At 38.0% G+C, this 72,089-nt stretch overlaps 1 protein-coding gene across 1 annotated transcript; it reads right to left on the reverse strand.

Moving 5' to 3' along the window:
• Positions 1–374: 374 nt before the first annotated feature.
• On the reverse strand, positions 375–41,237 carry gpr139 (G protein-coupled receptor 139). Its single transcript, NM_001321998.1, has 2 exons — positions 41,126–41,237; positions 375–1,309 (listed from the first exon to the last, which is right to left on the reverse strand). The coding sequence occupies exons 1-2, from the start codon at positions 41,235–41,237 to the stop codon at positions 375–377; spliced, it is 1,047 nt and encodes a 348-aa protein (NP_001308927.1).
• Positions 41,238–72,089: the final 30,852 nt, after the last annotated feature.

The following is a 72,089-nucleotide window of genomic DNA, read 5'->3' on the forward strand; positions in this document are numbered from 1 at the left end:
CCTAGGGTTGAGTATTGAAAGAGCTAATATAGCTGCTAAGGATGGTATTAACTAAGCACCACAGAGTGTCTTTAATGAAATGTTTCAAGAACTTTATATTGCACTACTGCTTGTAAATGTCATTTATTTTCAGTAAAAACTCAAGCCAAAAACCTCAAAGGACATGTCTCCTGAGAGAGGCTTTGACATATTTACCATACTGCCTGCACCTCCGTAATGGATCCTATGATCACTTTAACTGGCCAAATGTGCTTTCATTCAACAGCATCATTAAATAAGATGACCCATAGAAAGCACCATTGCACATTACTGCAAAATTAACTGCACAATAGCATCAAGTAGCTCTATTCCCAAACAATTCCCATATTTATCCTTCACGGGGATATTTTTAATGGCTTCCCATTCTTATCATATTGATAAACAAACATTTTAATACAGTGTGAATTAGCAGGTGAAATCCAGGGGCTGCTGGTTATAGAAAAGTTGTAGTTTGTATAAAACTGAACAGGTTGTTTCTGGCACTTGAAAAACGCCTTCAGTGTCCCAGCTGCCATTGTGCGAAATCGTTTACTAATAAAACAGTAGAGGAAGAAATTAATTGCAGTGTTTAACAGTGCCAACATGTTAGCAATGTCCGTTACAATGTGCACCAACCAGCTGTTATGTATTGGGGACACATAAAGATGGTAGAGTATCATAATTATTCTAGGCGCCCAAAGAATGGCAAAGATTGATGTAATTGAAAACAAAATGGCGGTAGTTTTCCCTGTTGAGTATCCTCTCAATCGAAAATTGCTTTTCCGCTGCAGCTTGTAGACTATAATTGAATTTAGAACAAAGAAAATGGAACAGGGGACTAAGTAAACTGTAAAGCAATGGATCCAGATGAGGATATGGTGTACTGATGTGCTTGTGTAATCCTCAATCCAAATGTTTGGCCACCAGTAGTATGGGATGCTAGTCAAAAAGCAAGTGATGTACACACTTACAATGACTTTCCTTGTACGGGCCGGGAAAGACACTGTATGATATGTAAGAGGGTGGCACACTGCTATGTATCTATCGATTGTTAATGGAACGGTGATCCAGATAGAAGTATGGATGGAAGAAAACTCCAAGACTTCAATTATTTTATCCAACATTTGAGGCATCTGCTTGTTAAGAATGAAGTCTTCCAGCAGGAAGTCAACAAATACAATGAAGAACAGGACCATGATGTCTGCAGCAGCCAAAGCTAGGAGATAGTTGTACGAGGATTTTTGTCTGCGGGCCACCAACTGTGACAGGATGATCACTGTCAAGATATTTGCTGCGGAAACAAAAATATAAAAGAGAAATACTTTATAGGCAACATCTTAAAATGAAACATTGCATAACAAATTATATATATTTTAGTGTGTATTTGGAATGTATAATCTCATTTAATTAAGTGTTTTGCCATTAACAAAGCAGCTTTTTTAAGGGCAATGACACATGAGGAAATGTTAGTCGTTTCGCCCACCCTTCATTAAGCACCATGAAACCTGAAATTACGAGCACAAGTTGATTTTTGCCGAAATGACAAATGAATACTGCTTATTAGAATGCCAAGGGGCTCATTCACAGCACTGTCAGGCCAGTATGAAATACAAATAGCTGAATTCCACAACTTGCAGCCGCTATGAAAGGGGTAGCAAGTACAGGGGGTTTTATTGCATATATATACATTGTATACAATGCATGATACATTGTTTCAGGATCTTAAACGAGTGAACAGCAAAGGACAGACAGGTAGTGCCAGGGCTGGATGTAAACTTTTTGTGCCCCATGGCCTCTCTGTTTCTCGAACCCCCCCAACCGCTTGCCCCCCCCCCACTACTTGCACCCATCCCCCTAACTGCTCCTACCCCCTCTTATCCACCTCCTGGCCCCTCCTGCTTCCACTGTTCTGGCATGATCACTTCCACTGGTTTTCAGAATCTCCAACACAGTTCCTAGTGGAGATGCATGCCACACCCAATTATTTGCCACCCTAGGCCTGGGCCTACAAATCCAGTTCTAGCTGCAATTATGTTTGTAAATTACTTTAAACCACTAAAAATGTTTCATTAATGTAAGCTGCTTTTCTTTCATTCTGTAGTAGAGACTAACTTGTACGTTACTACTGATTTAACTATGAGAGCAAAAGAGATAAGGAGCCTTAACTGCACTGAACTTGTAAACAATATAAATATCTAAAATCTGCACCTATAACGTGACATAAAAACCAAACACATAAAATAGAGGTAGTTAATTAGATTAGCAGTGCACAAATAATCAATCCAATATAATGGAGTTCTGCCTACAAAACAATGGGAATGGAAGGGGGTTGTATATTGGTAATCAAATGATCCACCATTTTGCCCTGCTTAGCTCAAGAAATAACAAACACCATAGATCTTTCATTAATAAAACAATGGGCAAAAAGTATGTTCAGTGCAAGCCCTATTCATTTAACTCATGATAAACAAGGGGTTATAGTGCCCCGTGAAGTGTATTTTATAAGAAAGGCTCAGATTGGATAAGGGAGATATGGCCAGAGTCTCTGTGGAGAGTGAACTGCAAATATACTGTATATCTGCTATGAATAAACCATTAAATGCTGATAGGGGGAAAGTTACAATTGTGTGTTTATGGCTATCACTGTTATCCAGAACAGGAGTCAGGAAGATGTTTATTATTATTTAATAGTGTCATGTTTTAGAAGCTAATTCTATCTGAATGTTGTTCACTATGGATTTTTAACATGGATTTCCATAATTTAAAAGGTCTAGTGGACCTTTGAGCCAAGATAGAGCCATGACCATGAAGTAAGTAGATCAGGGTGCTAGAGGCCAAGGATGCTAAATGTATATCATGTATTCCTATCCATTGTTTCTTCAGATAGTATGAAGGACGAAATAGAAATTGTAAATGAGAAAGTCATTGAATAAACACTGTTAGTGTGCAGCATACCATTGATAGTGTCAGTAAGATACTGACCTCTTATATTAAACACTACAAATGAAAATGCCAGGATGGCACTGCTAGCAGGTTAAGTGCATCACTGCCCACACTTTACCCTTTCCACTGCTGCTTTCTTAATTTAATGCTGCTTTGAACAAATTCCTTATCTCCCAAGACTGTATTTGCATTAATATCCACAGTGTATATGGTTCATCTCAGGCTCCAAGTTGTGCCTGCAACATTAATTCCACTTCTAATTTCCAAAAGAATGTATGTGTGGGAAACATTGCTCTACAGGCATCCATGCACAAACGCCCAAACGGAGAATTTGTCAGCTAGTAAATGAGTTTCCAAAGTCAATAAAAGGAATTGATCATAAATATTGCTTAGAATACTGCAGTCTCTCATAACCACATTTTAATAAAGAAAATTAATTTTATTTCTCCCACTGAAGAATTTATACAGTCACTTTTTCTTGGAAACAGAATCATCTCTATAGATTACTGGTTCCTTGGCTGACAGAGTAGCACAGTGGGCTGAAGAAGCATCATGAAAGGATTTGCTCAGCACACACTGGTCCTGTTTTCTTCCCAAATCCATCAATGTCCCTTTCCACTTATTTGTGCTGTGTCAGTGCATACTGTGCCCATTGAGCCCCTTGTCACAGCTAGAATTAGAACTTTGCATTTTACTATTAAAGGACTATTCATTCTAATTTTTGCTGTCGTTTTTTTAATATTATTATTATTTTTTTTTTTAAAAGAAGGTCTATTTTATTTACAGACTGGTTTCTTTTGCTAAATGTTCCTACATGTTATATAGGATATAAATGCTAATATGCCACACTGCCAACATTAAAATAAGACAATGCAATCTGATGCAGAGAGAGAGATTGAATTAGGAAGGCAGGGACATGTATGAGCACTGATCACCCCCCTTTGTTTGTATTTTTGTATTGAAGCAGGCAGAGGGGGGCAGCATAGCACATTAGCACGGTCTGCACTGTCCACTCATTTGGCAGTCATGTGACTTTAAAATAATACAATTAGTATGCCAAAGGTGGGCAATAAGCACTGCTGTTTCCCAGCCATGCAGTCTCATGCATGAACCATGAACCAAAAAAGTAAGGTGACAAAAAACTTTTTAATTTCAGCTAGTAAATCAGCCTTTAGACCATATACAGTATGGTCAATATACCCGTGGTATGGATGATACAGTATAGTACCTGTGGGAGTGGGATTATACAGTATAGTACCCGTGGGAGTGGGATGATACAGTATAGTACCTGTGGGAGTGGGATGATACAGTATAGTACCCGTGGGAGTGGGATGATACAGTATAGTACCTGTGGGAGTGGGATGATACAGTATAGTACCCGTGGGAGTGGGATGATACAGTATAGTACCTGTGGGAGTGGGATGATACAGTATAGTACCCGTGGGAGTGGGATGATACAGTATAGTACCTGTGGGAGTGCGATGATACAGTATAGTACCTGTGGGAGTGGGATGATACAGTATAGTACCTGTGGGAGTGGGATGATACAGTATAGTACCTGTGGGAGTGGGATGATACAGTATAGTACCTGTGGGAGTGGGATGATACAGTATAGTACCTGTGGGAGTGGGATGATGATACAGTATAGTACCTGTGGGAGTGGGATGATACAGTATAGTACCTGTGGGAGTGGGATGATGATACAGTATAGTACCTGTGGAAGTGGGATGATACAGTATAGTACCTGTGGGAGTGGGATGATACAGTATAGTACCTGTGGGAGTGGGATGATGATACAGTATAGTACCTGTGGGGAGTGGGATGATGATACAGTATAGTACCTGTGGGAGTGGGATGATGATACAGTATAGTACCTGTGGGGAGTGGGATGATGATACAGTATAGTACCTGTGGGGAGTGGATGATGATACAGTATAGTACCTGTGGGAGTGGGATGATACAGTATAGTACCTGTGGAGTGGGATGATACAGTATAGTACCTGTGGGAGTGGGATTGATACAGTATAGTACCTGTGGGAGTGGGATGATGATACAGTATAGTACCTGTGGGAGTGGGATGATGATACAGTATAGTACCTGTGGGAGTGGGATGATGATACAGTATAGTACCTGTGGGAGTGGATGATGATACAGTATAGTACCTGTGGGAGTGGGATGATGATACAGTATAGTACCTGTGGGAGTGGGATGAGGATACAGTATAGTACCTGTGGGAGTGGGATGATGATACAGTATAGTACCTGTGGGAGAGGGATGAGGATACAGTATAGTACCTGTGGGAGTGGGATGATACAGTATAGTACCTGTGGAAGTGGGATGATACAGTATAGTACCTGTGGGAGTGGGATGATACAGTATAGTACCTGTGGGAGTGGGATGATACAGTATAGTACCTGTGGAAGTGGGATGAGGATACAGTATAGTACCTGTGGGAGTGGGATGAGGATACAGTATAGTACCTGTGGGAGTGGGATGATACAGTATAGTACCTGTGGGAGTGGGATGATACAGTATAGTACCTGTGGGAGTGGGATGATACAGTATAGTACCTGTGGGAGTGGGATGATACAGTATAGTACCTGTAGGAGTGGGATGATACAGTATAGTACCTGTGGGAGTGGGATGATACAGTATAGTACCTGTGGGAGTGGGATGATACAGTATAGTACCTGTGGGAGTGGGATGATACAGTATAGTACCTGTGGGAGTGGGATGATACAGTATAGTACCTGTGGGAGTGGGATGATACAGTATAGTACCTGTGGGAGTGGGATGATACAGTATAGTACCTGTGGGAGTGGGATGAGGATACAGTATAGTACCTGTGGGATTGGGATGAGGATACAGTATAGCACCTGTGGGAGTGGGATGAGGATACAGTATAGTACCTGTGGGAGTGGGATGATACAGTATAGTACCTGTGGGAGTGGGATGATACAGTATAGTACCTGTGGGAGTGGGATGATACAGTATAGTACCTGTAGGAGTGGGATGATACAGTATAGTACCTGTGGGAGTGGGATGATACAGTATAGTACCTGTGGGAGTGGGATGATACAGTATAGTACCTGTAGGAGTGGGATGATACAGTATAGTACCTGTGGGAGTGGGATGAGGATACAGTATAGTACCTGTGGGAGTGGGATGAGGATACAGTATAGTACCTGTGGGATGATGATACAGTATAGTACCTGTGGGAGTGGGATGATACAGTATAGTACCTGTGGGAGTGGGATGATACAGTATAGTACCTGTGGGAGTGGGATGATGCAGTATAGTACCTGTGGGAGTGGGATGATGATACAGTATAGTACCTGTGGGAGTGGGATGATGATACAGTATAGTACCTGTGGGAGTGGGATGATACAGTATAGTACCTGTGGGAGTGGGATGATACAGTATAGTACCCATGGGAGTGGGATGAGGATACAGTATAGTACCTGTGGGAGTGGGATGATACAGTATAGTACCTGAGGGAGTGGGATGATACAGTATAGTACCTGTGGGAGTGGGATGATACAGTATAGTACCTGTGGGAGTGGGATGATACAGTATAGTACCTGTGGGAGTGGGATGATACAGTATAGTACCTGTGGGAGTGGGATGATACAGTATAGTACCTGTGGGAGTGGGATGATGATACAGTATAGTACCTGTGGGAGTGGGATGAGGATACAGTATAGTACCTGTGGGAGTGGGATGATACAGTATAGTACCTGTGGGAGTGGGATGATACAGTATAGTACCTGTGGGAGTGGGATGAGGATACAGTATAATCTGCAGCAAAAGTTTAGAGTTTGCGAGGTTCTAAGGTAGTTTACAGTCTTTATTAGTGATGAGCAACTTTTTTTGACGTACCTGTTTTGACGCACCCACACAGTAGGTTCTATTATTCAATATGGAATATTGTTTGCTTTATCTTTTATTACCAGGTATAATGTTTCAATTCTTTTTATCTGAGTAAGTCTGTGGTTATTTTTGCTACTTAGGGCTCTCTGGTGTTTTTCAATATATAATTTTCTCTTGACACTACTGCAAGGGGTATCACTGCAGTATGGTAATTTGTTACCCTGGGCTATTCATTGTGTTTTAGCAGGTGTGTTTTGTTTCAGCTTATCATTATAGTGATGCTATGTTACTGCTACTTAGCACGCTGATACAGGGTTAGCAACAGCTGGACTTCAGTTTTGAAGATTATCTTGCTGCAGTGTCTGTGGTACTATTTTGTGATAATGAAGCCTACTTATAGGGTATTTTTATACATATAAACATATCTTTATATGCAACTATGTTGCTAATTCTTTTTATATTGCATATGTTTGTGCTGGCCTTGTTGATTTATTCAATATATAAGAATTTTCTCTGCAGTATCTAAACAAATTGCAGCAGATTAAGTTGTTTGGACCAGTTTCTGTCTCTAAACTGTAAGTATTTACAGTAAGTTTATTCTTTTGTGGGCACTTAATGTGGAATCACAAATATTATGGTTGGTGAGTAGGTTATAATAACTATTGCTCTTAGGTCAATAGTGTTTTTTGTCCATTTTTGTGTCCTTTCCTCATTAAGAGAGATTATTTTAATATCTATCTTCTGCAAGTGCATTACGGTATTTATTCCAGGAACGTTTTCTTAGTTTAGCTTAGTTACAGTAGTAAGGTTAATGTTCTTTAGAACTGATGTCTCTAATTATTAGATGGACTACCTTGTACTGTGGTATAGCTTTTCTGTTTTCCCTCCCTAGATCTACAGCATATGTATTGCTTGGGTAGATCCCATTGGTGCCCACTGCCATGTAAAGGAACAGAAAAAGTGAAAATCATATCATAGCGAGATTTGCATTTCCTGGACTGGGCACAGGTTTCCCGCCCTAAGTGATCTCTCACTCTCTGCTTACAGTAAAATAAGGATGAAGTGGAGCTTTGATTGCTTTGTCATTTCCTGTCAAGTCATGTGATTGGGATTAACCCATTGGTGCCTATGGCCATGTTTCAGTCCAGGAATAAAAAAATCTCTGTAAGTATGATATGATTTTCACTTGTCTCGGTTTGTCTTTGTCAAGACAAAATATGGTATTGTTAAACTTTACCTGTGTAAACCAAATGCTGTCATTTACATGGCTGTATAAATGACTAAATTGCTATAGATTTCTTGTATTGATGTAATAATCTTGTCCCTGCGTAATGATCTTAGCAAAGAACACGATCAGACACAATTATCACATGGCACGGACACCCATGTTGTAATTGTCAAGGACTAATTATATTATTTCTAGTGTAGCCTTCTCGCATTAGCCAAATAGTTCCTAGGATCTTTACCAGGAAACCTTAAGTCTGTCAGATGCACTCATTATTTCCTTCTTATGTGCATAGTCTGTTAGTGATAATATTGACTTCTCTGCAGGATGACAGCAATATGGCACTGCTTATTTCATTAAGCATTCGTTACAATATTGCAGCAAAATAAGCAGCAAAGGAAAAAGCAGCATCTTGTTGCCTTTCTTTGAAATTGAATTATAAATACGTGTGTGTTTGTGTGCATGATAATCATTTGTAGGAATGGCTGAAAAAGCTTGCTGGCACGACTGGTAACAAGACAAGGAATATGATGGAATAACACACAGCTCTGTATCTTTCTGATTATGCACAGATCTCCTGCCAGGTATAAGCACTGAAGAATGGGAATGGGGAAGGGGTTCAAATGCTCCCCTAATAATAGGAAAGGAGTGAATGCATTGCCATGGAGGCTGTGAGCACCACCTGTAAAGTAATATATAATTATTATTATTATTAACATTTATTTATAAAGCGCCAACATATTCCGCAGCGCTGTACAATAAGTGGGTTTCATACATTGGACATACAGAGTAACATATAAAGCAATCAATAACCAATACAAGAGGTGAAGAGGGCCCTGCCCAAAAGAGCTTACAATCTACAAGGAGAAAGGGTTGAGACACAAGGTATATAATAATATTTATATTTCTGGAGAACTTTGGGTAAAATGAAATTCCTTTGGTGTCGGCTGCTACTTTGATGTCACTACAGCGGCTAGATGAATAAATGCATGGTCAATAGTCCATGCTTGGTCACTTCTGCAAATCTATTCTGGATGCAGGAGTTGAAAATGAGACAAAACAATTGCTTCAACTATATTAACAGGACACACACAATACAGGTATGGGGTCCATTATCTGGAAACCCGTTATGCAGAAAGCTCTGCATTATGGGAAGGCCATCTCCCATAGAGTTAACATTAACATGGTTAATCAAATAATTAAATTAAATTATTTAATTTTAATTACTTATTATAAAGATGATTTTCTTTTTCCTCTGTAATAATAACAGTACACCTGTACCTTGTACTTTTTCCTTACTAAGATGTGATTAATCCTTATTGAAATCAGAACAATCCTGTTGGCTTAATTTAATGTTTCAATTATTTTATAGTAAACATAAGGCATGGAAAACCAAATAAAGGGAAGCTCCCTTATCCGGAAAACCCCAGGTCTGCAGCATTCTAGATTCTAGATCTATATTGTTCCTTTTATTATTAAATACCAGATGCATTGTTCCTATTGCTTATGTAATCCAAAAATACAGAATGTATTTGGTTGGCAGGCTGGTACTTCCATAATAATGTGCTGTAAACTCTTGCTCAACACACATTACTCAGTTGTTGTTGTAATACAAATCCCAACATAGTTTAACATATTAAATTTTAATGGTTAATGCATGCTGGGAACTGTAGTACATCAGCTTCAGGGTTGTATTCATAAAGCAATATTGCCTGATAAAACTGTTCCCAGACTCCATTAAAAAGTAAAAAAATCCTTCAATGAAAATCTCACCTCACCTGATCTGTATACATTAATTTTAATTGAGGCTATGCCATCCCAAGACCAAATATAACTGGAACGGCACTTTTCCTCTATGTCCCTGTGGAGCACCAGCACTTGGGTTTCATTCCTTTCTCCATGGCAGCATACAGTAGGCCAACTTGGCTCATTATTAAAGGTGGCCATACATGGGCAGATTTAATCTGCTGATTTGGGTGCTTCAGACTGGCTTGGCTGCTTATCTGCCTGTGTGTGGGGGCCTAACTGACTGATATCAGGCTCAATATTGGGAAAATGTTGATCAGACAGGTTTGATTTTGCTGTCAGATCAAGAACCACATCAGCCTCACTGATTACAATTCCCAGCATTGTAATTCAACTGTCTGGCCTGAGGCTACTCTGATATCACCCACATTAGGTTGGCATATTGGTGGAAAGATCCATATAGTGTATGGCCTTAAGTCAGGCTAGGAATTTCAGGTTGCTGTAGAGTTGTGAACATTTATAGCATATTAATTGTTTATGAGCTTGCATGATATGAGTGCAGCCGCCTAGGTAAATAACCCCCTCAGTGTGTGGGTTTCTTTTCAGTTATCTCTCTTTCACACTTGGCATGTTGTGACACATTACCTTGGACTCATACATGACAAGCTTATGTTTGGCAAATTTATTTTCTTGCACTTGATGAACAGTCATTTGGAATGACTCACGGGGACTGCTAGAAAAAGAGATCCAAATAGCACAGACAAACAAAGCGCCTGCGTTCTGTTATTACGATACAGATGGCAAACAGTCTTGTACTAACAACAGGCAGTTGCATTGCCAACCAGTAAATGATGATTTTACAGAAGATTTGGTTGCAAAAGGATAGAATTTATATTTTAATCCCCAAACTAGAATATCACTCAGATATGCTGAGATTCTGTATCTAGAAGCATATATATTATTTAACTGTAAATGCCCATAGCAACCAGATTATTTTTTAGTAATCTTACTAATACTAATACCAACAGAAGCACAGTTTAAAGTTAAATAATTCTCAACAATTTATTATATTGCTTCACAATTAAAGGTCATGGCATTGGAACATAATTATCCCAGTGGATGGTGGGTGGTGCAGAAGAATGCCATGAAGGCAGCTCAGAAGAAACCTTAAGAAAGATACATTTTGAATTGGACAAGGAATCCCATCACACACTATATTATAATCAAATCCCCAAGGCCATACCTCCATGGGTAACATCTGAAAAATATACTGGGCCTTCAAGTAGTCTTTTATTTACATTCAAATATATTCTGGATATCTGGATACCTGTTAGACTTTGCAAATAAACCTTTTGAAATGCCTCATTGTTGTTTTTTCGAGCAAAGCCCTTGTAATGGAAAGGATAGTCCTTTGTATTTTTGTTAGAATGAACACAAAATAGGAAGATCATTTTGCATGAAGAGCCCATATTAAACCTCTTCTTTATATTATTGTATACAGCACTGCAGAATATATTGGAGCTTTATGAAAACATGTTAATAATTTATTAATAATATGATATGATATAATAAGACAATGCCCATTAGTGCCACCAATCATTCATTTTAAAGCTGACAGACACATAAGAGAAGGCATAAAGGAGAGAAGACATAGGGACCCATACCACTTTTTCCCCTTGTCTTTGTTTCTACCTTTTTTTTTCCCCCTGTAAGCAATCCAACCACTAAAAACTAAGTGAAGCAGAGTCCTTCTACTGTCTAAAGAATGTGATGCTGATATAAATTATATGCACATTTTCTTTATGACAACAATGAACCTCTAAATAGCGTTTGTATCTCCTACTTGCAAAGAATAAGGGGTTTTGAAAGGCAGTTTTTAGTCAGAAATCTGAGCCTATTCTTTATGTATGACTTGACACCAGACCTAAACAAATTTTTGAACAAAATTTTGATTCAAAGCCCACCTAAAGGATGTTTTTTTTCCCTCTGCCATCCCCTCCCTCCTGTGCAAATCTGTGGCCCTAAAAAAACATATATTTTAAGCTGAACTCCATGTTCCTTAAGCAAATGATACCTTTAATTTAACTTTTAGTATGTTACAGAATGAGCAATTTTAAGCAACTTTTCAATTGGTCTTTGTTATTTATTAGTTATTAATTAGAGCTACGATTGAATATTTGGTAGGCCCTATGTGGCCCAGCAATCTTTAATAGGCTCTTTTTGGCAGTACCTATAGTTTTATGTAGGAAAACTTGCCCCCAAGCCAGAATTGCAAACATTAGCACCTTCTTTAAGGCCACTGAGAGCAACAGCCAAGGGGTTGGTGAGGAACCTGTTGATCACGAGCCACTGGTTGGGGAACACTGCTCTACATCCTGCTAAAAGTTAACTCAAAGGTGAACAACCACTTTAACATTTACTGTTCTTTAAAATAACAATTACCCAAGCTGTGCAGGTTGTAGAATTGAATAGAATGAACACTGGAAATAACTTGAAGTTAGCATTTCAGAAGGTGCTACTTTCAAGAATCCCCAAATGCAGCAGGATATTTTTTGAGAAAGTTGCTGCAGCTTTTATTCTAGAGCTAAATGAATGGCACATAACTCGAACATCATGATGGCTCTTTCTCTGAGCAGTAATTCTATCCCATTAAGCATGCTTCAGTTCTGTCTATGTACGCTCTGCATTTTACCTACTTTATTTGTATGTTTTCCTGATTCTTATACAGCTTAGAGCTGTCAAAAGGTATTGAGCTGGCAAGCCATGTGAATGCTAATATTATACACACAAGGAGCAGAGGAGAAAATTAGTATTTAGGGAAGGTGTTTGTATGTACATAATTATCCTAGTATTTGCAACACTGATGTCAGAGGGGAATGTCATGGGCTTGTATGCTATCACCATTTATCTTATGACTTAATTTACTGTGGGTGATTTAGGGGTGTATTTATTATGCTGTGTAAAACTAATTCACCGAAAACATGGAGTAAAAAGCTGTGTAAAATAAATGAAAAAGATCGCCATCTGAACGCCGGATATTACGCCGTTATTTTCCATAAGTTCCAGTGGAAGAAAAAACGTGTAAAACAATTACGCCGATTTTACGCCGTTTTTACGCCATTTTTACACGTGAAGCCTGGCGATGTGTGGTGAATTTTCTCGCCGTTTTTTACACAGAATAATAAATGTGCCCCTTAGTGTCATGTGTTACAGGATATACAGGGTTAAATTATTATGTCATTTGAATAGCAATCTTGTTATAGCCCCTAGAGGCACTGGTGCCACTCTCAAATGATGGGAGGCCTAGAGACCAACATCCCTCCCACTAAAGCCCCTTGAACGCTTATGGAACCATCAGCCCCACTGGATCTGTGCAACCTTGAGAAACAATAATATAAAGTGCTCATCCAAGCCCCTCTTGAAGGCATTAACAGAATCTGCCATTACAACATCGCTAGGAAGGGCATTCCCCAACCTCACTGCCCTCACCATAAAAAAAAACCCTACGCTGCTTCAAATAAAAGTTCCATTCCTCCAAACTAAAGGGGTGGCCTCTGGTGCGCTGGTCAATTTTTATGGGAAAAAAGATCATCCCCTATCTGCCTATAATCCCCTCTAATGTACTTGTACAGAGTAATCATGTCCCCTCTGCCAAATCTTGCTGAAAAAGGCTGGATCTTGGCCAAATCCGGAACTGAATCCTGGATTCGGTGCATCCCTAATTGATGCAAGGAGCTGAGAAGCTACCACCTGGTCAGCAATTGGCAGTCTCCAAGGTTCCCTGCATTAACAGGCACAGCAGTGCCTGATATAGAACTGAAGGCAGGAAGGACCAAGCGGTGCTAAGTACAACTATATAGAACTACAAAGAGTGCATTTTGATGCAAGAACCTTAATGAAGTTGGCCACTGCACTTGTGGACATAACTGAGCCCTATAGTGTTTTTGCGTAATTTTTTCACTCATGTAAGGTATTGTCTGAGTAATAGATGGTCAGTGGTACATTGATCTAAATAGAAAATGCAACAAATATAGATTAAATATGTTTTAGTCAATCCTCTAGAGTAATTGCATTTTGTCTGTTCCATCGCAAGCTTTTTTTGTTGTAAAATTATTAATATACTCTTAAAAGGGTGGTTCTCCTTAAAATAATAGCCATAGGTATCACGCATGCAGTTGCCTCCTAATACATTTCCAGTTCATGTTTATTTTCAGTATTTTGTGGTTTTTAATTATTTACATGTTTTTGTAACTCTTCTTTTTGGAATGTAAATGGATTTTGAGGTTTTCTTTCCCTAGGCAGTGGTTTGGGAGTGAGAATATAAAATAAATAAGAGAAAGCATCAATAGAATGATAGAAATAAGAATGGAAATTAAAAAGTAGCCTTACAGACATATTTTTGGATGCTGGATAGTATTTTAAATCCCAACTAGGTAGATAAAAGGAAATAGTTTAATGTGTTATGGCAGTGATCCCCAACCAGTGGCTCGGGGGCAACATGTTGCTCACCAACCCCTTGGATGTTGCTCTCAGTGCCCCCAAACCAGGTAGTTATTTTTGAATTCCTGACTTGATGGCAAGTTTTAGTTGAATAAAAACAACTATTTACTACCAAATAAAGCCCCTGTAAGCTGATAGTGTGCATTGAGGCCCATAATAGCCAATCTTAGCCCTTATTTGGCACCTCCATGAACTTTTATGGTGCTTGTGTTGCTCTCCAAGTCTTTTTACATTTTACGTGTAAGAAAGGTTGGGGATCCCTGTGTTATGGTAAAGGGTGTTAAAACTCAGTAACAGCATTGAGCTTTAACTCTTCTCGGAAATATTAGTCATCTGTTAACTAGATGTCTCACTTAGGCGCATGCGATTCAATGGTGGACACACAATCTAAAGGTCCCTGCCATAATGTTTATAGTAACCTTCCGAGGGTTCATCCGACCTTGTGTCATTTTTCCACATACCTAATGCAGAGGTAACAACAGATGACCCATCAAGAACATTATATATAAACACTAATTGAAGCGTCAGTATTACAAGACTTTCTTAACAAAAACTGTAGAATGTTTGCCCAGAATGCCTTGTACGTGTTTTACAATAGAAAATAAGAAGAATTTTAATAAACTGCTGCAAAGGGAATTCATAATGAAGGAAGGGAATGTCCTCCCAGTATACATTATAATTAAGATGCCTTTATCTCTCCCCTGCCCCTGGGCTTTTACAAACCCAATCAATAGTTTTGCAAATAAATCAGGTTTTCTCTTGTCATTAAGCATGGCATTCCTTTCCCTCTGTCTATTATTTTCAGGAACTATTGGTAATGCATCCTGTGAGCACATAAATATGCAGGAATAGTGGAATGAGGAGGACAGGGAGAAGGTCATGCAGAGCTGTAGGACTAAATAGAATAGGCTGTCATGCACCATTTCTTGGAGAAAAACTGAAGAATCTTTATTGCACAAATTTAATCACGATTGCTGAACTATGGATAAAACACTGAAATTCAGCTCCTATCATTAAAGTAATGAGTTTTACTGCTTAAAGATGCAGTCATGTGGGATGGAAGTGCAATACCAAAATATAAAGCAAATATTCCACTAAACATTGAGACACATAAAGTGAGGCTTGCTAAACCAAAAATATCTACTTTAACCAAAGTATATAACATTGCAGTGAGTCTGGAAAGGGTTTGTTCTCAGCAAAGCAGTTTTAGAATATGCAGAATATGTAGAAACCTTTATGTCCTCCTGTTTATGCAACTTCTGGAGGTAAATATCTGTCACTTTCATGGATACATGCCTTCATTATAAACAAGTAATCTTGTTAATATGAGATCACTTTGCTCAACAGAACTAACATTTGTATGAATTCAAAGATTATATATCAGTATGCACAATTAGAGATGCATAAATGGGAAAGATGGGTTGTTGAACAGCCATTGCAGCCAGTTGGTTAATTTGGAGCCTTAGTGGAACACCACATAAGGAATCAGTGGTTTGAAGAAGTGGAAAAGCCCTTGGAAAATTGGCATGTTGCTTCATTAAATTCTGAATAAACCAATTGGTTGCAGTCCTTATAACACAATTTCAACATTGTGACCTGATCTTTTTTTGCCATTTATGCATGTCTGTGAGTTTGTCCAGGAGGAGCGCTAGAATAGGTGCAGCATTGGCAGTTATTCTGCCACTGGTCAGAATGTTAAATTAGAGCTAAATCTATTAATTTAAGCTTATGGCTAAAGAAATAAAACTTCTAACATCCTTTTCTCTCTTCTCTCACATCTGTAGTGAGGGGAAGCTACGAGCTACTGGCATGACTGTATTATGTTCTAGGGGAAAATGTGAGGGATCTGAGCATAGTTCGCCCAGTCTTTAAGGGGAATTTCATACAAGTATATATATATTTTTGTCACAAGTGGAAAGCCGGTTCTCGTGGCACGCGAGAAAATGCCTAAAAAATAGCATAATCAGGCAAAAGTGCAGAAGAAGGCATTTTGCATGACACAAGGGTTTTACCTTTTGTGATTCCATGATTGATAGTGGGAAGGCATTTTCAGACATTTTTAGCCTCAGCTAAAGTTATTACACAGAATCATTTGTTCAACTACATTAACGGTACTATTGCTCTGTCATTATATGGAGTCTTGTGTGACCGTTTCAAGTTCCAAACTGCTGGTATTTTTTTACATGAAGAAATTGCTTCTTTTTATTTGGCACAATTTAGAAATCATTACCTAGAGAGGGTCGGTCGTCTCAAAGCTCAAGCTTAACAAAATTGAGTTAAAAGTTGAAAGCTTGTGTAGACAAGAAATTGTGTTTTTCGGCTCTCAAATATCACTGCCTCAGCTATGATATGTTACTATTTTAACACTTTGAAGTTGCTCTGTGATTGGATGGAACATTTAAAGGTCATTTTATTGATGTGTGGCTCACACAGAGATCACATGCAGCCACTTACAGTAAATCCCAGTAGTGCTAGGAGCACAATGAGCAAATTATCACCCATGTCTCTAGGGGCTGTACTGATGTGCCCGTTCTATGAAGAGACGCTAAATAATGGATAGTACAATTAATGTACAATTCAGTTAATGACACTAGAAAGCAAATCGTATACACATGTCAACTAGCATATAAGGAAATGCATAAAGCAACAATTTGCATTTATCCAGTTTCCTAGAAAGAATTTGTAATTGCATATATTAAATTGTGCATTATTTTTATTTGGTTTTCCAAAGGGACAGTGACTTATTTAATTACAAGGATGTACAGTCGTAAGAGTATAAGTGTTATGGTGTGTGCAACATTTTGATCCCCTCTGCTTATGGCAGTAATCAAAAGGCCTGCCACCTCTTATCCCAAGAATACAATCTGACTTGGAACATGCACTGCCTTGTATTTTCATAGACATTTTACCTTTCCTCCACAAAGTTTATTGGTTAAAGGAAAACTATACCCCCAGAATAAATACTTAGCCAAAAGATTGTTTATATTATGTTAAGTGACCTATTAAAGAATCTAGCCAAACTGGAATATATATATCAGTAAATATTGCCCTTTTTCATCCATTCCCTTGATCCACCATTTTGTGATGGGCTGTGTGCTCCCTCAGAGATCGCATGACCAAAAATAATGCAGCTCTAACTGTAACAGGTAGTAGTGTGGGAGAAAAAGGCAGAACTCTTTCCTTTCATTGGCTGATGGGGCCTAGCATGTATGTGTGCCTTGACTTGTTTGTGTGCACTGTGAATCCTATGATCCCAGGAGGCGGTCCTTAATTCTTAAATGGCAATTTTCTATTTCGGAGTACCCAATAGCACTTACTACTAAAACAGTATATTTTTATGAAAATGGTTTATGTAGATAAATCAGGGTTTTACATATGAGCTTGTTTATGCAATATATTATTATTATTATAGAGGCCTACATTGTTTGGGGGTATAGTTTCCCTTTAATAACTGTGATTGAGTCATAATGCTTCTTTCTCTTACAAAAAAATATGTTTCAGAGCCAACAAAATCATTAGTAGGTTCAATTGTCTGTAACCACAGAAGTCAACAGACAGGTGCCTGTAGTTCTCTGAGGTGTGGACTGTATTCTCTGTCAAACTGCACAAACTTTTATGGAAGAGAGGATTTAATATCTAACTTCAATTTATCTAGGAACAAAACATTCTAAAACTTCTTTAGAAAACAGCTTGCTGTGTAGAACAGTAGTGTTTTTCTTTGAGGGGATAACCTTATTTTATAGCACAACAGCATGAATCAGGCCAAAATGATATACAAAATGTAGTGCATGGCCAAGAACTGTGTCTGGGCTGCATGACAAACCCTATAGTATGTGGTCACTCCCTTATAAAGTGCAGAATAGAAAATAAAAAATTTCCCCTGAATGGCAAGACAACAATCTCCCAAGGAATATAGTCCCAAGGGACACTGGCAACATACAGTATGTATTGGCACAAATTGCCAGAAACATGCATACAAGAAATAATAATATTAACAACAACAGATCATTTAGTTATTGGGGCTAATGACTTCAATGGCACAAACTGACATATTTTACCACTTCTTTTTCCCTTCATTCTAGGGCAAATGTCTGTGCCCGATTCTGAGTGTGCAGAGATTTGCCCCAGGAAGTACATAAAGTGAATTTTCAGTTTTCTTGTTACTTGTGTTCAGTTGTACCCCAGCAACCTCTTAGTGGTTTGAACAAGTGACTGGAAGATGAAAAGGAGAGAACTATAACAAGTGAAGACCAGTTACTAAGCATAGGGATTTCTAGTGCCAATACTCCAGTCATTTTCATATATATTGGGACTATACTGATCAAAACATAAACGATACAATTAAACATACATGATAACAAAAAAAAAGCATTGCAGTGTATATCAGAATTTAAAATGATATACTGTATATTGCCATTGGCTCCAGGCTTCCTTATCAACTTGGAACTTTTATTGCTTTAGAATTTCCCTGCAAGAAGCCAGAATAGTGTGTGGCCTAGCAGTATAGCTGATGTAGCACGGCCATCTAAATAGGACCAAAAATCAACTTTTCTATAGGAGAAACAACTGCTTTGGTTTTCTTATTGTCTATACATAGTTATACAGGTATGTGACCCATTATCCAGAATGCTTGGGTCCTGGGGTCTTCCAGATAAGGGATCTTTCCATAATTTGGATCTCTTACCTTAAGTCCACTGAAAAAATTATTTAAACAGTAATTAAACCAACTCGGATTGTTTTGGCTCCAATAAGAATTAATTATATCTTAGTTAGTAACTTTCTGGATAATGAGTAGGGGTCCAATACCTGTACTGTAAAAATACATACATTCCACTCCATTAAGTATAATTCTACAGGAATGTTGATTATATGGTTATTGTTATTTGCAATAAATAGACAAACTTATTCCAATGGGTCTATTCTGAGTTTGTTTCCATTCTCTCTTTGTGAACACAAACATAACTATTGGAGATATGAGAACCATTTAATAATAAAACAAATAATAAAACAAAATAAATATATAATATTTTTCTGTTGCTGGCATATGTATTTATCTTTTTTTCCTTGCAGATCTAGGATCCCCATGTATAAGAAATATAGCAATTCTTATTGCATTTCTGTTATCTGGTTACAGTATGTAACATAGATATCCATGGCAACCTGACACAGCTCTGATAACAGCTTTGCACCTGATAAGGAATGCTAGAATTTTATTATATCCTGGAACATTATCTCTGAATTTGGTTCTAGCAAAATCTTTAAAACTGCTTTGCATTTGAAAAATAAATGGAATCCTGAAACAAAGCCTGCTTCAAATAAATTGTTTCTGCTGCTCACATATGACAGCTATAGGGATTTCAATGATATCTTAACTAGAAAGGCACTAATAAGAATCAAACCAGTAGATGAAATACATAATGATAAATGGCATATTTTTGGAAAGCTGCTGCCCTGGCCTTGGAGCACAGGCACGATCACACTGGGCCGGGGTGACACCTTGAAAAAATCTGCTGGGCCTTGGCCTTTGTGGGCTCCGCCGACCCAGATGTGATCCTCGCTGGCTCTCTCCCACTGATCTCCCTCCCCCAATTGCACCAAAGATAAGTATAATGTACATGTGCTTGGGGGGGGGGGGCAGGGGGGTGTGAAGGCCCTGGTGAGCCTGGCCAAGAGGGTTACAGTAGCTTCATTTATAAATGTTTTCTTCCTATTTGGCCAATAAATGAGCAGTTAACACATAAGTGGGACTAACATAGGTGATAAAGTTACCCATAGCAATTAAAATGATGCTTTCATTTTCTAAACTGTAATAGACTGATGAAAACTAACTGATGATTGGTTGTCAATAGCAACTACACTGGTGATTAGGAGACCAGATTAGCTATTTTTTCATATTTTTTTCTTTTTAAATATAAAATTAACTGTTTAAAATACTGTTTGTTTTTGGATTTTTAAACATTTGCTAGAAATAACCCCTGAATTGTTTGGGCAAAGCGGAAAAATAAGCATTAAGGTTCAACAAGTAACTGAAGCATTTTTTATAATATAATAGAGAATCCTTTAGGATGTTTAAGGGCTGGATTCAAGAAAGTTTATGGAGCCCTTCAGCAGACTGGAGCCTTATCTTTTGCAGGGGCCCCATTTGGCCCATGGAACTCCAGCCGGACAGATCCTCTTTAGTACATGGACATGCAGAGAGCAGCATAACAACAGATACACATGAGAGCTGAGAAAATGGAGGTTCATTTACATTGCAAGTTCAGTGAGTAAAGTGCAGTTTTGAGCAAAAATGCATGTTCCCCAGAATTCTGGCTTCATTGCAGTTGCAAAGGGGTGATTCTGCAAAATTACAGCAACTGCATGAGCATTTCATTGCCAATAACTTTGCAATTGAGTGACAGTCCATCTGTGGTTCTTTTCCATAGTTCAGTTTGTGATGTCTGAGCCCAATTCTTTAAATGCAATTGATGCTGGGCATGAAGGGAACCCTGGAGCTACCACCTGGTAAGGAGGTCCCCTTAGCCAAGAGGAGCAGCAGCGCCAGATTAGAAATGGGAGACTGAAAGGAATGAGTGGTGCAAGTACAAGGAGCTCATTTTGGCAAAAAGACCATTAAAGAAAGTGGTTTTATGTTCAACTGACTCCAGGGTAATTGTGCGGGTCCCAACTGCACTTGAAGGCATAAATGAGCCTTATGGCGTAGATAGTCTTTTATTATAAATTTCTTTCCCTTATTTGCAGTTGTTAGTCTGCTGTACCTATAATGGAATTAAGCTCTGATTTTGACACATATATTACATCTTAGTGCCCAGCCTAATGATTAACAATGTTAGTGCCAGGGTTTTGAGAAAAAGTATTCTGGGTAATGTAGTTTGCCCTAAATATAGATGCACCATGGCTGGGGTAAGGGCTGAGAAAACAATGATATAGAGGTAAAAGAAATGTGGTTGCTTTTTTCTGCTGACACCTATTGACATTTTATTCTTGAAAGTATTTTAGAATATTCATTTCTCCCTTCAACCACTTCTATGTGTGAGCCAGGCCAAGGGAATCACATTAGAAACCCTGCTGTTTATATGAATAAAATGATGCCAGATCAATGAAAGCAGGAGACTTGTTTCTTATTGCTAATGTGGGGATTCATTTGAACTTATTTGAACTTATTTGAACTTACATAAAGCTCACCAAAACAAAAGAAAAAAATAAGAAACAAAAAAAAAAATCAGCGCAACACAAAGCAACTTGCACATATATCTTAAGTATATTTAATATTATGTGTAAAAATTCACAAATGTCACATTCACTATAATGGACTAATGGTAATTGGGATTGGATTATATATTGTGATAACTAAATGTCTTTTAAAGTAGTTCGGCAATGAATACATGGCTCTGTGAGTAGCCTCCATAGTATCCTCCATAATTTGTACTTTTTTCTCCAGTATTCTATTCCATAATCTGCATTGGTAATGTATTTACCACTTATACACAAATACTTACTAATAATTGTTAATGTTTCTGAAAAGAGAAATTTACTTGCAAAGTAGTTTTTGCACCAATTGGTAACTAATGGCAACAAAAAAAAGAAAATGAATGCCGCTGGCAGCAATAAGGGTAGTAATAGTATCGGCTTCCTCTGCTGCCAGGAAAAGGTAATATCCATGTTTTAATTACTTGTGTGTATCAATAAGTGTAGTCCCTAAGCAGACTAAAGGTTAACAAGATAAAGGAAAGCATGATACATTGCGTGATCTGTTCAGTCTGACTAAGGGTTGTCCTAGAAATCTCAAGAACTGGTGGCCAATTAGAGCAACAGTGGACTAGTCATTAGACTTGGCTACCTTTAAGTACATAGCTTTGTAGTTACTATAGCTGCCACACATAAGCTACAATATTTTCTGTAGCGAAACATACTCAACTTCTGCACAGGAGTATAAAGCACAGTCTGGTAAACATTAAATTATGCAAAACTTAAAACAGTACAGTCATGGACAGTTTATTTATCATTGGTGTTAAGCGCTCAAAATGTTTTGATCATAAGATACTTTATACATACAAAACTGTAATAGTGTGATCTTATGTTAAGCATGGCAATCCCGGAAGCCCCCAATTTAAAGGAACCACCATGCATATTCTTTTATGTTGTCCGACACCATCAACATTTTTTTATATCACCTCTGATCTGGTAAATCCCATTCAAGTAAATGGGAAACATTCAAGGAGCAAAAATAAAAAGAATATAAATAGGTTCCTAATTTTTAGCATGGAAAACAAATTGACATAATTGTAAACACAGTAGGGTGCATTTAATTACCTTGTGGCAGTGTGCATAGTGCAATTTGAGTGTAATTGCCATCTTTTATTTCCCACAATGCAGCATTTCCCCCAGAATTCCATGATTATTGCAGACGCAAATGGGTCACTCTCTTGGCGCTGTACCTACCACAGAGCATCTGATTCAACAAAATGAACAATTGCTCATGTGAGTCATCCAAATCGGGCGCAGTTGCACCAAATTTGCCTGGTGCTATTTCTGATAATTCGTTGTGCTAGTGACATATGCACCCTATTCTTTAGGTACAAGTGTGCTCCACTTATTGACACAGGGAAGGAAGGACTGAGTAGAACTGAACACAACTATATGGACATTTAATGAAAGTGGTTTTAAGTGCATCTCACTGTGGGGAAAAGCTCGTTACTCCCTGTGCTTGCGGACATAAATCAGTCCTAGTGTGTATCAGGGGCAAGCCAAGCTGACTAGGCACCCTAGGCAACCCAGTCTGCCACCTCCCCCCTCCCCCCTCTGTGTGTGTGAGTGCCTGTGCAATGACAAGTGGGGGGGGGTCCATTGCCATTGCCATGCAATGACAAGCGGCAGGGGCAATGACAAGGGGGCACAAACTAGGGAAAGGCAGGAGAGGTACCTGCCTGGCACCCCCTCATCATTGTGCCCTAGGCAGGTGCCTCTTCTGTTTACCCCTAGTTCTGGCCCTGGTGAGTATATTCAGAGCCACAAAAGTACTCTGAAACATGGAGCTGTGGATTTCTATTTTCTATCAACTTGTGGCCCTCTTATTGTGGCAGATCTATTAGTTTCTGATGGATGTTGGGAGCTGCAAGCTGGATAAGGCCAGAGTGCTACCGCAACAATTTCATACTGAATGCTGACAGGATGTACTGAGACATGTTTGCATGCAGCAGCTGAAGTTGGATATTAGATTTATGTGTTTATACTAAGGATCTGTCATTCTGACTACTCTCAGGCACACAAAGCCTTGAGAAAAAGGGTTTGGGGGGTACCCCAATATGCTCTGCTACGCCGTATTGCTATGATCTGGACCCAGGCAACGGGCCTAACGCCCAGCAACTACTGGTAGGCATGTATTATATTAGATATAGAGGAAGGGTTACCACACTGATGCTTGCACACAGCATTCACTCACTCAGTACATTTAGGTGCCAGTGGTTCTTTAAACAGCTGAACAGTTTATTTTTCCATCTTGTACAGTCTCCTTTGGATAATGGATGGAACATAACAGCAAGTGCAATACTTGTGTAATACTCACAATATATCCCATGTAGATATTGCAGACCTTTAGGTAGTAAAGCTTCCCTCTTGGTGACCATCACAAGGCAAAGCCAGCAGAGCTGTATTACTCCAGGAATCTACCTTTTCCTGAGCCTAACTACTTGGGTCCATATAATGGCAGCATTGACACCGCAGGGTACTAACCCTCACTAATCTCCTCATTAGGGCTCTGGGCTGCTCACTAACTTCTGAATTACCTTTCACTCCTAGCATGAATATTACAGAATCCACCTGACACTCAGTTTTCCTATACTGGGCCTACCTTTGCCCAAGCCCTCTGGAGCACACCTCACCTTCTTCAGTGGGGAGCCAAAAGAGCACATGGAACCTTCTCTTTTTATAGAATAAGCACAGTGATGTCTACTAGCCAGTTTCTGAACTGCCAAGAGAATACTTTTACATAGAAAAAGGAAACAGATCTGGACTGGGAACAAAAACAGGCCCTGGCATTCCAAGTACACAGAGGCCCAAACAGCTCCCTACCAGCCAAATAAATAGCGACTGTCTATGGCATCTTACAGCAGCCCCTCTGGCATTTGCCAGAATCAACATGTTGCTAATCCGCTCCTACTGAGGACCCAATCTAGCTGACTAAATTATGCTCAGGGGACCAAAGGGCCTAAAGGTTGGCAAAACCTTAACCCTCCTACATGTCCTAATAGAAAAACACTCTTATCTGAATGTACAGTCACAACAAGTGTTTAATTATATAAAATAAATGTAAAACCCTCACGAAAGATGAGCAACATATTAACATGTAACAGGGTGAGATTGTTGAGGGTCATTCAGGTTTCACAGTCCCCCCCTAATGATCCCACTCAAAACTGAGCATCATCATCTGCCACAATGGGCTGTTTGTTTTCTGAGTATATTTGCTCTGGTATGGGACCCTTTATCCAGAAACCTGTTATCCAGGAAGTTTTACTGTAAATTACAGGATGACTATCTTCCATAGAATCTATTTCAAGAAAAATATTCCATTTTAAAAAAAACAAAAACTTTTTTTTTTCTCTTTCCTCTATAATACTAGAACAATACTTGGCAGTAACTAATCTGCATACATTTACATTGGCAGCAAAAAGTTCTATTGAGTTTATTTAATTTTAAATGTTATGTAGCAAGGTGATCCCCAGGTCCCAAGCATCCCGGATAATAGATCTCGCTTGTATTTTATTATATTCATGGTTATACAGCTATGCAGAAGTAAATCCTAAAAGACTGAAAAGCTTTCATTTTTGGCCTTTGGTGTTCCTGTGTGTATTGCTTTGCAAACACAATCTGTTATAGCAACCTGTTCCCTGATCAGCTTGTATGAACGACTACTAAATTAGCAGGTTTACAGCCTGCCTTGCAATGACATTATCAGAAGCAATAGTTGTGCACTACCCACAAATGAATTCCCAAATTCCCAGGAGACATGATGGCTCATGGTCAGATTACATTTCTTTCAGTTTTATTGTTGAGCCATATTTTAATCATTTCTATTCTTATCAGAGTTGATCAATAAGTTATAATCCCAACAGGGATGCAGTAGTGTCTCATGGGTATAAATTGAGTATGTTGTGATCAGAGCCGGGCTAAGCTGGCTTGGCGCCCTAGGCAACCCAGTCGGCCACCCGCCACTGTTCCATTGTGCGCTCCCCCCACCCCTCCTGCACATATGCAATAATGCTGTGGAAGGAGCGTGCACAGGAGCAGTGTTGACAAAGACCAGTGGGAAATGAGGGCCCAGACTAGGGGAAGGAAGAGGTGCCCCCCCATGGTTGTGCCCTAGGCATGTGCATTTTCTGCCAACCCCTAGGTCCAGCTCTGATTGGGTCACTTATTCACTGGATCAAATCGGTGGATATGCTCACTTATGGCTGCCTTTTAGCCAGCTCCTTACAATCTTCTATGTGTACAGCAACCACTTATATCTGTCCATTATGTGCATGTTGTATTTACGTGTAACGCTTTTAACTTTTAAATAAATGCAAGATTTTTTATTCATTGCAAGACATTAATTACATCTAAAGTCTATTGAAAGTGCTGTGAAAATCCCCTTGGGAAATCGGAATCATCATGCATATTAGTGTTCATTAACAGTACATTATTTATACCTCTTATAATTATGTGCTATGTATTTGTGCTGGGGAGATTTTGTATTATGGGTAAGAAGGATACTATTTTGTTATTAATTTTTAACAAAATACACATATGTGCAGGCCCAGACTGACAATCTATGGATTCTGGCAAATGGCAGAGGGACTGCTGTAAGATGCCATAGACAGTCACTAGGGGTTGGTGGGGGGCTGTTTGGGCCTCTGTGTATTTGTGCCTGGGCCTATTTTAAGTCCCAGTCTTGATCTTTATATGCGCCCTTTGCTGAAATAGGGCTAAGGTGGAACAAGACATTGGATGCTACCAGTGCAGGACTATAAAATGAGCAACCCCAGTAAACATCCACCACCCCTAGCTACTCTAGGACAAGCCTTTTACATACAAATTAGGAATCAGTTCAGGATTCAGCCAAGATTCGGCCTTTTCAGCAGGATATGGATGAATTGGAATATGCTAGTTAGAATTCAGATATGGTGAATGTTGGTGAATTAGAAGGATTCGGAGTTTGTCTGAATCTCAAAATAGTAGATTTGGGAAAAAAACACCACAACAGGACTTGTAATTCAACCACTTGGTAATTAAATATGAAGGGTTAATTCCCACTTGCTTTAAGTGCTCTTGTGCCTCTTCTTTTCCTGCCATATGATTATATGATTAGGGGGTGCCATTAATCCACACTGTGCATCAGGCTAATGTTGCTGGTAGAGAGTGCTGATGATTCGCCACTATTTGTATATAGCTATTTCAAATACAAACACATTCTCACATTCAACAAACATTCTCTACAGACAGAGAGAACAGTTATTATCAGCTCAGAGTAAGCACTTGTACTATTACACAGACAGCAGCAAAATTATGTTTTTTAGGGTGTTGCATCCATCTATGTTCTATGAAATAAATCTAACATGGCATTACTTTGGAGCTGCTGTTACATCTTCAAATTATATGATCACAAAGAGCCATATTATAACAGGCTACACCAACAAACAGCAGCTCTCTATATACGGTACACACAGACATAATGTTACATTCTGAACAGCTCATTAGCCTGCCTGGCACTGCCACTGGGCTCCTGTCAGCAGTTTCTTCCATTTCTCGAAAGCACATCTTGCCTGACTAACCACTTGTCTACTCGGAGGTTTTACAAGGGCAGTCTATTCATTACACTGTTTATTTCCTGCTTGGCACCTATCACCACTGTGTCTCATTACTGAAAACAGTATTTTAATTTAAAATGAGTTTTATTGGGGGTCCTTTTTCTGAGTTCATCTAATGAGCAGGAATAGACATGTACACCTATGGGGTTTGGCTATGAAAGCTAAAATGTATGCAAACATACTCAATACAAAGTATTCTCCCCAGAAAGTGAAGAGAGAGAAGAGTGAGACTGTAATCGTTGCTGAGTCTCAGTCACATTCAGTGCAAAGATAACCAGGCATATGTATAACACTGGCACCCAACAGGGTATAATACATGGAAATGGCATTCTGTATCTCAGTTTTTAACTATTACATCCTAAAAGCACAATTTCCTGGTTCTATAATGTACTGTAATAGGACCTTTATGTAGCTCCCTCACCTTCAGTTTGTATTCACCTCCTAATGATTTACCTTCTTCTCTGTTGTTGCATTGTAATACTGTATTCCCATCCTTGTACAGTATTTTTAGTATTTTTCTATCCAGCCCTCTAACCTACCCATCACTTCCTGATCTCTCTGTGCCCTACACCTCTCCTTGTAATTCTGTAGCTGTATCGGTGCAGCCATTACGTATCCCTGGTAACCATGTATTGACATAATCTGATCATGATCTCATGTGTTTGTGAACAGTTTACCCTTTAAAATCAAGAAGTTGTACAATAAAATGAACGCAATGCAAGTTAATAGGGGGATTAAAAATGTGGAAACTTTTGGGAATAATCTATTCAGAGTGGAAAAGAGTTTGGTAAATCTAATATTATCAGTACTATTTAACCAAGCATTAAACATTTTTAAATCTCTAAAAATACAACGACTTGAGTTGTCATCTTTCCCTAAATGGCACTTATGTATCTAAGGGGGTAATTTATCAATGTTGGAATCGTTTTTTCCACAATTCAAATTTTTTTCACAATTCAAATTTTCTCTTGTGGTAAAACTACTAATATCTGAATTATGGTTCAAAAAATCGTTGCCCATACACAGGCAGATAAGTTGCTGTATTGGTCTGAAGGATCAGAGTCAGCAGATTCAATCTGCCCGTGTATGGCCACCTTTTACAGGCATGGGATCCCTTATCCGGAAACCCATTACCCAGAAAGTTCTGAATTATGGAAAGGTCATCGCCCATAGACTCTATTATAAGCAAATAATTCTAATTTTTATAAATGATTTCCTTTTTCTCTGTAATATTAAAGCAGTACCTTGTACTTTATTCCAACTAAGTTATAATTAATCCTTTCCTTGGGGGCAAAACAATCCAGATTATGGAAATTAAGGAAAGTTCCCTTATCCAGAAAACCCCAGGTCCCGAGCATTCTGGATAACAGGTCCCATACCTGTATTCCAAATTTGTGGCCTATTAAAGGGGTGATTCAACTTTAACTTAGTTTAACTAAGTTAACTTTTAGTATGTTGTAGAATGGCCAGATATAAGCAACTTTTCAATTGGTCTTCATTGTTTATTTTTTAACGGTTTTGAATTACTTCTTTTCTAACTCTTTGCAGCTTTTAAATGGGGGTCACTGACCCCCATTGCTATTCAGGCCCTCTCCTATTAATATACCAGGCTTTCATTCAAACCACTACCTGGTTGCTAAGGTAATTTGGACACTAGCAACCAGATAGCTGCTGAAACAAATTGAAGTGCTGATGAACAAAAATGTAAATCATTAAAAAACTGCAAATACTAAAAAATGAAGACCAATTGCAAATTGGCTAAGAAAATTACTCCCTACATTACACTAAACGTTAAATTAAAGGTGAACAACCCCTTTAAATTTGTGGCAAAACCATTTGCTGATTTGTACATCTATATGAGTTCACAGCAGCACTTAGCAGATGAGACCAGGGCCACCTTTGCTTATGATAACAAGTGCTAGACATATTTCTTAAACAGATTTAAAAGCAATTACATTATTCTAATTCATATGGAAAAAGACTTACTTATATAATATCTTTTACATGTGCGCTGTAATGTCATTTTTTCTGGGCTTTGAAAAAGATCAGCTAAGGCACTTAAGTATATTACATCTGCCACAAAGGAGTGGAATTCTGTACATGGCTATTCTATTGTTAATACACAACCTACCCATAGCAACAGTTAGATTTGCTAAAGCTACATAAAGAGGAAATAAATAATGGGTAGTGATGGGCGAAAGTTTTCTGTAGGCATGGATTTGCGGCGCATTTTCACGTTTCGCCATTGGTGAATTTTTTCATAAAAGTTTCGGCCCGCAACAGAAGGTTCTCGCACACGTTGAAAAAATATTGTCGCAGTTGGCAATAAAAATTTTGCACGCGTCATTTTGTTAATCCATGCCTTAAAAAATGACGTACACAACATTGTTTGGACGAGGGCAAAATTTTTTTGACGTGCGTCATTTTCGGAGTCTTGCAAATTTTCTGCCGTTTCGCAAGAATTTTTCGGCTAAACGAAACAGGACAGATTCGCTCATCACTAATAATGGAATATATTTCCTTGCCTAGGAAAAGTTATGTCTAAGTTTGTTGAATTTTTTGCGGAAATGCCAAGTTTTTGGTGGATAACGGGCCAGTTCATAGCTTGGAAAAGGAAATTACCCGAACAACAGGGCTGGAACTAGGGGTAGGCAGAAGAGGCAGCTGCCTAGGGCACAATGAGGCAGAAGCCTCTCCAGCCTACCCCTAGTTCTCCTCCTTTGTCAATGCCCCTGCCGCTTGTCATTAGTGGTGGGGACAATACCCCATCGCATCCTCCCTGGAACTGCACATGGTGGCCGACTGGGTTGCCTAGGGCGCCCAGTTGGCTTGGCCCGCCCCTGCCTAATAAACACTTTAATAACTTTTTCAGGAAACCTAAAATGTGCTGGGCTTCCAGTTATGGCACAAAAACATGCAACTGAACTAATAAAGGGCCTTAGTTTCAGGACAACCTTTTGTTGAAGACTGTCGCCTCCCTTTGTAGGATAAATAGGTTTTACTTTACTCCAGGAAGAATTTTGCCCCTTAATGAGCCACTGTTTTGAATTTTTACTCCATAATATCCTGGAATAATTGGGTAAAACCTCTTATTCAGTCTGGTTGAGCTTGATATGTATTGTAATTGCTATTTTGCAGTTTATAGCTTATACAAATGTTGGAGATGATATAAATATCTTGGTGAAAGGCTAAAAAATTGCTAAAAATCCTGTCCTTGGCCCAAAAGTCCTTTACGGAAGTCCAAAAATGGTCACTGTGGCTGCATGAAAAAATAAGATCATTTTGTAGTTTTTACATACAGTGGTGTGAAAAACTATTTGCCCCCTTCCTGATTTCTTATTCTTTTGCATGGTTGTCACACTTAAATGTTTCTGCTCATCAAAAACCGTTAACTGTTAGTCAAAGATAACATAATTGAACACAAAATGCAGTTTTTAAATGAAGGTTTACGTTATTAAGGGAGAAAAAAAACTCCAAATCTACATGGCCCTGTGTGAAAAAGTGATTGCCCCCCTTGTTAAAAAATAACTTAACTGTGGTTTATCAATTTCAATTTTCAATTTCAATATCAATTTCTGTAGTCACCCCCAGGCCTGATTACTGCCACACCTGTTTCAATCAAGAAATCACTTAAATAGGAGCTACCTGACACAGAGAAGTAGACCAAAAGCACCTCAAAAGCTAGACATCATGCCAAGATCCAAAGAAATTCAGGAACAAATGAGAACAAAAGTAATTGAGATCTATCAGTCTGGTAAAGGTCATAAAGCCATTTCTAAAGCTTTGGGACTCCAGCGAACCACAGTGAGAGCCATTATCCACAAATGGCAAAAACATGGAACAGTGGTGAACCTTCCCAGGACTGGCCGGCCGACCAAAATTACCCCAAGAGCGCAGAGACAACTCATCCGAGAGGCCACAAAAGACCCCAGGACAACATCTAAAGAACTGCAGGCCTCACTTGCCTCAATTAAGGTCAGTGTTCACGACTCCACCATAACAAAGAGACTGGGCAAAAACGGCCTGCATGGCAGATTTCCAAGGCGCAAACCACTTTTAAGCAAAAAGAACATTATGGCTCGTCTCAATTTTGCTAAAACACATCTCAATGATTGCCAAGACTTTTGGGAAAATACCTTGTGGCCCGACGAGACAAAAGTTGAATTTTTTGGAAGGTGCGTGTCCCGTTACATCTGGCGTAAAAGTAACACAGCATTTCAGAAAAAGAACATCATACCAACAGTAAAATATGATGGTGGTAGTGTGATGGTCTGGGGTTGTTTTGCTGCTTCAGGACCTGGAAGGCTTGCTGTGATAGATGGAACCATGAATTCTACTGTCTACCAAAAATCCTGAAGGAGAATGTCCGGCCATCTGTTCGTCAACTCAAGCTGAAGCGATCTTGGGTGCTGCAGCAGGACAATGACCCAAAACACACCAGCAAATCCACCTCTGAATGGCTGAAGAAAAACAAAATGAAGACTTTGGAGTGGCCTAGTCAAAGTCCTGACCTGAATCCTATTGAGATGTTGTGGCATGACCTTAAAAAGGCGGTTCATGCTAGAAAACCCTCAAATAAAGCTGAATTACATCAATTCTGCAAAGATGAGTGGGCCAAAATTCCTCCAGAGCGCTGTAAAAGACTTGTTGCAAGTTATCGCAAACGCTTGATTGCAGTTATTGCTGCTAAGGGTGGCCCAACCAGTTATTAGGTTCAGGGGGCAATTACTTTTTCACACAGGGCCATGTAGGTTTAGATTTTTTTTCTCCCTAAATAATAAAAACCCTCATTTAAAAACTGCATTTTGTGTTTACTTGTGTTATCTTTGACTAATAGTTAAATGTGTTTGATGATCAGAAACATTTTGTGTGACAAACATGCAAAAGAATAAGAAATCAGGAAGGGGGCAAATAGTTTTTCACACCACTGTATCTTCTAATAAGAAATAAGAATTAAGAAATGTTCTAATTATCTTATCACTTTCATTATCATTTGAGTCTAAAAAGTCTACAAACACCCAAAGAAATTAAAAAAACTCAATTTGAAACATTCTGGGCCTGACCCTGATACGAACAAGAGTCAAAGCTAAGGAGAAAGAACTGTTTTAGTGAGAGTTACATTTATCCCTAGTCCTGAGTAGTATTTACATTTAGTCCTGAGTAGTATTTACATTTAGTCCTGAGTAGTATTTACATTTAGTCCTAAGTAGTATTTACATTTAGTTCTGAGTAGTATTTACATTTAGTCCTGAGTAGTATTTACATTTAGTCTTGAGTAGTATTTACATTTAGTCTTGAGTAGTATTTACATTTAGTCCTGAGTAGTATTTACATTTAGTCCTAAGTAGTATTAACATTTAGTCTTGAGTAGTATTTACATTTAGTCTTGAGTAGTATTTACATTTAGTCCTGAGTAATATTAACATTTAGTCTTGAGTAGTATTTACATTTAGTCTTGAGTAGTATTTACATTTAGTCCTGAGTAGTATTTACATTTAGTCCTAAGTAGTATTAACATTTAGTCCTGAGTAGTATTTACATTTAGTCCTGAGTAGTATTTACATTTATTCCTAAGTAGTATTTACATTTAGTTCTGAGTAGTATTTACATTTAGTCCTAAGTAGTATTTACATTTAATTCTGAGTAGTATTTACATTTAGTCCTGAGTAGTATTTACATTTAGTCCTGAGTAGTATTTACATTTAGTCCTAAGTAGTACAGGTATCGGACCCCTTATCCGGAAACCCATTATCCAGAAAGCTCCGAATTACGGAAAGCCTGTCTCCCATAGACTCCATTATAATCCAATAATTCAGAATTGTAAAACTGATTTCCTTTTTCTATGTAGAAATAAAACAGTACCTTGGAATTGATCCCAACTAAGACATAAATAATCCTTATTGGATGCAAAACAATCCTATTGGGTTTAATTAATGTTTTATTGATTTTTTAGTAGACTTAAGGTGTTGAGATCCAAATTACGGAAAGACCCCTTATCCGGAATACCCTTGGTCCCGAGCATTCTGGATAATGGGTCCTATACCTGTATTTACATTTAGTTCTGAGTAGTATTTACATTTAGTCCTAAGTAGTATTTACATTTAATTCTGAGTAGTATTTACATTTAGTCCTGAGTAGTATTTACATTTAGTCCTGAGTAGTATTTACATTTAGTCCTAAGTAGTATTTACATTTAGTTCTGAGTAGTATTTACATTTAGTCCTGAGTAGTATTTACATTTAGTTCTGAGTAGTATTTACATTTAGTCCTAAGTAGTATTTACATTTAGTCCTAAGTAGTATTTACATTTAGTTCTGAGTAGTATTTACATTTAGTCCTGAGTAGTATTTACATTTAGTCCTGAGTAGTATTTACATTTAGTCTTGAGTAGTATTTACATTTAGTCCTGAGTAATATTCGTGATCAGAGACCATCACTGTAAGCACTGATGTGCTTTATATTAGTATTTATTAGTATTAGTACGTACAGTTCATAGAAAGGGAAGCCTATTTTTATAGAGAGTACTTGAATCCACAAGTGGTACAATCTGATCCAAAGATTAGACACTGAGTGGATCTCATGGGTAGTGCATTCCCAGGCAATCCCATAATAGCAGACTACAAATATATCAGATATAGCAATCATGGATGCATTTAGTCATAATGGATAAATTACTGTAACATATTGTTTTTTTATTGGGTTACTCTCACTTGGGATTAGAGAGAATTCATAAACAGCAGATATTTGAGGCAAGATAATAGGCTATGATGTCAAAATCCCTATGAAATATTGAACAATTTCATTATTGTTTGATGAAGAGAAAAATGTACTGCTAAAAGGTACACAGAAGTTGTATTCTTTGCTAGTAATATATTACACAGACAAGAGCAATTGAAGCGGTCATGTTCATCTATTATGTTTGCATGCCCTGAAAGGCAGGGTAACTGCACTGCAGATGTTGTCATAGTTCAACCCTCTTACAGGTTTTAATTTATTTAATTAACTACACAATTTGAGCACAAGATACAATGAATACAGCATGCATACAATAATCTACAATATTGTGCTTTAATATGTAGTTAATAGGTACATATAAATCGTGCCATGCAAACCTACACAATGATTTTCCATTTTTTCACCCTATGTGACATGTGACTAGATCCACATGTGAGCTGTATATTGGGAAACTAAGGGAAACCTTTATTTGTAATCAGCACAGTGTAAGCTCTGGGACTTACCCCCCTTTGGGGGCCTGGACAGGAGCAGGCAGGTGCCCAGCCTAAAGCATTAGTTCTGGGCATTTTTGGGGGGAATACATATTTATTTTCCTAAAATACACCTGAAAGCCAAGCCTTAAGAGAAAAAACATCTACTTGTTGTGCTATATATAATATATATATACCAATTTTTTCCTGTAACTGGCACCTTTTCATAAGCAAGGGGGTCCAGACAACAATTGAGCCTCCAAGAGGCAAATTTAGCATTTATCTTATTTTTGATTTTTTCTATATATTTCATTTTCATTTTATTTGATGTCAATCTGTAATACCACAGGTGTATATGCTTTATATATACGTTATGCTGAACACATGAGAATCAAATGAAATATGTCTGCCTAATACTTCACAGAAGCTCAGATTTCTGTTGTACCTTGACAATAAATTATGGTAAAAAATGCAGAGCACAGGAATAGACTTTCAAAGCTTCATTTTCATTACACAAGAACCTGGAACTCCTGCTGTAAGAGAGTTATAGATTCTGTTACTTGGCTACAGCACCCATGTCTGTTATGGATTAATGCATAAGTGAGCAGCAAAAGCATAATGTCTGCATTTTTTTTCCATTAAAACCAGTATTTGTTTGCATTTAATAAGTAACCAATACTCTGAATATCATCTTCACACTAAACAATATAGACATTTCAACGGTGAACACTGACAGTCTATATTGCCTTGGAACCCTTATAACTGTTTCACTATTCCCAAACAGTATCAATGTTCCTATTTGCTCAAGCTTACTTCATTAGCTCATTGCTAATGAGTATTTCAAATTGAAACAATTTCTAAAAAAGCTATTGAGATTCTGTTTTATCCTTGGTGTATTTTATCCTCAGTAAAGTATTATTAACATTATGGAAAGAATAAAGTGGGTATAAACCCAATATACATGTGTTATGCAAGTCAATACTGTACTGCACATGAAATATGTGGGGATGCACCATATCCAAGATTTGCCTCATATAAGCACTCTTTACAGGATTCAGATTTGGCCTAAATCCTAACCCCCATATGTAATAAAAGGCACTACGTTTGCCCAGGAGCAGTAACCCATAGCAACCAATAAGATGTTTGCTATTAAACAGGTGACTGGTAAATGCTACCTGCTGATTGGCTTTAGATTTTGTATCTGTATTAGGACCAATGTTTCGTTGAGGATTCTGTATTCAGCAGAATATAATAATGACTTCATTACATCCCTAGAAATATGGCAGTGGATCATTATATAATTTGGTAACATGAACATCATGGATTTCTTGTGTAGCTACAGTAAAAAAATCTCATGATAAAATGTAAAAATGAAATTGTTCTATTTGAATCTACTGTACAGGTATAGGACCTGCAAACCCGTTATCCAGAAAGCTCTGAATTACGGATAGGCCATCTCCCATAGACTTCATTATAAGCAAATAATTTTAAAAATGATTTCCTTTTTCTCTGTAGTAATAAAACAGTACCTTGTACTTGATCCCAGCTAAGATATAATTAATCCTTATTGGAGGTAAAACAAGACTATTGGGTTTATTTAATATTTATATGATTTTTTAGTAGACTTAATTCTGGATAACAGGTTCCATACCTCTACTATTAATTATATTTCTTTAATTGAACATATGGTAATGGCAATATTATGTTATAATGTTATAAACGTAGTATTGCCAATTCATTATATACCCCAAATCTTATATTTATGTACACCATAATTTGACCAAATTCAGCTGTTATCAAATGACACTTATACTGTATAACATGTAGCATTATCTGTCAGTTGAAAGCCGTCCGTGTCCTTGGAAGCATAGTACATAGCTAGTTCTGGCCTCAGTGACTTTATGAGCATTAAGAGGCAGGTAGGTTTATCCTCAAAATGATTAAAGTCTTTATAGAAACATATATTTTAGAAAATGACTGCCAACTGCAGGACGTAAGGGCCTTCACAGACCAGCTTTTAAATACATACCTGTCATGACCTCAAATGCAGTCGGGCAAGAATATATTTAATATTTAACACTTTACATGCTAACGTTTGTAGAATCCATGGCACTAGCACTCACGTTACAGAATACCACTGCTAAATATTCTACATTTCCAGGTTACAGGTTATTTGCTGCAGAATTGCATGTTGCCTGGCATTTCAATTCCGACTTCAGATAATCATTAAGTTAGTTTTAAAGTGTCAAACTGAAGTCTGTGAAAGTCCCTGTGATATAAAGTTGTATGTTTATTCAGTCCTGTACTTGATAATGATGATTAGAAGCTGTTTTGTGAACCATTATTTAGCTCTAAAACTCCCAAGTTCCACAATCAAAGATCTTGACTGGCCTTTAAAGAGCCCTGATCTAAAGCCAATTTTAAACTCAATTCAAACCCAACTTGAAACCCAGCCTGGTTCAAAACCTGAATTAAAACCAACTTGAAACCTGTCTAAACTCAACTGATACAAATTTCAAGCTTGATTCAAACCCAACATGAAACCCTACCTGATTCAAAACCAGAATTAAAACCAACTTCAAACCTCTCCAAACTCAACTGATACAAACCTGAAGAAGGCATAGGCACTTCCAATCTCTTATAAGGCAATGGAACCAAATGTTCCATTTTCTATTGGAAAGACTTTGAAGAAGAGTAAAGGTTAAAGGCAGAGAGCCAACCTCATATTAACACCTTTGGTTTTGGAATGAGATGTTGGATAGAAAGGGGTCCACTTACTTTTGGCAAGATAGTGTACTTACAGATGTAGCAAGCTTTATTAATGCACAAAGAAGCAAAAGCTATTTATTTCAACAGAGAAATGAATGCGACCATGCATGCCAGAGGCTTTAACATGGTACAATCCATCTCATAGGAAATGTATTATTATTATTATTCAGTGGAAAAAGCTCAGTGCATTCATAGAAAGCTATTGTGAATGAAAGCCTGATCAGTTGATCAAAACAGGATCATGAATTTCAAGGTTTCATACAGTCATTTGTTGCGGTAGTCATTTTGTTGAAAGAAGGGCGAGTTCTAATTTAACTTCACCAAACCATTTTATACAGCGAGATTACATCCTTTGCCAAAACCCACAAGTAGTTATATTACTGATGATACAGGGTCTGGTTGTACTTACAAAGGGGATATTGCTATTTTCTACTATTGAGGCATATCACTAATGATGACTAATATGAAACAGCTGCTCGGTTTGGTTCTCTCTTTACAAATCATTTGACCTCCAATAATGAGATTTAGAACTTCTGATATCCATCCATAATTGAGTCAGTATGAAAATGCCTCCTAAATTATTTTTTGAAGAAAAAAATGTTCTTAGCAGATATAGAAACATGGAATTTGGAAAATAGCAACCAGTTTGCTAATCTAGTCTTAATTCTGCCATTGCTTCAAGAATTTTACCCAATGCATCCAATTAATTTCTGCACTGCTGGTTCTTATTCTTGAATCTATGCAGCAGAGGTTAGTTGATTACCAGACTTATGAAGACGTTTGCAAGGCATTGTGGGAACTGGTGTCTGCTACATTGTTTCAAATGTCAAAACCAGCAGTGAAAAATGCAACAAATACTGCTTTTAGTTGCATTTATATTTACAAATAACTCTAAAACCAATGACTTTGTATTGGAAGGTTGCTTAGAGTTAAATTATCTTTTATTATGTAAAATATTGGGCTAAAGTTCCACTTTTAGGTTTTTCAAATATGTTTTGTTATTTAGGCCATGGTCTACTCCTCACATAAGAGAGATATCAAATAACCAATCACGCTTTACCTAAAAAATGTATAAATGTATTCTAAATATTTACATTTTGGTACCTTATGAAGCATGACCCATGGGTATTTGCATCTCAAGTTACATTGCGCAAACACACATAACCCACAATAAATATATCTTTATTAAAAAACATCATTTTGATAAATGTAATCCAATATTTAGTCCATGAACTAAAGGTCAAGCTATGAAGTAGGTTTTTGATATAAATACTAACTTGTGTTGTCAAGCAGAAACCAATAACCTTTAGATATCTCTACATGGTAGGCTATGTAGAGACTTGCCATATAGGATAAATATGCAACCTTCAGGTAGAATAAATGAAGCAATCTGTGAACCCAACAAACTATTACTATGAAGGCTCTAAAGCGCAGGAGCTAATGCCACCTTGAGGGTGTTGACAAATCCCGTGTTCCCTATTCGGCAATGTACATTGGTGCCAAGCACATGCATGGAGTGGCTGTAAATGCAAGTACATCTTAATAAAAGGCATTTTTCATGCAACAATTGTGGATAAATTTGACCTGAATTGCGGTGTGTGGCCATAAATTATACTTGTAATCTTTGAATATGTTACTGAAGCACAAGGCAGCTCTTTAAGGATAACTAAAGCTTAACAACAAAGCTTGCTACTTCTGTCCCAGCTCAAAGTGTCTACAACCCTTTAGCAGGGAAGACCTGTGCCTTTAGTAGGGAAGATCATAGATGCCCCCAGTAGCTCCCCATCTTCTTTACTGCTGATTCCCTGAACATGCTCTGTGCTGCTGTCAGTTATTGACTTTAGGAACACACTCACAATATACTGTATGTATAGAATATAAATGTCACCATACAAGGGTAATTAATACATGATTCACATTCAATTTATACAGCATCTCAAAAACAAGTACTTTCTGCATCATAATACAATAATTAACCCTGTAGCATCAAATGAATCATATTGTCTGACTGATGATTTCCAACAACCCCTAAGCTCAGCTTCCCAAAGCAAACTGAGCATGTGCAATGTCACTGACACTCAAAAGAGAACCCAACAAGATCATAAGATGGGCAGCTGCTGCGGACAACTTTGAAGGACTGGGTCATTGTTGTTATAGGGCTGCACTCTGTGTTCAGTATATACAGTAAACAGCAGCATTTCTAGCTATTTTCATTTTTAGCCTTTACTTATCCTTTTATCCTTTTAAGACATGTTCATATTCCTTGGTAGACATTTTAATATTACACTTTTGCAAATATGCAACTAGAAAGCAGATAATTAGAGTATTGCTGACATTTGCTCTGCCTAGATGGTATGGCAAGTGTGGCCCAAGCAACCAGTTTAAAGCCCAAAGTGAAAAGATATATAACAAAAAGTTAAGTGAAAAAGTCACAACAAATAAAACTAGAGACCAAATGCAAATTGTCTGAGAATAACATTGTCTACAAATCTGCATCACACTAAAGCTTACATTTACAGTTGAACCTTGCAAGGTTTAGGTGAGATACAACATAACTGTAGACCATACATTTACTAAAGTTTTACTACACAATGCTTTGCTGAGAGCAAATGAGCATGAAAACATAAAATTCTCATACATAACATAACCCAAAGTACAGCATTCCATTTGAATGAATAGCAGCACATTTTATGTGTTCATATGTACAAATATATAGAATAATGTACCCCCCATTGTAAAATATAAGGATATTAGCAGAGATTGACAAGACTTGTGATCATAAAAAGGCAACGGGTTTTTTAAAGGTCTTGGAACTCTGGGGAGACATCCTGATATTTTATAATGAGGGGTATTTTCTCTAATACACAAGATCAAATGTTTCCGGAAGTCATGGGACAAATGATACAACTAAGCTCCTATTATAACTAATGACATCACTTCGCACTGTTTATAAGGATATCATTTAAAGGATATTCTTAGCTTTTTGTAACATACTTATGTATAAATATATTCAATAGCCATTAGTTAGCAATACTGGCAGAAATCATGTAAATAGTCATATCACTGCAGGAAACTAATTAAATTGTCATCTCGTGAAGTTTTAACTTAGATCCATCAGATGAAAGATAAAGGCAATTAAGCTGTTCTGAGTGGCTGGGTAGTAAGCCTAGTGGGTTATGCCTCCAAGAAGCTTGGATGCCATTTGCAGCTATTGTGTTAGCTGTGTCTACCTGTGCCTCGGTCACCTAATATAGATTGTAAGCTCTATGCACAGAATTGCTGTGCCTGAACAATTCACTATAATGCATTGCATATAAGTATAATAATAATTCTATCTTTTGTAACACCACAATTCTCATGACAAGTGTTTCCTACAGGTGTCACCTAAAATGATCCAGGCTAAAATGTTGGTCTGATTTATTATCAGCCCCATACTCAGTAAACAGTTAATGGATCTAAACATTATTAGCATTTACGCTTACTCAGTATGGTGCTGGGATGCAGCCATGAAATGTATAATGATATACATTGTGCAGCTGCTAATGGGTTAAAAAGGAATTTCCCAGCACCCATCCCAGCACCCTTCCCAGCTCTTTCACTGCAGCATAGAATCGCATAGAAAACTTTTTCATTACAACTGTGCAGATATATTTAACTGGCATTTATCTGCAAGGATTTAAGAAGTTCAGAAAACAAAACACAGAAACTAGTAAATGTGTGCAAAGTAATGTGGAATTCTGTGTTGTTCATTGCACTGGAGACGGGCATTCATTTATTGTATGTAGATAGACCAAAAAAATCATCATCATTTATTAATATAGATCCAGAAAATTACAGTTAAAGGTATAATAAAGGGTCTTACATTGATCTATAACAAACAAGGGTTACAGAATAAGATGGGATAGAAAGAATACTATATGCTACACACTGTGTGGTGCTAGATATGAGTGTGATGCCATTCTGCCAAGGTGAAAGGCAAAGTCCTTGCCAAGACCTACACTCACCTGGCAGTCCTAGGCAAAGCAGGATACTGTAGTATATAACAGGTACATATCCCAAGCCACAGCCGTACTTGTGAGACAGAAGAGAAGTGTTGTAGATGTGATTGTGCTCCATTGAGTTGCTTGTTTCTTCTGTGCCGCTGGAATCTGTTTCTTCAAAGCCCAAGTGAAAGGAAAAGGCATATGCCAACCGCCCTCTAAAGAGAGATGTGCATCCAGCGAGCCAGCTTTGTCCTTCAGAGCATCCCTGCTGCATCCCAGAACTCCCTCCACCTGCTGCTCACTGCTATAATGATGAGAGAGAGCAGCGCTGCTGCCACCGCTTGCTGCATGCTTTACTCTGGGGAGAAAGGAGCTGAGCAGTCCTTAGCAGAACCAATTTATAACCTGAAATCTGGATGAGCGAGCAGTTTTTTTTTGTAATGCAATTGATCTGAGCACAGTGGCCAAAGGAGACGGTATATGTTCTCTTTAAAGCAGGAAGATGCTGTTCTCTTCACTACCTTGCAAAGAGAGGCTATAGTTGTGACTATGAATGATACATTTAGTCCCCTCCTCTGTATTTCAATTCATGCAACAAAAGCAAATAGTATCAGTTGTATTCATCAGCTTGTAACATATTCATATTACCTTCTAGACTGTAAATGCTATATTATATATGTCTGCCTGTACTTATATGTCACATATATTCTGTACATTTCTACAAAATGACCTTTATTTCATAACTGCAAATTGTATGTGTGTGTAGATGTCTATTTTTTACCCCCATAATTCCGCAGACTAGGCAGACATATAGGAACTATATTTCATTGCCATGTAGCGCCTATAAAGTGAGGGTGTCTGGAGATCTATTTGGAAGGAGCCTGTAACTAGGAAACAGAGTCAGTTTATAGAGATGAAATAAATATATTATACAAGGTAGTTACTGTGCAACGACTTCCAGCATTGCTGTGCATTATGGATGGACCTAAGCATGTTTTTTTTAATGAGATTTGTAAAAATGATTCTCAGTTAACATTTTCTAAACCAGCAATGTCTGCTTGCTTTCTTCAGCTTTTGATGAGCAACACTGTACTCACAACATCCCCAGCCAGCAATAATGATAAGATGTGAAGAACAGGAACACATGTACATTATAAAGGTTCTGAAGTTCCCAAGCTGCCTGCAGAATCTCATTTATTGCAAGCCATTAGGGTAGGAGGTACCGAGGATACAGTACTGCAACCATCATAGCAAGCACCCTGAAACACATACATTGTACTTTATGCCCTATAGCCAATCGGAACACATACAATGACTTATATTAGACTTCATACTTATATGTGTATTCTATCTGGCTTTAAATATTTTTCATTTGAAGGTGTCTTCAACTGTTTTTTCCATAATTAAAGAAAATATAATTCTAATCAACTTTACATTTCTATTATTTATATTTTAAAAACTGTATATTTTGGGATTTATGCTTGGAATTACATTTTTCTTTTATGGTTCAAAAATGTTTTGGGTGGTGTTACTTTTTCCATTACAAAATACAGGTATAGGATCCGTTATCCAGAAAGCTCTGAATTACAGAAAGGCCATCTACCACAGATTTTATTTTAAGTAAATAATTAAAAAAATATTTCCATTCTCTGTAATAACAAAACAGTATCTTGTACTTGATGGTAAATAAACTGCATGAATCCATATTGGTGGCAAAACAATCATATTGGGTTTATTTAATGTTTAAATGATATTCAGCAGACTTAAGGTATGATCCAAATGACTGAAAGACCCCTTATCTGGAAAAGCCCAGGTCCAAACCATTCTGGATAACAGATTTTATATCTGTATATTAAACACCCCACCAACTTTTCTGTGTGGTTTCGCCCAATTCTTTGCTTGAGGCTAGTAAAATATCGCTTCATATAATAACACACAATTTGATTAGCACTAGTTCAGCACAAGTGCAAGAAGAATGGAAATATAGGCTGATATCTCATTTTATTTTTGTAAAATGAAACCCCATTTTACTGTACTGCATTTTTCAACCAAAATTAGTAGGATTTAATGATCTTTTATTGTATGATATGAATTCAAAATGACTACGTATTGTAAAGACCATGTTCCAATAGTATGGGTCAAAGTCCTACATTTTAGGACCCTAAGGTTTTACCTTGTTTGGTGATGATTTTAATGTTTACAATGCAAGATCTCTGCAGCTGTTGACCTGATTATGGCAGTATATTAGCAGAGTTGTTGAAATGCTTAGCTTTAAAATAACCTTAAAGGAACAGTAATACCAAAAGATGAAAGTGTTTTAAAGTAATTAAAATATAATATAATTATACAAATAAGCTGCTCTATAGCCAAGGGGGCAGCCATTCAAGCTGGAAAAAAAGGACAAAAGGCACAGGTTACATAGCAGATAACAGATAAGCTCTGTAGAATATAATGGGGTTTTATCGATTATCTGCTATGTAACCTGTGCCTTTTCTCCTTTAAATGGCTGCCCCCATGGCTACACAGCAGCTTTGTTTATATAAACTGTAGTAGTTTTTCTATTGCAAACACACCAGTTGTACCAGTGCAGGCAATAGTAGACTATATTGTAATTACTTTTATACACTTTCATTTTTTGGTGTTACCGTTCCTTTAAATAGGGAATTCAGGCATGAGGAATTCAGGTAAAGGATCTGTTATCCGGAAAACCCATTATGAAGAAAGATCAGATTACAGAAAGGCCATCTCCCATAGACTCCATTTTAAACAAATGATTCTAATTTTTAGAAATGATTCCCTTTTTCTCTGTAATAATAAAACAATACTTTGTACTTGATCCCAACTAAGATATAATTAATCCTTACTGGAGGCAAAACAATCCTATTTTTTTATTTAATGTTTGAATGTTTTTTTAGTAAAGTTAAAGCATGAAGATCCAAACTACTGAAAGATCCCTTATCCGGAAGACCCCAGGTCCCGAGCATTCTGGATATCAGATCCCATACCTGTACATTACTAAGGAAACTTTCTTCCGCTTTGATTTAAGTTTTCTAAGATTCTTTTATAGACCTATTCTTCACTCTTCCATCCAGTAATTAGTAGCGTTTGCCTTGGCCTGGGTTCTTATCCCTTTTGTATGATCCTATGGCCTTTGGATACAATGTGAACTTTATGATATGCATTCATATTACTAGAAATGGCTGCACCTCTGATCCTAAAAATTTTGTTTTTAAGTGATCATCAATTATAAAAATAAATTTAGCTGCGTAACATAACGTAATGCACCCAGTTAGGGGCGAAATACCAAAAATCCATCTATGTTTATGGATTCCTGAAGTTTTAACACTGCCAAAAAGAATTAATTCATTTTTTTTTGCTGTATTTGTATATCTCTCTGGCGCCTTTATTGGAGCTCCCCATAGATCTGCTGTGTTTCATATAAGGGATGGATGTGTTCTAATGGTCCCTGCCAGAAGCACAGAAAGAGGGAGATAGCCCCCCTGCTCAGCCTGGAAGTGGAACAGATGGGGGGGGGGGACTTGTACGGTTTTTGGAGAAATTTCCAATAAATTAGCCAAAACACAACATTTTTAAGCATATTCCTATTATTCCTATTTAAAAGAGTATAATGCACTGGCACATTCTTGTTTTTTTACACAATTTGTCCCCTTTAATGTTTGAATCATTTTTTGCAGATATGATACAGGTATGGGACCCCTTATCCGGAAACCCATATCTAGAAAGCTCCGAATTACGGAAAGCCTGTCTCCCATAGACTCCATTTTAATCAAATAATTCAGAATTTTAAAACTGATTTCCTTTCCTCTGTAATAATAAAACAGTACCTTGTACTTGATCCCAACTAAGATATAAATAATCATTATTGGATGCAAAACAATCCTATTGGGTTTAATTAATGTTTTGTTGATTTTTTCATTAGACTTAAAGTATGGAGATCCAAATTACGGAAAGACCCCTTAACCGGAATACCCTTGGTCCCGAGCATTCTGGATAACGGGTCCTATACCTATATTCCAAATTATGGAAAGATCTTTTATCCTAAAAACCCCAGATCCCAAAGCACTCTGGATAATAGACCCGGGTTACACTGGGTTCCTTTTGTTAGAAAATGTATGCACGGCACCCAATTTATACTACTCAAGCTAAAATAAATGCTAACTAAACATGTATTACATACTAATACTCAAACATTTATATTCAATGAAAATGTATTCTCTGACTGAATACATTCCCCTTTTACAAGGAATATATGTTTATATATAGAGGATTCAAAGGGGGTTTTTACAGGGACTTCAGAAGGGTTTTTGCCTTCTATGGATGAGATAGCAGTTAGGCAGCTTATATATATAGGCATTTAAGGTTGAACTTGATGGACGTGTGTCATTTTTTAACCCAATTTACTATGTTACTAAATAACTTGCGAAGATGAAAAACAATAAAAGTTCACCAGGTTTAAGCAGTTCAGAATTCCCCTACGTGTTGATTTTTAGACAAAAAAATGAATAAATGAATTAAAATAGTTGTCAATTCTACCTCAGTCCAAACTGGCCATTACTATGCTCCTACTGATTTGTTTAGTGAACATCATCAGTGAATTACTCAGTGCCGTCTCTCTATAATCTGCCTGTCCTTATAGTAACTGCGCTCTTGCCATGTTGACAAAGTTAACTTGACCTTGTATTATATACTGTGACATGCCGTTCATATTTCCAATCCAATTATTCAGTCCTGTCCTTGTAATTTAAATGATCCATTCCTTTAATTTGTCAGGCTGCCTTGGTCTGATCCAACTAACAGTGCTTGGTGTGGTGGAGCAAAGCAATAGAAGAAATCAGGGCTGGTGTATTACTTATCCCCCACTCCAGCATTCTCAATACCCAATGGCAAGTGTAGAAAATATAGATCCGTGCACCAACAGATATTTATTATTCAGGGACATAGAATTCAAATTCTCTAAGCAATACTCGTTTAATTTCTCTGTGGTGTGTCATGGGGGGAACACGTTTCCAGTTCGACAGAAAGGGAAGATGCTGCCAGCAAGAAAGAATATTTTGATCACATCTGTTCTCCCTGTGAGGACTGCTGTAATCAAAACATTTCATATGTCATATACCTTAGGCAATGTCTTCCTTTACAAGATAGCATTCCCTAAGACTTATTTATTAATGTACCTTTTTATCCTTTATTGGGATGCATAATTAAAAAACCTAGTCCCAAAGCTTTGGTGGAAGATTTCATGTGCAGTCATTGCATGAAGCAACCTGTTGGATTCATATAGTCCAGAGGCCCCCCCCCTGCAGGGCTCAGTAAGGGTTTAATGCTTCTGACAAAAAACAGAAAAAAACTATAGGTTAATGAGCATGCTAAACACCACAATGTGTTTTCTCTCAGTGTATTAGTATCTGTTCTTCATAAACTGTTTTCCATTAAACACATGGCTTCTATATAATGCCTTGAAACTCCCATATACTAAACCCATATAATACTCCCATATACTACTCCTAAGCCCATTAGTGCTCCAGCACTTTTGCCTATCTGCTTGCAAATAAGCCCCATACTGTACATAGACTTGTTGATAACAGTTTGGATGACTATCATGGTACATTCCAAACTATGAACTTACCTTTCTCTGTGGGGCTGCTTTATGAACATAGGCATGAAATTGCAGCTGGTAATAGCAACCAATGAGCAGGACCTAAACTAGGGGTAGACAGAAGAAGCATGTGCCTAGGGCACAACAAAGGGGGGGGGCGCTGAGCACGTACCTCTTCGCCTATCCCTAGTTCAGCTTTCTAAATCTGCCTCACTGCCTGTCGATGCATAATGGCTGAGATGAACTCCCCCCATAACTCATTGCTTCAGACATGCATCACAACCCCCCCCCCCCACTCCTCAGCAGACCTCTTCTTGCAGTCATTACTTCACTGTGGCTGTGGGAGGGGGCAATCAAGGGCAGGGGGAATGCGTTGGGTGCCCCTGATGCTGGGCCTGGCACTGCCAATGAGCAATTCTTTTGGAGAAGTCTTCTACAAGTTAGAAAATAAAAGCAAAGATCTGACTGGTTGCTACTGGCAACTACACTCGGGTGCCTATGTTAGTTAATAAGCCCTTATATGTATTCTTTTGTCTATATTTTAATGTAGCACTGAACATTCTATCAATGCATTTGAAGCACAGACAATGAATTCATTTATAAGCCTGTGAAGGTACAAATCATTAGCATCCAATGAATATTACCCCTCTTATCAACTCTGCTCCCTCACTGGTGGGAATGGGGTTGTATCTTGGGCGCACTGACAGCTTTTTATATCAGTTTTTGTTTTGCAATTAATTTTATTAAGTAATTTTAAGAACAGAAGCATTTGATCAGCACTGGTATAAAACGGTACATGTATTCACACAATGAATACATGCATATTTGCTTATTCATTCGCCTTTTCCAATGAAAGCCTGAAATCCATATTCCTTGTCTCTGTGTACGTCTTAAAGAAAGGGGCAGAATGTACAAACATAACTGTGTGTCCATCCAGGGAGGATCTGTATGAATGTTTCTAGAAAGGGAACGTGGGAGAATGGTGTGTTATATTCTCCTTGTGGAAATTGTGGTCTGGTTTGATGCGTGGTCTGCCATACCCAACCTTAGCCAGAGAGGTGTGTAGTGAGCCATTCTACCCACACTGCCTCAAATTTAGCTGGGCATCCTCTTTTTAAGTATGTTAACTGATATAGGGGGATGTTGTTATTTATCATTGTAGTCCATTGCTCTTTTGTGGGGGCCTAGGGTAGCTTCCATTGAATGGCAATTAAGTTTTCAGCATATAAAATAAAGTGCTGAAAGAATGGCATGGGTTTTCCGGGATTGAGTTATAATCTCTACCTGGTTTAGGAGCATGGGCAAAGGTTCCATCTGCATTGGGATAGAAACATTTGAGCATTCCCTGGAATTGTAGGGAAAATTCTATTCAATCTATGAGGCGTGAAATATGTCCTATCTAGGTATAAAACTGAATCATTTTATCCCTTACATTTATTAGGGAGTCATGAACTGTTTCTAAATCATCCTCCCACATCCCTCAGGAGTCAGGGAAGGGATGTCTCTTGCCCACTTTACACATAATTTAGGGAGTACTGATTTACCTGGGGCATTAAAAAGTCCATAAAGCTGTGAGAGTGGTTTTAGTAGGCCAGGGTGTGTATTTATTCCTCTAGCCGATTGGACGTTGTTTCTATATGAACATGGGGAAGTTGAGTGTTGACAGCATGTTTTAGTTGTAGGAAGCGAAATAGAATTTTTTTTGGTGGGTTAAATTTTGATATAAGTTTGTCAAAGGGTAATAGTTGTCCTTGTTCTATCCCATACTCAATATATGTCACATTGTAGTGAGTCCAGATCCTAGTGTCTGGAATAGCTTTTAAGTGTGAAAGTGTGGGATTGTGCCATAGTGAAGGTAGAGCAGTAATTTGGGCTTGTAGCAAATGTTTTTATGCCCGTCTCACTTGTTAGGGCTTTCATGGGGGGTGTATCATTCTTATTAGGACCTAGTCCTCTATATAAGAGTTTTTCAAGTACTTCAGATGAACCAATATGTAGTGATGAGCGAGATATTTGTATAAAGTCGCCGTGGGTTAATGTCGGTGGAACGACCCGGCATGAAACCAGTTGGTCAACAGAGACTAGTTTATGAATTACTTGATTAAGGTGAGGGACAAGGATTTTTTTATTTTTTTGATATTGCTTCTTGTATTTCCTGTTCGGTAATGTATTGATCTAGGAGTTCTGCCTCCTGCATTTCAAGGGTAAGTAATGATACAGCTTGTAAATAATCACAGATTTTACTGGGGGTGTCCCGCAGCTTGGTAGTATATAGTTGTTTATAGTAGGTGGCAAAAGTGGAGTTAATAGAGTCTGGAGATGTAATTAAGTTGCCAAGTGAGTTTAGAATTGCAGGGATATTAGTATTGGCACGGTCCATTTTGGTTAAAAGTGCAAAGAGGTTAGTTTGGTGATATAAGGATTTCTTACATTTTATACCAGTTTTTTATATGATACACAAAAACTCTTGGGTTTATTTAATATTTTTGTTTGGGCTGCAGGATATAAAAGAGCTGAATAGAGTGCAGAGACGTGCAACTAAACTGGTAACGGGAATGGATGACTGAAACTATGAGGAAAGACTGTGGGCTTGTGTCTCAGGGGAAAAGGCACTTCTCAGGGGCATGATTGCTGTTTACAAGTACATTAGAGGCCCTTCAAAAAAAAGTATCCAAAGCTTTCTTAAACTATATAAACTATAATATCCAAGGCTTTAGTGATGTTAAGATCTACAGTCAGTTAATATAGGTATTGGTATATACAGTTTATATATGTGAGTGTATAGATGTTTATGTATGTGATACATGCAGCATCGGACTGGGGTGTGTGGGGCCCACCAAGGCTGCCATCTCAGGGCCCCCCGCTGACTGACCACCCAACCTCCCTCTAAGTGCACGTACATTATACTTAACTATGTTCTGTTCAGCGGGGCTGCTCCAAAGCTTTGGATCAGGTATAGAGGCCGGGGCCCTCTAGGTTTTTTCCCAGGTGTCCCGCCAGCCCAGTCCAACCCTGGACTTTTGCCTGTTTTTTCAACCCAAATGAACTATGTGACTACTGTATGTACTCCCAAGGCCAAATGCAAACAATCATGTATTTTGTTTGGTTTCAAAATATGAGGACACCTTTAGTGCACCCCTGCTCTGTTTAAAAAATTACTAGTGGGAAGCACAATTTCCCATTTAGCCATGATTTTATACAAGAGTAGTAACCAGTTCCTTTCCAACTTTTGTCATGTGAGCCCTGTGCTGGCCAATAAATATTATTAACGCCAGTGAAGCAGGCTGTAAAAAATGTTGTTATATCTATGCAAATATTTTACTACAGTAGAACGCTAAGGGACACATTTATGATTGACCGAGCACCTAAAAGCCACTGAAGATTTTTCTTTGTAACAAAAGCCTGTTTAGTAAAACAAATTATGGAATTTGGTAAGCTTTTTTGGCACGAAACCCAGCGTGAGTTAGTAAACTCACATGGGGTTTACTTTGTGATTGCTCAAGCCAGAAGGCTCAAACAGTTATACAGGTATCGGACCCCTTATCCGGAAACCCGTTATCCAGAAAGCTCTGAATTACGGAATGCCCGTCTCCCATAGACTCCATTTTAATCAAATAATTCAAAATTTTAAAACTGATTTCCTTTTTCTATGTAGAAATAAAACAGAACCTTTTAATTGATCCCAACTAAGATATAATTAATCCTTATTGGATGCAAAACAATACTATTGGGTTTAATTAATGTTTTATTGATTTTTTTGTAGACTTAAGGTACTGAGATCCAAATTACGGAAAGACCCCTTATCTGGAATACCCTTGGTCCCGAGCATTCTGGATAATGGGTCCCATACCTGTACATCAAGCCCCCTCTTTATCAGTAAAAAATGAGTGAAGAACTAGCCAGATCAATGACTTTGTGACTTTGTTGGCTTGTTTAATTTATAGTGCATTGTATCAGATCATGGCTTGTATTTTGTAACTTGTAGTATCAATCAAAACAAGTTGCGTTTTGTTTGCTATTTACAACTGCATTAGGGTTCAAGAGAACAAAGAGTGGGAAATTTAGTGTCCCTTCCAATCCTACAATGTAACTACCATGCAGATTTGCATTTCATACTTTATGCAGAAAGGCCCATGCAGACTTTGCAATAGCAAGGTTTATGGTTTGGTAGCACATGGAATACTAATGAGCAGCATTATGGGTGATATTATGGTAAGCAGAAAATTAAATGATGAAGGTGATGACTCTAGTGATTTGTCTCAGGTAACACAAAATGTCACTGGGCAGAGATCATAGTAGCACCAATATAGTTAAATACAAATGAAGGTGACAGCATACATTTACAGTATATGTGAAGTCTATTAGTCTGAGCTGTATGGAGAATAGAGTGGCCTCATGTATCTTTGATTTGCCTTAACAAAGTGACTTGGTAATGTAGGAAATCGCCCTATTAGAATGAGAAAAAAACATACGCTTAGAAATATATTTCTATACATTTCTAAATATATTTCTAACTTACATTATGAAATAATTGACGTAAATCTTTTTACCTGTTTCAATAATCTGCAGACCTTGTATCATCATACCTCAGTCTTTGCCATGACTTACTGTACGTGGCTTTAGAAATAACCAGACTGAATACTTTTTTACCATGAATAGCCCCAAAACAATGGACTGGGTCTGCCAACAGGCTGATTCACTAAATGTCATTACAGGACATACTGGGATTAAAATGATTGTCTCTATTTTAAATTTTTTGAAAAACCCCAGGGAGAAGTGCAAGAGCACTAAGGAGTGGAAAAAGATCCCCGGGTTTTGGAACAGAAGCAGGTAAGTAAGTAAGTGCAAAAAAATGGCAGATAGTCTAACCTGTTCTATCTCATTTCCTTATAAAAACAGTACCTGGTTGTCAAATATAGTGAAAAGTGATGTTGAAATCCCCCTTACATTTTGGAAATAAGACATTTTTGATAAACATGTACTGACACTGCTTACCAGTCATTGCCCCACAGGGCTTCCACTATAATGATGTGGTTTTGTTATATGTTTAACCCCATCTTCTATTAACAGTTAGGTGGCATTACATAGGGGGCTGTAGGTTTAAGGATCTGCAATAGGAATAGGGGTAAGCAAGACAAGTTTCTTTAAATGTCTCTATTACAGTCCTGGTCCTGAAAAGTAATTTGCTACATTCAAATTTCTAATGTACATTTGTTTAGCATTTCTATGGAAAGGAGTTTTTATATTTGTTTAATAAGGGTCACAAAACTTCTCTTTCTTGCATTAATTTCTCAACGAGGCAAGTAAACTGATTTCTTCATGTTAAGGCAAATTTCCTCCATTTAATGTATATTAAGTTTTAGCCCACACATAGAGCCTTGTGGGCAGGGATTTCTCCCAAGGGCCCAGAATGAGTCATTTTAACTGTTTACTACCTTGCTTAATGTTTGTTCCAAAGCGCTGTGTTCTTATTGTTAAATCAGTTCCTGTGATCTCAGTACCAGTCCCTCCAACTGCAAAATGCATTAAAGGATATTGATCTTCAAAAAGCACAGAAGCATAGAACTGGCTATTCTAATACCACCAGTGGATGCTAGCAGCCATACCTCAGCTGACCCTGGTATATTTCCAACTTTTATGGCTTTTTTGGACATATATCTTTGTGTAAAATACCTTGCAGTTACAGTAAATCAAGTACACCTAACTTAATACATTTTTATGAGGAAGAAAAATACTGCCGGCTATGCCTGAATCGCTGTCACTAACAGTTGTGTATTCTGAAATATGTCTAATACAGCAATGGCAGCCTCATTGAGGAATCTACCCTAGAACGTTTTGTTCTATAAATGCATATAGTTCCATATTAGGGTACAGCTCATTCCTAAAATATATTTTTGATGTATGTGATGAACTCTGGATTGTATTGCTGAACCTTCCTGAGGAAGAGAACTTCCCTTTCTGTCTTCTTACAGTGGTGCCTCAAACATAGCACCTTAGCCACACATCAGTCTTTTGAGGGGTATCTAAAGTCTCTTTTTCAGAAATCATGTGCTATCAGACATTAAATTAGTCAAATCTAATTGACTCACTACATACAGAGTTACCATGTTAACACCATGTTATCTCCCACAATAAGAGGATTCACATGATTTCACATGACAAACATAAGCCTAAAGGTCCCCAAACACTATAAGATCCGCTCACTTGGCGACATCGCCTACGGGTGGGAGATATCGGGTAGCAAGTAGCTAAAAAAAAAAATAATCAGATCTTTTGGCCCTGGGGCCAAACGATAGATTACATTTGCGGCCATGGGGCAGTTGTTTCGGGGACTGCATCAACGACCCAATGCGGTCCCCGATCCGACTGGATTTTCTAACCTGGCCGATCGATATCTGGCCAATTTCAGGCCAGATATCGGTCGGCCAGGCCGCTCGGTTCTGCCCATACATGGGCCGATTAGCTGCCGAATTGGTCCAAGGGACCGATATCGGCAGCTACTATCGGCCCGTGTATTGGGACCTTAAGAGGCAAAAGATCTTGAGGAATTACAGGTATGACTACTCAACTTAGCATTACTGTCAGGTTTCCTGGGTATAATCTGGGAAATCGGTTGATTGAAACTTGCTAGTTTAGTTTTTGTTTAGTTAACTGGTTGATCTGCTCAACTTTAGAAAACACAGAAGCTTAAGGTTCACTGTGTTATGAGCAGATGTACAATATAGCAATATAAAAAATTGTCAGCTTTGGACTAGCATTGAGTTGATTCTGTCCCATGTGGCTTTGCCGCAAAATTCACGATACGTGGCTATCGTGTGTCTTTTATTTTGACGCGCAATTTTTTTACATTCACAACTTTTTTGGCGTGCAAATTTTTGTGCCCATTTTGCAAAAATATCTGCCAGTGGAGAAATACAGAAATTCACAGTGAATCCATGCCTGCCGAAAAATGTTGCTCATCACTACCTAGGGACTTATTGGCCGCTCCACAGAACCTGACACTTTGTCCCTACTCAGACCCGACAGTTCCAGAAAGAATAGGGTGTTACCGAAACCTTTGTATCAATGCTAATGAGGTATAGACGCATTATTTATTTGTAATATTGTTGTCTACTGCATACTAAGGGTAGATAATAGTAAATGGAATGAGCACATATATAGGGAAAATGTGGCCAGAAGAGCAACGGAAGAAGTTGTTTATAAAGCAGCAGTTAAATTCTTGCTTGCAATAATAGCTTGGGACTTTAAACATAATTTATGCTGTATTCAGTTCTTAACTATTGCGGCAAATTAAAGAGTCAAATGACAGCTTTGGCGACATTAAAGCTGTTATGAGTGATTTTTTTTTCTATATGAAATACTTTTTACAATTCCCCGAGCATGCTGACATTTCTTTATAGGTCTAGAAAGCTGCTTTATGGATTTGTAAGCTTTAATGTTTTAACTGCAGGGAAGGATAAATCAAGAGGCCGAGGATTACTAACAATCTTGAGCATTTAATATTTTCAGAACTCGGCCTGCCGTACATGCACCTTTCCTCTGAATTCATTACAGATATAAACTGCTGGTGCATGAACAAGCTTAATGCTGAGTTTCGAAGTTTATGATTATTCTAGTCATGTTTACTGCACTTTTTTTTTCTTCGTTTCTACAACTTCTGCGGTACAGTTTCAAAAAGCTTTTAGCTAAATTCAATATCCTGTGTGTGCCGCATAACTTCAGAAAACATAAAACACAATATATCTCTCCGCAGAGTCTTTCTAGATTTCAGCGATCATAGCAGGCTTCTAGAAAATAAATGCAACTTTGCACCCCTCTGTTTTGACAATAAATATATATGTAAGGGTGAAAAATATTTCCTTTTTTTTCTTTTGTTCTGTACCTTAAAGTAAAAACTTTTATTGCCAGACCATTTTTGAAAAGCCCTTCATTCCTCTGCACCTCACTACATCTATTCTCTTGCGTCTCCATATATTCCTGGTCGACTCCGTTGCTCCTCTCAAAGCTACCTCTTGGTTGTATCCCCCCATTACTACTATTATTTTTCTCACCTTAAATCTTTCTGCATTGCTAACCATGACATTGGGATGCCATCCCTGAATTCCTCCAGGTAGAATCCTCCATCAGTCTCTTGAGAAATAAATTCACAGATTACCTTTTAGAGCACTTGTATAACTCCTGAGCCACTTCTGGAACCAGTGTAGTGTCAACCATTGTAACCTGCAGCACTTTATATCCTTTTGTGTCTCTATGTTACCCTCCCACTCAGATTGTAAGCTCTACGAGATGGGAATTTCCTTCCTGTGTCTCTTTGACACTTTTATCTTGAATGTAACTGTACTTTGTATTTATTTGTTTTAATTATTGTATTGACCCCTGTTTGTTCTGTTAACTTATTGTTCTGCTGTACAGAGCTGTGTACATAAGTAATGCTATATAAATAAAAATATACATACATACATAAACAAAAAGAAAGAGGGAGTGCTCCCAAAATGTAAAATCAATTAAATAGCTTTATTCAATAAAAGTAATGCTCTTACAAGCGTTAGAAGTAAATCATAATATCCCAACGCGTTTCTTTGTAAATACGACTTCCTCAGATGCCTCGCAGCTGTCCCTGAGGCACCCAAAGGGCTTGGCCAGCTATGTAAAGGGGGTTTGTGCCCTGCACAGACAACACTACCACGCAGACCCTTGGAGTCTAATCTCAGTTGACTTTGATGCAATTATGGACATTTCTTACTACAGCTTGAGGATGATCAATTGGGTTTGTAGTATTAATGTATCTGTACACAGACTTTGAAGTGCCCCTTTATTTTTTTGTTTGTATACATACTTACATACATAAATACATACATACTTACATACATACCATATATCCATTTTCATTCACCATCCCTTTTGCTATTATCCCTTTGCTTGTTTAGCTATAATCTTACATAGGAATTAGTATTGGTATGAAATTATGAGATCTCATAAGAAACTCACTGTGCTGTTTATTTAGACTTTGTGCTCCATGCCAAGCCGTTCAGATTTATTACAAGCAGACACTTTTATTGGAAGAACAGACACCACAAATCTTCCGAAGACTAATAGAGTTACTGAAATCTTCCAAGTTGGAATGTACAGGGAAATGTGCAGTGGGCTATACAGTAGCTAATGTATCTATTACACACACTGGTAATTAGGGAAAGGACGTCATAGCTTCATTGGTCAATAGCAATATTTAAATACAGGTATGAGACCTTTTATTAAGAATGCTTGGGACCTGGGGTTTTACAGATAAGGGGTCTTTCTATAATTTAAATCTCAAAACCTTAAGTCTGCTAAAACTAATTTCAACATGAAATGAACCCAGTAGGATTGCTTTGCCTCCAATAAAGATTCATTATATTTTAGTTTGAATCAAGTAAAGGTACTGTTTTATTATTACAAAGAAAAACAAAATCATTTTTTAAAATTTGAATTATTTAATTAAAATGGAGTCTATGGGAAGATGGCCTTCCTGTAATTCAGAGCTTTCTAGATAGAGGGTGTCTGTATAATGGATCCCATACCAGTATACTATTAATGTAGACATATATCAGTTACATGCCTACATTTATGCTAAAGGCTAGAAATGAGCTTGTTATTATTTTGACAAAATATTTGTTTTAGGAATTGAAACATTTTAAAAACTGTAATTCCTCTGTAAAACAAAAATAACTTGGTTCTTTGTTGATAAGGAGAGAACATCCCATCCATTAATAAATATTCAGATGGAATATTTGGGCACTTTGCTTTGTTTTACCTTTGATTTTCCCGCTGAAAGCGTGTGTGTTTGTTTGACAAGATACAGCATGTTGGTAGTGTTTTATTTTTCTTCATTTTGCCTGGGATTCTATTATATTTATATATATTATTTTTCTGTGCCACAAAATGCTCTGTGTACTGCACTGTTTAGTGCATAAAGTTTTCATCGTATCAGTGACTAACAGTGTGTTTTATTTGGTTGCACCAGTAATATTATTATCAGTTATCACTGGTACAAAAAGAAAAGAGCTTTAAAGGGGGGCAAGTGGCTTCCAAAGCAGGTGCTTATTTTTAAATTCCTGGCTTGGAGATGCAACCAAACCAAGTTTTGGTTGCATAAAAAAGTTATACTGCCAGAGTCTCCAGTAGGCTGCCAGTCTACACTGGGCTACCAGATAACCAATCACAGCTCTTATTGGGTACCCCTTAGTAATGTTCATGCATTTAATATATTTAAATGTTGTTCACAGGGAAAAAAAGTTTGGGGACTCCTGGGAGTTTGGATACGCCACTGTTAATCTTCCAAATGTAAGGCAGCTCCTGGTCCACTTGTGCTGCACCTCCCGGCCTGCACAGCGCCACTATGTTTGTGGTAGGAGATGGGCCAGGGAGGGTGGACTACAATACAGTGGACCCCCCTGTTGCCCAGGCACCCCCACGACCACAAGGTCTGCTGTATAGGTAGATACCACTGCTTGTACCTTTTATTTACCTGGAAGATCTACATTGATGCATTGCCATTAGGTTTTAAAACTCAAATGCACAATTGCTTTTGAACCACTTTATGATATAAGAGTAGAATAGTTTTGCAAGATCCACCTCTCCATCTGGCTATGGTTTAGGAAGGTGTACGTGCTAAGGGACTAATGGACTCGGACCCAGGTGCGTCTCATTTATCCTTTCTTTGCTTTCTAAATTCCACTCCTTTTTTCTAATTCCTTATCTAACCTTGCATTACACTATTACTCCTTTATCTAATCCAGTATACATAATCATGGAACAATGTAGACAAACTTGCATATTTTTCCATGATTTTTAAACACAATGTGATCCATCAGATTTTTACTGTTTGGCATCTGTATACACTTGTCCCATAGACTGGGTTCTGTTCCTCCCTGTACTTGAAATATGAAGAAATTTAAAAAAAAAACATTTGGAATATGATTACAGAGTATTTAGAGATTTCCCAGTATTATTCAATCCCTTTGAAGATTTTTTATTTCATATAAAAGAAACAGAGATCTTTCCTAGAAACACAGTGTACCTTTCAGAAACAAGCAAATGGAGTAGATTCTTGGAATGCTGGGGGGAGAGGCCACAATATAATTGCATAAATGGGTTATTAAGGGATTTTATAAAGTAATAGTAACAACTTCATTAAAGATCAGGTCTCAATATTTCTTTATTTTTAAAAAAAAAACAAATTTTAAACCAGGGAACATGTTTTATTTATGTGAAAATATGAACCCATTTAGCTATCTCCTTCTTATTCCAAACCTCTGGCAGCAACATAATGTAAATCTAAAGATGTATTTACATTTCAAGCAAGTATGAATGTTATGAACAACAATAGGTTCACACTGCACCTTGAGCAAAAATGTTAGATATGAAAATGTGATGCAAATGGAGGGAACACATTTAAATTCTGACCAGGAAAGAGTATTCAAGAAATGCAATTACTTTGCTCCATTATAGGTTGCTATCAAAGAGATGTGTCCTGTGGTGTAATGGCTTTGTAGCATAAAATATTGGAGATTATGTAATATTTAAAAGGGTAATATCAATCCTGTTAGATCTACTACTGTGGTTGAAGAAGGTGTCCCAGACACAAATGGGTTAAACCATGTCAGACTTGAAAGATACTGAGGGCCTAATCAAGTGGGTAAGTCATATAAAGGGTCTAAATTGTGTAGTCCATACTATAAGAGATAAACAAACCTCTTTACTTGAGTATTATTAAGGTACACCTGTCACCTCAGCCACATGTCAGACTCACCGGTTGACAGGTCCCTGGTGCAAAAGTCTCCCATATGCCCCTCATTCAGTACTCAGACCCTGGAGGTGTGAACCGGATGAGCCCCGATGCAGAGTAGAAGAGGTTCCAGTAATTGAACAGCTCAGAGGCACTGATATAACAGGTAGAATGTCCTGAGAGCAGAATCGTGAGGCGATAATCATATCAGTAAAAGATGCTGAGGTCAGGGCAGGTAGCAATCAGGAGAGTAGCCAGAGAACAAGCCAAAGTCAAACCAATGAATCAGGAAGGAAATAACGCTCAGTGTTAGTCAGGAAGGACAGTCACCTTGAAGTGAACTGAAAATCACTTCAAATTGTATTTTTCCATTCATTTTTAAACAAGTTCATAAATGAATGGGGCAAAATCAGTGGGAAGGGGGGACTCTCTCAACAGGTATTAGGTGGCATCATCTTCATTTTTATAACTAAAAAAAAAAATTTCACTACGGTTTTGCATGATTGCAGCAAATTGTGACTCTGATTATTGACAAAGGGTTATGGTCTGGGCCCCTTTGATTTTTGTTGAACTCTAATGTTCAGTTTTTCAAACAGCACACTCAATTAAAGCCATCTTAGAATTAGTCATACCTGGATGACAACATATCCATTTACCCAAGCACACATTGTTTTCCCATATCAATGCCCCTCTCAGCTGTACTAGCATCATAAGCACAGAGCTGATCTCACGCAGCTGATATTTTGCTATGCAGAATAATGAATGGGGAAGGCTACAGCTGGTGCATTTGGTTACACACAGTCTATGACAAATATTTATTTGGAGTTGGCACACTGAAAATGCACGTCACTAAATCTGCCTATCTTTACAGTGGGCAAAGCAATGCATCAATCCTTGCTATGTCACCCTGACCTGTATATAATCATTGGATCATCAGCATAATTACAAGCTAACCAGCAATTTCATTACACCATGGTCTGTGGTCAAGGAACGATCAGGTCATCAGAGGCAATTAAAGAGATAAGTTAGAGCCTTTGAGCAATGAATCAGCCTAGCTGTGATCATACATTATTGCAAGCAATGCCTTTTATACATCTCTCACATTCTACTGATTCAATCAGAATGAATGTATTGTAACATCCTCTGTTTATCTCAGGCAAATCACATTTAACAGATAACAAAGTCTCAAAAGCAATTAACAATCATAACAACAAAGCAACAAGCAACCATCCAATATTGACTTTTTTGCAAATTATTCCTGTTTAGTTTTTTCCCAGCTCGTCAATTGATCCTATGAGCATTTGGGGAATATTTAGGATTGACGAAATGTACCAATGTGGCTGTTGACTCGTGGGTTCTTAATTATTTAAGTGTACTTTATTGTAACTAAACACTGTTTTCATCTTGAGAAATTTCAGTTGGCAGAGCTCTGGGAAATCAGTTGACTGATGAATAATTATGTAGTATAATCAGAGACTTTTAGGGGTATATTTATCAAGCTGTGTAAAAGTGGAGTGAAACATTACCAGTGATGTTGCTCATAGCAGCCAATCAGATGTTTTGCTTTGGTTTTCTGTTGAAATCTAATTGCTGATTGGTTGCCCTGGGCAACATCACTGGTAATGCTTCACTCCACTTTTTACACAGCATGATAAATATACCCCTTACTATTTATGTACAACAGGGGAAAAGGAAATTTATAGGTACAAAACATTGAAAGGCTCATTTACTTCTTCAAGCACAATTGTGCTCTCACACTTTCCCCCCCAGTGAGTTGTGCAGTAAAGCAAGTCAAAATTTAAAAAGCATACTGCCCAATAGTCCTCCTATTGTTTAGTAAAAACGCCACACTTTTGGCTCACCTAATCAAATATTTACTCAGTCACACTTACTTCACATTTTCTAGAACAGGCAGCCATCTCTAAAAAGGTATTCTCCCTTCCTTTCCCTCCTTGCTTCATACTGCACATGTGTTTCATTCCCTCCCCCCCCTCCCCTCTGCCAGATCCGCTTCTGATTGGCTGGTGGGCATGTGTAGCTCAGAACAGGAGACAGGATTAAGTTACACACATGCTCAGAGAGTAGGAAGGCTGCCGCTGGCACCTACAGGAAGGGGAGAGAGATTTCAGTGATGTCACTGTAGGCTTCACACTGCTGTAGGCTGCCAGCACCATATCTCAGAGAAGCAAGCAGGGATCTGGGAATTTAGATATGCAGTAAGTACTTAAAAAGAATGCCTTTAGACTTACTTTTAATTTATATGAACCTTTCATTGTCTTTAAACCAAAACCAAACAAAACCTAAGCTTCTTTTTTTTTAATTAAGCATAATTTCAAGCAACTTTGTAATATACACAAATAAAAAATATGCAGCCTTTTCATATTTTTTAATGTAATAACATGGTTTGGAACAATTCCCTAAGCCTGGTCCCATGTTCTCTTGCTGATCTTGCTGACTACTTTGAGACTCAAAAAACAAAAACAAAAAAGTAGCAGTAGTCCTCAGCCTACTTTCAGCCTTCATCCTCCAAATACCACAATTCAATGCACAAGTGATGTCAATAAGGAAAGGAACATCACAGTGCAATGCATTGCTGGTTATGCAGTTCCTGCATGCTGTCTGTAAGTGGTGGAGAAGTTATTACAATCTGTAACATCAGAGTTTTAGTCCCTCCTCCCCAGTATGTGTAACACACTTGTACCTAAAGAATTGGGCACAGACCTTATTCACACAATGAACACCATAAAGGAGATAAAATGTAATAAAAATCACATGCAGTTGTATTAATTAGGTGAATTGAAGGCAATTTCACCAGGTGCAAAAAAACCAAGGTGCTTTGCTCACGGCACTTGAAGATGTAAAAAAAACAAAAACAAATATTTTTGCTCACAATGCACCTTATTCCAGGACTTTGACTTGGCCTCACAGATGCTGTCTTGGAATGGAGTCTGTTGCTCTAGCAGCACCTACCAGGACTACATGCAGGAGGGGGACCACATGGCAAGGGTGTTGTGCTTTGTGACACCCCTTGCTTGCATGCAATTTAAGAGGCATAAGGAAGGGCTAACCAGGGGGCAAAAGGTGCTCAAGAGCTCTGCACTAAACATGTGCTCAGTGTAGGACTAAGTCCAGGACTTGTGCTTAAGACAGTTGAAAAATTCACCTTTGCACCAATTACAGCTCCAGTGCTGGTGCCAGCACCCATAGTAAATGTGCCTTTTCATCCTTTCTATTAAGCCACCGAGCTTACTTTTCCTTGAAAGGGAGAGAGAGAGAGAGAGCACAAGAGGTCAGAACATTCACAGTTATCCAAAGGGTTTTCATTGCAGAAATATTTAATTGCTTGTACTGTTTTTCCCCAGGCCAGGAATAAAATATTCTTTTTAATGGTGTCATTTGTGTAAAGAAAACTACTTACTGTATAATCAGCAGCTCCATAAAAAATGAAAAGGGACATTATACTGATAGCCTATTAAGTACTAAGGCCATACAGGCATTTACTGCTTTCTGAGTACTTCTGCCATATTGTTATCCTAAAAAGGAACATTTTATATGTTGTGGGCATTAAATAATTTAATGTTAGCTCTTATTTTTATTTTTTGTGTATTTGCTTATCTTAAGGCTTATATTTTTTTGCTTGTCCCTTGTACCGATAGGGACAATACTAGGGATGGATGGGCTGGGAGCCTGGAGCATAATGCCCCAGTGTCAATTAAGCAATAAGGAGACCAAACACCTTAGGGAAATTTGACCTGTGCTTTTGATTGGATTCTCTATGAATCCCACCTGGTTTTACTTCTCATTTGGCTAAAGAACACAGTTAAAGTGTTTTATAATCCCCACTACCATTCACTGTAGAGCTTCAGTTGTATATATATATCTTTATTTATAAAGCGCTACTTATGTATGCAGCACTATACAGTAGAACAATAAATTAATGCAACAGGGGGTTATTAAAATAATATATAAATACACAGTATGATAATAAATACACAGTACAGTTGCAATAAGTTAAGAATAAAAGACACAAGAGGATGGAGGCCCCTGCCCTGTAGAGCTTACAATCTTGATGGGAGGGTAAAATAGGAGAATGTTAGTGCTGCAGGCTACAATGGGTGACACTACAATATAAGTGCTAGTTCCCAGATCAGGTGCTGTGCAATTGCTACAAGAGGGAGTCTTTCAGTTTAGTTCTAAAAAGACTGAGGGAGATTTCTCTCCAGAGGAAATCAGGGATAGCATTCCAAATGTAAGGGGCAGCAAGGAAATGACAGAAGTAGTGGGGGGTGCAACCATTGTAAGTAATTGATGCCCAAAGAGTAAGATGATAGAGGGGGTGAATTGCCTTTTTCATGAAAAAATACCTTAGTGCTCAAAGCTAAGCCAATTGTTCATAAATGTGTTATCCAGAAAGCTCTATAGTTAATTTGGGTCTGAAAATGACAACTGGCCACAAAGTTCAACATTTCAATTCATCTCCCAGCATCACTGACCCACAAGTAAATAACATACACAACTATTGTTGACTGGAGATTTGAATATTTTCCCTGCCCAAAAAGATATGTAAGCACTCTAAAAAAAGTTATAAAGAGAGAATCTACCAACCCATTACCCGGCAGAGCATTTCACAACCTCGCTGCTCTCATGGTGTAGAACAGTGCTGTCCAACTTCTGCATACATGGTGGAGGGCCGCTAATGGAAGCCAGTTTTGACCACTCCCCCTTTAAACCACACCCACTTCAAACCACACCCATTTTATCACTATGGTGGTAGTGCAGCAAAAACCCAAATGCTTCGTCCTCACTCACACCATCATTCATATGTGAAAGAATTATATTATGTCATATTAAGATGTACCCTTAAATCCATCTGCCTCCTCCTCCCCTGTGAATAGCACAGCAACACCCAGCATATAATTACACACCTTAGGGACCATTTCATCGCTATTTCCAACTGCTAACAAACTCCCAAAACAAACCCCTGCCAGGTTCACCTCCCACAGGCAGCATAGGGTAGGCAGAGTATGGCACACACAGGCAGCACTCTGTCTGCCCTATGCTGCCTGTGTGTGCCATACTCTGCCTGCCCTATGATGCCAGTGTGTGCCATACTCTGCCCTATGCTGTCTGTGTGCCATACTCTGCCTACCCTGCCTGAGTGTGCCATGCTCTGCCAGCCCTATGCTGCCTGTGTGTGCTATACTCTGCCTGCCCTATGCTGTCTGTGTGTGCCATACTCTGCCTGCCCTACCCTGCCTGTGTGTGCCATACCCTACCTGTCCTATGGTGTCTGTGTGTGCCATACTCTGCCTGCCCTACCCTGCCTGTGTGTGCCATACCCTCCCTGTCCTATGCTGCCTATGTGCCATACTCTGCCTACCCTATGCTGCCTACACACAGGCAGCATAGACCAGGCAGAAAATACAATGTCTGAGGTGTGAACAGGAGAACAATATGGGTGATTACAGCCTGAGCCTGAGGTGTGAACACTGCAGGGAGTAAACAATGCAGGGATTAGAAGGTGTGAACAGTACAGGGGATTACATTTTTAAACAATACAGAGGGATTACAACCTGAATCTGAGGTGGGAACCATGCATGGGGCCAGTTAATCGCAGTACTGATACCATTTAAAGTTTACACAAAGGTAAGCCATCAAAGCAGCTAGACAGGTGGGGGGCCACACAGAGGGGAGTCGCGGGCCGCCAGTTGGACAGCACTGGTGTAGAACCATTTGTGTTGCATTATATGTCAATGTCTGTCTTTTCTCCAGAGCTAAACGAACCCAAGGGCCAGACGTCAGAAATAACGGTAGGCAGAAGAAGCACATGCCAAGGGTGCAATGGTGAGGGGACGCTAGACACTTATCTCTTCTGGCCCCCTAGTTTGGGCCCTTGTCCCTCCATTGTCCACTTCTCACGTCAGCTCAACCCGCAGTTCATGACCACACATGCTCCAGGCACACACAGGAGCTGGACTTGGAAAAATTAAGCTTTTATGAAAGGATAACACAATTTGTATTTATTGGTGGTCTAGTCTTCTAGACACTCAGTGCAGGAACAGGAAGTAAAGAACATATGACTAGCTGCAATATATGGGGGTGAGGTGGCTAGCCAGCTTGGCATGGCACTGTACCTATATACTGCCACCCATAACTACACTGCTTATTTTATTTCAAACCTCAATCTGCAGCAAAAATTAGACGTTGACACACTTTTCCTGCAGCCCTATGGACAAAAATAGCTGATGGCTAAATCTGGAGATAAAGTGGTACTGCAACTAATAATATTTGTATCTACTTTAAACTAAATTTCAGCTGCAATTTCATTTCAATGAGCATTTCCTGGAAAAGAGCCCTTATTTTAATCTCTGTAACATATTCATCCAGAAAAAAAAGAAGGTTATTATTTATGGGAATTGCCCCAGGTCATATGCATTTGACAATAGGAGTCTTTATCACATCTTCAGCCCCCCCTGCCCCGTCACTCACGTCACAGACACCAAGATAGAAAAAGTATTTTTATACCCATGCCTCAGTGCATTAAATACATTTACATTAATGGCATTCTTTTTCCAATGCTGTAATATAAGGCAGAGCGTTTGTTTAGATGAATATGTATGCGACTGCTATTTCTTAAAAGCCATATATTTATTCTACTTTTTCACTTCCACAGCCATTAATGCTTCTGGCTAGCGGGCTCCATCCGAAAGGGCTTAGATTGTTTGATTCTCTCGAAATGACTGCAATTATTTACATCTCATTTAATCCTATGAAAAAGCCCCTGCAATTTTTTTCCCTGCAAAATGATGACCATCGTGTTGAGTTTAATAAGTGCAGCCTTAACTACATTTTAAAATATTCATAATGTAAAAATTATAGAGCACATTATCACAACATATTTTATTCCTTTCAGTGTGGGGTATATAAGTCCATTAACAAAATGCATACACATTGGACACACTAGTGGATTTTAAATGGCCTCTGTCAGGTATTCTACTCATGTGTGTGTGTATTTTTAATGAACTAATAAGGTTTCTATACGTCAGAATGCACACAAACATACAAAATCTCACATAATATTTAAATATGTATATACAAATATTTATAACGAAAAAAGGTGTCAACTGGGCCCCTCCAGATCTAATTTAGAGGTTTATCCCCATGCTATGACATAACAATATCTGACTCAATATAGTTTAATATAATGCAGTTATTCAGAATAGGAATGTCTTTTGAAAAGGCCAAAATTGTGCCAACGGAAGCCTGATAAATACAGGCATATTAAGTACAATAAATTACAACCATCCTCATCCACAAAGACATGGTTTCCAATGTAATACAGCAATTAAAATACCATCATGCTTAATTAAGGTGACCCGATGCCCAGAATATGGTGGCTATGGTTTAAAAGAAACACTTTGTTGACATTAAATGTGGGGTAGCTACTGGGTAATGATGAGCGAATCTGTCCCGTTTTGCTTCGCCAATAAATTTGAAAGTAAATTACAAAAATGTCACGCGGAATATTATATAATAATAATATTCTGGCGACTATTCTTTTGATGCCCACAACTATTCTTGAGTCATACACACTAAGATCTGCTTGCTTGGCAACCAATCTTCTCCCGATATCCCCACCTACAGGTAGGCAATATCGGGCTAATTCGGTCGTTTGGCCCTGGGGTCAAACGATCGAATTAGAACACTGGGTATGGGCGCCCAACGGATCGGGGACCGTCGGGTGACACACACTGCCCATTGCAATTAATTGCCACTGTGTATGATCTTTGTGTTGAGCATTAGTCAGCCGCTTAGTTGCCCTATAAATTCTGTATATGCACATTACACCAAGGGGCACATTTACTAATCCACGAACGTCCGAAAAGCGTCCGAATGTGGTTTTTTCGTAATGATCGGCACTTTGCGACTTTTTCGAGAATTGTCGTGACTTTTTCGAGCTCTCAATACGAAAGTTGCGACAATTCGCGAAAGTCATAATGGCAATGAAAAAGTCGGGACAATTCACAAAATTTGTAATGGCTATGAAAAAGTTGCGACAATTCGCGTAAGTCGTAATGGTTACGAAAAAGTCGCGACAATTTACGGAAAAGTCGTAACGGCGACGAAAAAATTGCAAAAAATACGAAAAAGTCGCAAAATGTTCGTTTTCCAATCCAAATTTTTCTCATTCGGATTCGTGGATTAGTAAATCAGCCCCCAAGAATGTAAAGCCATCCAAAGTATGCTATGGCTGTCTGAAATAAAGTTTTTATATGTAGTACAAGGTACTGTTTTATTATTACAGAGAAAAAGGAAATAATTCTTAAAAAATGGAGTCTATGGGACTTTCCGTAATTCTGAACTTTCTGGATAATGGGTTTCTGAATAATGGATCCTATACCTGTACTGTATTTTATTTGCACAGATAAGAATACATATAGATAAAGTAGAGGTAGATAAATTGATATATAGATAGATGAGATTCTCACAAACCTACTGTTTTCTATATAGAAACAACCATCTCCAAGGAGTCGAATGTTTTGTTGACTAAAGTGCTACATTTCCATATATATATTAACACTATATCATTAAGAGCATAGTGTTCTGCATTATTGTGCTCTACCCAGCTATTTATTCTTTAAGAACAGAGTGAGTGCCATCATCTGGAGCTGAGCTTTAGCTCTTTCTGTTCTTTGATGCTGTAAGTGTTCTCAAAAGACCCAAGCACTTTAAATCTGTTCAGACATAAACAATCAGACAAGGCAGAATACAGACAGCAGAGAAAGCAATGTGTAATTGCATACTTACCAACATTCACTATTTAAAAATCAGTATATGTTAGGTCAACCCCTGTCTTTCCTGTATATCTTAAAAAGCAATGGGCTACGCACACTATTTTACAGTAAATACAGATCTTTATTAGGCAAAGCATTCATAAATGTTTGAGTTTGGAGGAGAACTTCTCTTCCCAGAGCCCTCTTGTCATTATCCTCTCTGTCATCTTCTTTTTTACAGAGCCATATTTTTCATAGGGATCCAAGGAGAGGAGCCATGGACAGGGTGGTAGCCCACAGGTGCTTATAGAGAATCTATTGAATCTAAATGAATCTATTTGCATCTAATAGTGTCAATTTGTAATTGTATTAGAGATGAGTTTCACTAGCTTTGATTACAATCTAATCTGGTACTATGGGAACACTGTCTGAACACCCTCTCTAAAACAGTGTTTCTTTTGTTTTAAACATATATACCTGGTGTATATAAATCTCAACTGTCATATTTTGTCTTCCCTATCTAGATGTCTCAGGCATAGAGGTGGGGCAAGCAGTTGCTTTTAGTTTACATTCTGCACTTCCTACATGTCACGGTACTCCTCATACTCCCCCCTCACTCCCCACTGCCTATAATTGTGTTGCCTGTGCATTGGCATCAGGACCCCTTTTCTGGCAAATACACAAGAATGTGGGGTGATGCAAAGCTTGTCTTAATAACAGTGCCTACAAAATGGCAGCTGCCTGTTTCTGTGATTGTGTAATTCCAAGACTAAAGGAAACAAAATTTATATAATTTGTATAGTGTAAGTTATGTTTATTTTGCATGACTGGCATAATAGAAAAGGATTTGGAATTATTTCTTAGTGTGATTAGTCTCCTTTAGGTTGGATTGAAAAAAGACCAAAGTCCATCAAGTTCCACCCTTTCAAATAAACCCCAGTGCACATATACAAACATACCCATACCAACCTATATTCCCACATATAAAAAATAATTATTAATTAATTACTATTAAAAACAAGTATTTATAAAACACCAGCATATTCCACTACAGCTGTATACATTAAACATACAAATAACATATGAATTCTGACTAATACAAGATATGAATATTTTTTTTTTTTTTTAAATTAAGAAACAGTTTTTCATTCCTGCCTAATTTAACATTTCACGGTGCTAATAAGGCAATTATTTATATCCTTGCAATGATTCAAAACACAGACAGATAGATACAGTAGATATGTAGATAGATAGATAGATAGATAGATAGATACAGTAGATAGATAGATACAGTAGATAGATAGATAGATACAGTAGATATGTAGATAGATAGATAGATAGATAGATAGATAGATAGATAGATGATAGATAGAGGATAGATGATAGATAGATAGATAGATAGATAGATATAGATAGATAGATAGATAGAATAATGGCTTTTTGGATAGTAGGTCCCATATCTGTAATATAATCAACTGCAGCTAGCTATAGTTTTCCAGTTTTAATTAGTAGGTCCCATATCTGTAATATTATCTACTGCAGCTAGCTATAGTTTTCCAGTTTTAATTTTTTCCCTTGGTGCTAACAGCTAAAGTTCACTGTAACCTTCAAATATTTTAAGATGGCTTCCCCCTCAGATGAAGGAACAGCTCGGGGCTGAAAAATAGCTGCAAATGACATGTTTAATCACTAAATAAGCCACTGCGAATGACTTCTTCATAAAGTCAAATGTTCACTCTCTTTTAATGAAAATGCATTTATCACAAAGCATTGACCTCTCATTTTCGCGTTTGAGATTGATGATTCGCTGGAGGTCTTGTTGCGACGGAACGCGTGTGAGCTCGGCACAATGAGTTTCTACCGTGGGTTTCCCCTTTCCAGTCAATACCAGAGAAAATCATTTCTTTCCAACTAGTACTTTTATGTGACTAAATCACTCATGAATTTCATTAGCTCTGAGATGAGCTTGGTACATTATTAAATACAAAGAGGGAGCTATTAATTCTCACAATATCAATAGATTGTTGCATTAATATTGTTCTGAGCTTTCCCTTTAAAACAAACAGGATTATGTGCCAGTGCGCATTAAAACAGGTTTCTAGCAAACCAGAACATTAGTTTTATGTTTAGGTATAATTTGGTTTCAGTCATTTAATAAATAATCAAACCTCCAAGAAAAAAACCTTTTTTTTCATATTTGTCTCTAATGTGCTCTGTATAAAATGAAGATTAAAAAGGAGAGTTATGGTTGCATTTACAGTTTTATCTGCAAGACTTATGTTGCACTATTCGCAACACATACTTTCCAACATTTGAAAAGTGCAAAGAGGGACAAAAATAAATGCCGCACAGTTTTGCTAATGAAGGTGAAATTGCCCTTCAAGATACAAGTCTCAGTTCCCCCTAGGGACCTGTTTATTTTAATAGTTACAAGTGCAGTTGTAGACTGTTGAGTATTCTGGGCTCTCTGCCAAAAGATTTCTTATCTAATTAAGTTAAAGAAACTTTGTATCTATTTTGGCATTCAGTGCAGAAGATCAAAGGGAAAGGAGGGACTTTTTAATAGGAATCCGGAACTGTGGGTTGAGCTGTTAATATCAGGACTGTCCCGTGAAAATCAGGGCAGTTGAGAGGTATGGACAGTAATATAAGGGTTTTCTGGACACTCTTATCGTAATAGTAGACTGACCATAAATATATTACTTGGATATTTATTTTTAAATCATTATATAGTTATATAAATCAGCCATCTTGTTCCTTCGCTCAGCCTGCTAAGCATGTACAAGTAGACATACATCAAAGACCCAAAGACACATGCACTATAATGAACATGTAAGTACACTGCCCAATTGTACACACTTTGCCAACACACAGTCACTTCCCACCCCACCCATATGCACACACCATATACCCTCTGATACACACCCACTGAGAAATTGATGTGGAGGGATATTTGTTAAGACTGTTTAGGATCCTGGGCTCCTCGAGAAATTCTCTGATGCTCTACTAGGAGGTTTGGTGATGTGGAGATTGGGCAGGAAGGGGCAGGCCTATGGTGCAAAGGGTGCAAGAGCTGTGAAGCTTGCAGCCAAAACGAAGGCAGAATTGGAGAGGAGCCAGGATAAAAGAGCTAATGGGTTGGATGGCTGGAGGCAGAAGAACTAGGGTTTACAAATTTATGGCCAATTTGTAAGATCTGCCCAGCCCTGGCTGGTATTTTATCAGCTACACTGGTGAAATACTCGCTGGGTAGCAACCCTACTCACACACGATATACTGGCAGACTCAGTGCACATACACTCAATCACACTCTATTTACACACTACATACCCACAGGAACGAACTTGAACTAGCATGAATTATATGAACATTATAGTATTGGTAGTACTCACACAGAGAAACAAACACTAGGCAACCTATTTCATAAAGAGGCTGGGGAAGTTGTAAGAGTTTGACAACATAGGCAAATTGTTCTTACCCTACACATTTTTAAATAATAAATCTGACACAATGACTGTGTGACAAGATAATTTGTACACATAGAAAGCATCGAACTGGCCAGACCAGAGGTGATCTAGCTGAGCATACTGAATATAATTCAATATTTGGGTAAAAAATCACTGTTTTGTTTAAAGGAGTGATCTGCCCACTTTCTCAAAAGAGTGTTATGTTCTACAAACAATGTCCAAAGCATTTGAAAGCAATCACTAGATTTTTATCCTTTGTTGAAACTCTCAGTTAGTTTGAGGATTTGCCTATTTGTTGTCCTCAGTATTCATGGAAATCAAGTCTGAAGGCCACTTGGGATGAACGAGTTAGGACATTGATTTACTGTCACATAGAAAGCCTAGGAATAATAGAAATAATAATGACAAGGAATGATAGCAGAATGACTGCATTCCTAAAAAAAGAGAAATAAGAATTCTTGAGACCTGGAGCTTTCTGGATAAGGGGTCCTTCTTTAATTTGCATCCCAATACTTTGTCTTCTATTTAAACATTAAAACTGCTAAACCCAATAGGATTGTTTTGCCTCTAATAAAGATTAATTATATCTTAGTTGGGATCAAGTAGAAGGTGCTGTTATTACAAAGAAAAATAAATCATTTTTAAAATAACGTCTATGGGAGATGGCCTTCCCATAAATCTGAGCTTTCTGGATGATGGGTTTCCAGATAAGGGATCCCATACCTGTACATGCAAGTATGAAGTTGTGAAGTAAGCACATATTTAAAGATGCTTTATGTGTTAAATAATGGTGAGATTTCCTTTGAGGGACATCACATTGACTTATAGTTTATAGTATAAATGATCTTATCACATGGGAAGACAGAGTCAATATTTAATAATAGGGTAGCTTGTTAAAATTCCAGGTGTTTGACCCCCCATGGTCATGTTGCTAGACGACCATCTTTCATTTTCAGACCACATTTGGAAATGTTAATTAATGCAAATATACTGCATCAAAAGGAAAATAATTAAAACATTATCATGTACGTTGATAATGAATGGGTATAACAGCATTTTCCCCTTCCTCTGACAGGTGCATGACCAGCCTTCAAGTCTGATCAATAACCCCAATAATTGCTATTTTGATATCCAGGATACTTGATACCACAATCCATATTTTTCCAGTGATTGATTGATGTCTTGCTGAAGTCATTATGGACTATATTTATTAAATAAAGATTTGACTCCCTGCATCTCAGTTCTATCCATTCAATAAACTTCCTTTGTTTCCTGTGTCTTTGTCACCATCCAGTTTCCAGGCCGTATCTCAGTATGACACATGAGAAATAAAGCAGACCCACAACAGGAAGACTTAATAAAGAGG

The sequence above is a fragment of the Xenopus tropicalis genome, chromosome 9, assembly GCF_000004195.4.
Source record: "Xenopus tropicalis strain Nigerian chromosome 9, UCB_Xtro_10.0, whole genome shotgun sequence".
In the NCBI taxonomy this organism is placed as follows: domain Eukaryota; kingdom Metazoa; phylum Chordata; class Amphibia; order Anura; family Pipidae; genus Xenopus; species Xenopus tropicalis.

What these genes read in the sequence shown, in the direction of transcription:
- gpr139 (NM_001321998.1), bottom strand. Translation starts at nt 41,237, where the DNA reads ATGGAGCACAATCACATCTACAACACTTCTCTTCTGTCTCACAAGTAC. An exon ending in GCTTTGCCTAGGACTGCCAG is followed by an intron (nt 1,310 to 41,125) that starts GTGAGTGTAGGT and finishes TTGTTTCCGCAG; the next exon opens with CAAATATCTTGACAGTGATC.